General features: G+C 45.5%; 3 protein-coding genes; all 3 read right to left on the bottom strand.

The window, feature by feature from the left end:
* Positions 1-29,513: 29,513 nt before the first annotated feature.
* On the bottom strand, positions 29,514-31,656 carry GSTUM_00012255001 (uncharacterized protein). XM_002842440.2 has 5 exons: positions 31,500-31,656; positions 30,492-31,437; positions 30,336-30,440; positions 30,038-30,278; positions 29,514-29,973 (listed from the first exon to the last, which is right to left on the bottom strand). The coding sequence occupies exons 2-3, from the start codon at positions 30,728-30,730 to the stop codon at positions 30,404-30,406; spliced, it is 276 nt and encodes a 91-aa protein (XP_002842486.1). The 5' UTR covers positions 30,731-31,437; positions 31,500-31,656; the 3' UTR covers positions 29,514-29,973; positions 30,038-30,278; positions 30,336-30,403.
* Positions 31,657-31,780: 124 nt separating this feature from the next.
* GSTUM_00012254001 (uncharacterized protein) lies at positions 31,781-37,125 on the bottom strand. XM_002842439.2 has 8 exons: positions 35,717-37,125; positions 35,065-35,657; positions 34,776-34,987; positions 34,279-34,691; positions 34,143-34,223; positions 33,373-34,091; positions 33,119-33,307; positions 31,781-33,053 (listed from the first exon to the last, which is right to left on the bottom strand). The coding sequence occupies exons 2-8, from the start codon at positions 35,367-35,369 to the stop codon at positions 32,177-32,179; spliced, it is 2,796 nt and encodes a 931-aa protein (XP_002842485.1). The 5' UTR covers positions 35,370-35,657; positions 35,717-37,125; the 3' UTR covers positions 31,781-32,176.
* Positions 37,126-45,000: 7,875 nt separating this feature from the next.
* Positions 45,001-50,237, bottom strand: GSTUM_00012251001 (uncharacterized protein). XM_002842438.2 has 3 exons: positions 47,210-50,237; positions 45,923-47,154; positions 45,001-45,869 (listed from the first exon to the last, which is right to left on the bottom strand). Exons 1-3 carry the CDS (start codon positions 50,200-50,202, stop codon positions 45,295-45,297), a joined length of 4,800 nt encoding a protein of 1,599 aa, XP_002842484.1. The 5' UTR covers positions 50,203-50,237; the 3' UTR covers positions 45,001-45,294.
* Between the last annotated feature and the right edge of the window lie 21,685 nt (positions 50,238-71,922).

Below are 71,922 nucleotides of genomic sequence, written 5' to 3'. Positions count from 1 at the left end.
AAGGGTACTGACTAAGGGATTATCTATCAATCCTGTGTAATAGCTTACTGCAAATTAGTAGAAGGTCTTCCAGAGGATATCTGTCAGTTGGGTAGGGAGTTGAGTAGGGAGTTATAAAAGTTTGAAGTCAGGCGACCTGGGAAGGTTGAGATTATAACTATTTTCGCAGATATAACCCACTAATGAAACTTATCATTTTATCAATGACGTAGACAATTGGGAACAACTCAGTTTGACTTGAGAAATAGGCAAACATAGAATATAAATATTAAAGTTTCTCTAAAGCTTTTAGATATCATTAAGCAATGGAGAAAAGACCTTAACAATATAATATTATCTTCACAATTCTACTCTACCTTACTTACTTTACTTCACTCTTAGTAGTCATAAATAAAGCTAGTGTAATCTGTGCATTTCTATACAATCTTTGTCTACAGAAACGAATCGTGATTGACCTAGGCAATTCTATAGTTTATCAGGTGGTCTCTACCTAACAACCATCTCCCTTGATAAAAATTGTCCATCTTTTTACCCTTGGTTGATTCTTGACATTAGTTTTTTATCTGAGAATGACTTCGTGGGATTTAGTTTATTCTGCACTTGGTACTCCCCCTCCTGCTGTTCCTCCTTATCCCTTCCCACTTCCCGGACTGCCCCTTCAAATTCAGCATTTGTACTATATTTATTCTGAGACAGTCGCGATCTAATTCTGGAGGGTAACTGCCTGTCTACTATCCTATGCCAAGCTGGTCCTGTTAGTTGAGCATAAAGATTCAGCTTATGCATAGTCTCGATAAAGGTCTGAATAGTATTTTTATACTCAACTGATTCCATATCTCATATGGCTTTTCACCTTTCCTCAAGAGAGGAATACCAACTGGTGAATTTGTATTCAAAGCGAGTCTATGAGCATAGTTCCAAGTCTTGTTCCTCTACTCAGAGGCCATCCATTGCATGTTAGTACCATATTGGTATCTGGCTAACCTGATCCCCTTCTGTTCTTCACGGGGCATAGATAATCTATTCTTAATCATCATACCAAATCCTGGAGTTCTATTCAAAGTAATCCACACCTTGTATTAACCAATAATGGATGTATTGACTTGACATTGCTTTGCCAAATAGGCATGGATCAGCCCGTCACTGAATGATTTGAGTCAATACTTCTGCGACCACATTGGCTGCTGGCTGTTGCACTGGTGATAACCTTGTCTAAATCTGAATGGTTATCCTTTACATTTTCCTTCATTTTCTTCAGCATCTCCATAATCACATCCATCATACAAGTGGCTGCCACGTATTGTTCAAGTTGGGTGTTCTCCTTCCCTTTGCTTTCTCTTACTTTGTGGAAGGGTCTTCTCAGGTTCATCCCTTTCTACTGCATCTTTCCACTTTTCTGTGATTGACACCAACATAGCCTACCGACCGCTCAGGTGTGTACCCTCTAGGATTTTAATTTTCTCGAGCATCAGAGTCAAGTCATCAGATATGAGTATTTGATCTCCCTGAATAGTACTAGTAAAGTTACTATAGCTTTCTACCTCCTGTTCTTGTTAAGCAGCTAGGTTTGATATCAAGGTTTGTAATAATTGATTCTGTTAGATCTGTTGTTCTCTGAACTTCAGGAATGCTCATTCAATGATGACGTCACATTTAAGAGCTTCTCACTACAGTTGAGTGGTTACTCCTTCATAATTCTCTTGCCAAGCATCTTGTGCTGCCCAGTTAGCAGCTTTTTCCCTGTTGATCATTTCTTGGATTTCTTGGATGTTTACTTCCGCCACAGTATACTGACGTAATATAATGGCTATGTCACTGTCATGTATATCTTGTCCTTCCAGCAATCATTGCTGGACTTCAATCAGCCCTCATACATTCACCTGTGAGTCAGCTAACAGGATGTCAAAGGCAATATTGGCATTATCAATGCTGGTTGAAATGTTAGACCATATTTGGCCTCTGACGATTCTAATCCTAGCAGTGAGTCTTGCAAGGTCTGCTGCATGGGTATTAGAACATGGTGTGGAGGATATCAAAATGGAAGAAGAGGCTCTTAAGGATGGAGCAATACTGGGAGTGTTGCCTGATAGCCTTTCGAAAAGTTTCCAGAGAGCTAGAGAGAAAGAAAACACATGACTGCAAGTTGTAGAGTAATCATCTCCCAAAGTATTAATTGGTTCCACCATGGATATCTGCTTAGGAGGTTGTCCCATCTTCTTTACTCGTTTGCGAGCTTCTTCTTTATCTCATAGCCAAGCTATAAAGCCCACATTTTCAGATATTTCTATTTGTGTGGAATATGCAGCTGGACACTTAGTGTCCTACTTGCATCCTGCAGTGAGAGCAGGTCAATAGATAGGTAGAGAGAGTTAGTAACAAGGAGATCTAACAATATACTGTTAGGTGGAGACAATGTGTATAGACTCAGAATTGTCTATATCAACCAAGATTTCTTTCTGTAGACAGAGATTGTGTACAAAGACTCGAAATATTCTTGTTTTATTTATGACTGCAAAGAGTATGGTAATGTGGGTAATGTATAATAGAATGGTAAGAACAATATTATATTATTAAGGTCTCTTCTCTGTTGCTTGATAATGTCTGAAAGCTTAGGAGGCACATCAATATTTATATTCTGCATCTCACTATTCGCAAACCATATCTATTTATTATACAAACTATATACTTCTCCAGTTATAACTTGCTACATCAGGTAGTCTTCTAAGGTGTGAATACCTGCGGATATTGAAAGCCACCACACCCTCTTTGGCAAGTACTAATTTGCTAATTAGAAACTACGTTATTTACAATGGTAATTATGCGATCTTCTGCATCCTTAGACTTATGGCCTAGTTCTCTAGTCAAACTGAGTTGGCTCCAATAGTCTCCCTTATTGATGAAATAATTAGTTTCATCTACAAGTTAGTATCTACTTATGTAGTTGTAAATTCAATGTTTCTAGGTCGTCAACTTTAAACCTCTATACCTCCAAATTCAATGTATTAATATCCGCCACATGACTTCCTATTAATTAGTAGGTAGCCATTCTACCGGATTGGCAGATACTTCCTTAGTAGGCAACCCTTAGTTATTCTGAGTAATTGAGTTTCTGTCACTATTTCTGTAATGGGCCAGGTGGGTCGACTAGGTTTCCATGGTACCCACCACTTGGGCACAGAATTTGGGACCGACGAAAGCTTAAATCAGGCAGAGAATAAGGCCAGGGACAAAACAGAAAACAGAACTGCTGATGGTACCTTCAGCAGCAGAAGAAACCAGGAACAACAGAAACTGAATACAAGATAATGGACTAACTGGAGAATAGGACTAAGTGTAGCGGTTGAGTAGACTGATGTACAAGAAGAGATAGCAGCAAAACAAGGAGACATGATGTTGCTCTAACAGACACAACGATTCAGGGCGACAAGAACCTGTTCATCACCAAACATAAGTCAAATATAGTATTCGTGATATTGAGTTCCACAAACCCAGAAGGGAAGGAATAAAAGAAAGTAAAAAGAAAAAAAATATAAAAAGGAAAAGTAAGAAGAAAGAAACAAAACAAAGGAAAATAGAACAAAAGTGCATATACTATGACATTAGCGCCCCACTAATTGCCAAAGACCCTGAGGTACTATTCCGGCAGTGGTCTGAACTTCTTAGGATATTTTTCATGGAATTCATTTATAGTCAACAGTCCATTAACAGATTCTGTCGGTTGCCAAGTCTGCTCTGCATATCCTGTCCATCATATGAAATATCATAATTTTCTTCTCAAAATTGTAGAATCTAAGACATATTCGACTTCCCATTCTGTCTCTCCATTAATCTCCACTGGTGGTGGTGGGGGAATATGCTGTCCCGGAAGTGAGTTATCAGCTGCGAGGTCTAGAAGAGAAATATAAAAAAAGTTATGAATTCCGAGGGATTCTGATAGCACGAGACAACATGTATGCATTCCCAGAATGGCTTGGACAGTATAGGTGTAGTGTGCGCGTGGTGGTGAAAGAATGACTTGTGTATTTCCTAGCTACGACACCACTACTTAAGAGAAATACATGTGTGCCAAGCCTCGCTCCCAAGTGTACGCCAAACCCTACTGCGCAACCCCAACGCCCATGAGTAGCTACTGGTACCTAGTGCCAATACTCCCCCTACTAGTGCTATCTCATGAAGACTCTAGAGCTAAGTACAGTAAAACAAAATATACCAAATAACCCTATTTTCATACTATCTCGTGCCTTATATACTACCCATAATCAACACAAACCACATAGCTTAACAAACATCGCATGTCCGGTCCCCACCAAGGGCTTTGTCAAACTGTCCGCCAACATATCCTCCGTCCCACAGTATTCCATGACCACCTTGTTTCCATCTTCTATGACCTCCCTAATCCGACAGACCCAAACGTTAATGTGTTTAGAGTGAAGTTTATAAGTGGTGTCTTTAAACGTAGGTAAGGATGCCTGGTTATCGTTGTAGAGTACGCTCGTCGCGAGGGTTGATTGGGTGACTTCTTTCACAAGTTCGCGAAACCATAGTAGTTCCTGAATTACTGAAGACGACGCAATAAATTCTGCGTCTGCTGTACTTGTAGCTGTAATACACTGTCATCTCGAATGCCACCGAATGACCGCTGAACTTAGTAGAAGTGTGTATCCGGTAGTCGATTTCAACGAACTCATATCCCCAGTGAAGTCTGAATCAACGAAGCTGTGAAGTATCAACTGAGTCAACTTCACTCCCCCCAGACTGAGCCTGAGACATCTGGTGCCTGCCAGGTAATGTAAAACCCTTTTCGCGCATGCCTAGTGGTGGGCCGTAGGATCCGTGCTGAACCGCCCAAGGTAAGAAACCGCGAACGCGATATCCGGACGTATGCCCATCACTATCCAGCCTAATCTTCCGATCAGTTGCTGATAGAGTGCCTTCTCACATCGTTCATCATCCCCGGCGCCTGCCTTTGGTTTGTCTCTTTCCATCGGTGCTCCCACCGGCTTGCAAGTGCACATCTTAAAGCTCCCCAAGGTGCGCTCGATATATTCCTCCTGCGTGATGTAGACTGTCCTCTCCTTCATGTCCCTTGATATGACAATTCCAAGAAAGTGAGCGACCTCACCCAGGTCCTTCAACCGATTGCAAAGGTTCAGGACTTTTGTAGGCTCCCCTGCGATCAGCAGGTCATCCACGTAGAGGGCAAGCATCATTCCGTTTGTATGTGTATAGATGCAACAGTCGAACCGTTCACGCTGTAATCCAAGTTTCGTGACCAGAAACATATCCATCATAGAGTACCAGCATCGTGGTGACTGCTTTAGGCCATACAGGTTGCAGTTGACACACGTCAGCCGTGGTCCTCCAACCACCCCGTACAGGAGTTTCACATACACTTCCTACTCCAATTTACTACCTAGGAAGGCTGTTACTACATCCATCTCATGTAATGCGAATCTACGTGCCCCTGTGACGGCCAGCATGATTTGCACACTAGCAAGACTCGCTACAGGTGCAAAGGTCACTGGAAAATCTAGACCTTCTATTTGCCGAAATCACTTTACGACCAGTCTCGCTTTGTATCTGGCTCTTTCTCCCTGTAGATTGAGCTTCCTTTGGAGTATCAGCTGTGTCAGGATTGAGTGTTTCCCATCTGAAACACCATCCGCGAATGTGAGTACTTTGTTTTTCATTGTTGATGCGCATTCGGAGTCAACTGCAGCTTGCCACTGTTCCACCTCCGTGGTCTCCATCGCCGCCTTGTAGCTCGTAGAACCCATCTCGACCATGTAGACTGTCTCGACCATGGCATTGACAGAGTGTCCGATGTCCTGACTTTCGCCGTGACTCCTTGTTCGTCTCCCTTCATGTACTACTAGTAGCTTCCCCTTGCGTGTCCCGGAAGCTGCTATCCCCATCAGCCTCCAGCTTTCATACCATCCTCGGAGCCTTCCTGCCTGCTTCCGGCCCTGGTACTTGTACTTGCACCACTTCCTCTCTAACTTCATCCACTGACCCATCCGTATCCTCCCCATCTTCCGTCTCTTCATTAGACTCAGACTGGTGGCGGTCCGGCATCTCGAAGTCAGGATCCTCTCCATCAAACTCGTCTCCCCACGCCAGATGTTCTTCCCATGGCTGTACCATAGGAGCGTAAAACCCTGCCTGGGGCATCCCATTGCTGGTCTTGACTAGGTAATATAACGTAGCCTCCTCGAAAACCACATCACACTAGAGAATTATCTGCTATTTCTTGGGATTGTAAAGTCGATACTGCTGTGCTGTGCCAGTGTACCCGACGAACATACATTTCTGGGCTGTCCTGTCCAACTTCTTGCGTTTCTCAATGGGGACCTGAGCATATGCGACGCATCCCCAGACATGTAGATTGTCGTAAGACTGTTTCTTCTCAAACCACATCTCATAGGGTATTCGTCTACATGCAAGAGCCCTCGAGGGCAGCCTGTTCCGTATCTAGATCACAGTTGTCGTAGCCTCACCCCAAAGCTCCTTGGGTGTGCTAACTGCATGCAGAAGAGCTCATGTCATTCCAATGATCGTCCGGTTGGCCCTCTCACTCATGCTGTTTGACTCTGGCGTATAAGGCATGGTACGCTGCATCTCGATTCTTTCCTGTTGCAGGAGATGGGTCAACTCGTTGGAGGTATATTCACCCCCACCATCAGTACGTAGTCTCCGTACCGGCATTCTGTGATGCTTCTCCGCCAGTGCCTTGTAATCCTTAAAGCACTTCAAAGCGTCAGACTTTCGTTTGATTAGGTATCCGACCTGGAACCATGTGAAGTCATCTGTAAACATAATATGATAGACCACTCCCCCGAGCGAGTTAGGACTTACCGGTCCTGTAATCTCACTGTGAACGATCTCAAGTACCTCGAATGCTTGTAAGCTTGTCGGCAAAGATGGAAAAGGTTTCCGTATCATCTTTCCGTAGACGCATTCAGTACACATGCAACGCGGCACCACCGGGAGTTGTGGTATGGTGGTCTCTTCCATTGACAGTCTGTGCACCATGTCAAGTCCCAAGTGCACTAGACGAAAATCCCAGAGCGCTGCCTGTCGAGCCCCGGTTTTCTCAGAGTCCGCCGTGTTCTGCTTGAGAGCTATCGCTTGTTTCTTGTCTTCCGCTGGGTTTCCTTGTAGAATGTAGATTCCATTGACCTCCTCGAATGGGACGTCCAATCCATCCATTGTCTGGAGAGAGGCTCCCCCCGTCCAGTGAAAATCAACAAAGTAACCTGAACCACCCAGTTGCGAGACAGACAGCAAATTGTTTTTCCCGCATTCCGGTACGTGTAGGACACCCAGAATCACAAAGCTCTTGCCACGCTTGGTTCTTAGGTCTCACACACATAGTGTAATCTCACCCGTCTTGAGGGCGTCGATCTCCATGTTATTGGCGACTCGAACTTTGTGTTCTCCAGGCACAATCGAGGTGTATCGTGAAAAGTACTCCCTCATCCTGGTGACATGGGTGATGCAACCACTGTCTAACAGCTATTAACCTTGGCTTGCGGGGAATGTGAGGGAGCTGAAGGCCGTGAATATCGATCTGCTCACAGTGCCCAACATAGACTCTACCGTCGACTCGGTGAGTGTGTTCGCCTTATCCTGTTCCACTCCACTCGCCCGATCAGACCTCATCTTCCTGCACTCATTACGTTTGTGTCCCTTTTTCTGACAGTAATAGCAGGTTAAGGTCTCATTCATATCACGCCTGCTTCTCCCCTGGGAACGGTTGATTTCAACCTTTTTACTTCTTCCATATCCAGATCCAGTTCCACTCATATAACCCTCGCTGCCAACAGCCAGGACTGTATCATTCGTGGCCTCCCGGTCACGATTAAGGCAGGCCTCGAGGGTTTTGATAGCTGCGATAAGCTCATCAGGTTGATCAGGTTTCACTACTCTAGCCTGCAGGTCCCGCCACTCCCGCCAGGATGCAGGAAGTCCATTAAGCAAGTAGAATGCCTTCTCACGCGCCTTGATGACTTCCTCAGCTTCACGAAGGCATTCGATAATCCTATCGATTTCGTGGACATATTTCGCCACTGTCCTGTGTGTCTCTAGAGTGTAATCGAACAGCGACCTCAGGAAATAGTAGAGCTCCAGACCAAGCTCCTTGCGGTAGCCTTCCGCTAGCTTGTCCCAGAATGTCTTTGGGTTCTTGTCGTAGGTGTCCAATGTGTACTGGGTGTAAATGTGAGGTTTCATTGCATTGCGAATCTTCGCCGTGATTCAAAAGCATGGCCGAAGCCATTTGTCCTGCGCTGCGACCGCTGCTGCATCCGTACCAGTTCCGTCTAGGGTGACCTCCCACCCAGAAACAATCCACCATAGATCCAGCTCTTTCAGCTGATCAGACATGTGCTGCCGCCATGGGCCAAAGTTGTTGTCCCCCAAAATAGGAAACGTTGGACATCCGGCCAACTGCGTATCTAGTAGTTGTGACATTTTTAATCTAGATAGCAGGCCCGAACACTCTCTCGCTGTGTAAAAACCATGAAAAGAGAGGATAAAAGATAAAATAAAATAAAGATGACGAGGAAGGCAGAAAAGAACGGCCGTAAATCCGTAGACGATTGATTTTACACTGGTCCTGTCAATCATAAGCACAGAGGCTCATAACCTGTAGGGTGGACATGGTGGTGAAAGAATGACTTGTGTATTTCCTAGCTACGACACCGCTACTTAAGAGAAATACATGTGTGCCAAGCCTCGCTCCCTAGCGTATGCCAAATCCTACTGCACAACCCCGAAGCCCATGAGTAGCTACTGGTACCTAGTGCCAACAATAGGGTAGCAGCCGGTAGCTGTCGAGCTTTCTAGAAGGCCAGTTTGTCAGCAGATTATGTGCATTAAGCCATACACTGTTACCAACTTGTAATCAGGGGGCTGGGACCCAACATTTATCTGCGTATTCTTACAGCCGCTCTTGAGCATATTTTATTTCAGCTCTCAGGTGGTCATGGATTTGTGACATAGTGTCTGTGAAGCTTGTTACATTAGGCTCGTCACAAGGGCCAGTCAGAAAATCATCCAAATTCATCTGTAGGTCAAATCCGTAATTTGCAAAAAGCAGTGACACACCTGTAGTTTCTGGGGGGTGATTATTTCCTATAAATTCTGCCATTGGCAACCACTTACTCCAATCATCTTGTTGGTAGTTTACAAAGGCCTGCAGATACTGTTCTATAACTGCGCTGATTTGCTCTGTCTGGCTATCCTTTTGAAGATAGTAGGCAGTTGACAACCACCTTTCTATCTTCAGCTTTTACATAATGTTTCCCAGAAGCTGACAATAAATTGATGTCCATAGTCTGATACAATTGTGTTTGGCAACCCGTGGTACTTCCAGACATGTTCTAAAAAGAAATCCGCTAAGCTTAGGGTATCAATTGTAGTATGACAAGAAATCAGATATCGCATCTTCATCATATGGTTGACTACAACACATATAGCGTTGTGTCCATTGCTCCAAGGTATTCCTGTAATAAAATCAAGACAAATATCTTGCTAAGGCTTGTGTGGAATCGCCATGGATGTAGAGTACCAAACGGAGCATGCCTTGCTGTCTGACTATATTGACAGATATGGCAGTTTGCTATATATCGTGCTACATCACGGTGCATCCTTGGCCAATAGTACCTACAGCTTAAGAGCTCATGTATTTTCGATTGGCTGGCATGTCCGACTGCTGAGAAATCGCGATGTAGTTGTATCAACTTTAATCATAAAGGACTATGTGCAGGAACATAAATATAATAGCCAAAAATCAGCCTCCCCCTCTCACGTCAAAATTCAGATAGAGTGATTAATTTTAAGTGCTGTATTCCCACGTCTAATAGTTCAAGTATCTAGTTGGTAGTTAGGTCGTTATTGTATGCCTCGTTCCAGAGCATTTCTAGTGTGTGGCTATTTGGACTGACAATATTGTCAGCTAGTAAATACAGATTCTGTAGCTTAATTATTACTTGAGTTTGGTGCTCATTCCTTTCCGCTTCATTGGCCTGATCAGTTGAGGACACTCTCATCAGTGCATCAGCTTTTCCATTCATTTTACTAGTACGATAGTAGATTATATCGTTAAAGCTAGAAAGGAACTGTGACTAGTGAACTTAGCGACAGTTTAATAGATGAGACATCATAAAGTATTCAAGGTTGTGGTGGTCAGTTAGTACAGTAATTGGATTCTTTGTACCTTCTAGGTGCGGTCTCCACTCTTTGAAGACCTGTACAATAGCCAGGAGTTCCTTATCATATATTTCATAGTTACATTCTGCAGGCAAATGCTTGGCGCTGAAGAAGGCAACAGGGTGGAGGATGCCCAATGCGTCAGGTTGAAAGAGCACACTCACGGAAACCAGGTCAGATGCATCAGTCTGCATGGTAATATCTTCCTGATAATTACAGTGCAGTAGAACTGGTACAGTAGCAAACACTTTTTTCAGACAGGCAAATGACTTCTGGCATTCTGAAGTCTAATTGAAAGAGACATTCTTTTTTGTCAATGCTGTAAGTTGCTGTGCAATCTGGGAGAGCGCTTTGATAAACCATCTGTAAAAGTTCCTAAAGCCTAGAAATAAGCACACATCTCATAGTCATTTTGGTATAGGCCACTCTACAACTGTCTTCACCTTACTTGAATCCATTTCGATTCCAGCAGTAGTTATACTAAATGCCAAGTACTCTACAGAGTTTGAATGAAACTGGCATTTCTGTGGCTTTAGTTGGAGTCCAGCATTCTTCAATGCGTCTAGGATTGTTTTGACATGCTGAACAGGTTTCTCTTCATTCTCACTATAAATTAGAACATTGTCCAAATAGGCTGTACAAAAATGGTCTAGATATGGCCATCCTGCATCATTAATATTGTTCTAAAGGGTTGCCAGAGCATTTGTTAAACCAAAAGGCATAACAAGGGACTCATATAAGCCATCACGGGTTTAGAAAGCCGTTTTCCATTCCTCATCATCTTTCATGCGGATAAGATTGTATACTCCATCTATATCCAGCTTTGTAAAAATTGTAGCATTCGACAACTACATAATGTTTTCCTTAATCAGAGGAAGCAGATAGCGGTTTTTCATGGTTCCTTCATTAAGACCACGGTAGTCAACAGAGAGACACAAGTAACCATCCTTCTTCTTGATAAACAGTATTCAAAAAGCCGCGGGAGAGGATGAAGGTCAAACAAAGCCCTTCATAAGGTGTTCATCGAGCAATTCCTGTAGTACAAGAAGTTTTAGTAGTGATCGCCATTAAATGGGTCCAAATGGAGGAGTAAACCCTGGCTTCAGTGGTATCTGGTTGTTCTCCTTAAGGTGGGGTGGTAGTGTATTGGATGGCTCTTCCAAGAACAGGGATAAGAAGTCATGATATTGAATAGGTATTAATTGTAGAACCTCTTGAGTGTCGAGAACTACCCTTCTAAGAGTACATTGGGTAACGTAGTCAGCTAGAAAGTATGGAATCTCCTCCTCAACCCCATGCGCCCAAGTTACATCCGATGAACAAACTTGTAAGCAGTAATCTGACTCCAAAAGTAATGTATTAGAAGCAAAATTAAAAGAAACATTATGTTGGTGCAGCCAAGGTATTCCAAGAGTAAGGAGATAGCTGCCGAGCTTTATAATATAAGCAGGAATAAGTTCATGATGGTTATTGATCACAAGACCAACCTTAGTAATAAGAGTTATATCTCCCAAACTAATAGCCTTGCCATCAATTACGGTAAGCATGTGGAGCTCTTTCAGAGCAAATAGCAGGAGATCGTTACGGTAAGCAAAGTCTTCATCGAGAAACGCGTATCCAGTAGCACCAGAATCAATTAGCGCATGAGTTTTTATTACTACCTGGTAGTCGATAATGTTACATGTGACTACCAAATAATTTCCATCCACTCCATTAGCCATTCCATCGAATGTCAAGCCAGACAAGGAAAAACAAGAAGACTTAACAGGTGTAACAATTCCTCCTTGGGTAGTTAGTTCTTGGCGACAAGGAATGATACTTCTCTTCTTCTGTTTCATTTCTTAGTCTTGCGATAGCTCTAGGCCTATGCCTACGTTACCGATAGTACAATACCTCTGTCATCTGTCAAGAACACCTATCGTAAGCTTTCTCTAACTCTTCTTGGTGAAGAGCTCTCCTTGGCATAACGATAATGTTGCAATAAAGATAAAGATCATAAAGGTATTTTGTATTTATTAAAGTAATAAGTAGGAAAAGTACTGAGAACAAAGCGTGAAGAACCTATCCTCCTGGGCCGCATCGGCCTCCTTATATAGTGTTCTTCACACCTGTAGTCAAGTGACCCAAAGTGGTCACATCTGCGAAACCAAATCATAGCAAACTAGTCATGTGACCAAAATGGTCACATGCTGTCACGAACGTGGCTTAGCGAGGAAAGGGTTTTCACGTGACACATGGTTATGAGTCACAGGTATGTTATTGTTTCACGCATATAACCTATTCGGGTTATATGATTAGTTATGTGTGGGATTTGTAATGTTTTCGCACATGGCTCCAGTATGAGTCATGGGACATGCGCCTGACGAGTATGCCTTACGAGTGTGCCTTATGGGCAAGCCTTGCCCATATGATTTATGTTTCACACATGACCTCATTATAATGTCATGGGTTTCATGCATATGACTCAGTCGAGTCATATGACTTGTTTATTGCGTTATGATTGGTTTATGAGTTTCGCACATAACCTTGCTATAAGGTCATGGGTTTTGAGCATGTGATCACTTTGGTCACATGACTAGTTTGTTTTGATTTGGTTTTACACATGTGACTACTTTAGGTCACATGATTAAAGGTGGGAAGAACACTACATAAGGAGGCCGATGCGGCCGAGGAAGATAGGTTCTTCACGCTCTCTTCTAAGTACTTTTCCTACTTATTACTTTAACGAATATAAAACACCTTTACAATCGTTATCTTTATTGCAACGTTATCGTTACACCAAGGAAGGTGCCTTATGAAGAAGAGTTAGAGAAAGCTTACGATAGGCGTTCCCGGTAGAAGACAAGGGTCTTGTACTATCGTAATATAGGCAGAGGCCTAAAGCTATCGTAAGATAAAGAAAGAAGAGGACAGGAAGAGAAGTATCATTCCCCATCGCCAAGCACTAACTATCTGAGAAGGGATTGTTACACATGCTCAAAACCCATGACATCATAGCGAAATCATGTGCGAAAACTCATAAACCAATCATAATACAATAAACAAATCATATGACTCAACTGAGTCATATGCGTGAAATCCATGACCTCATAACAAGGTCATGTGCGAAACATAAATCATATGCGCAAGGCATACCCGTAAGGCACACTCGCAAGGCATACTCATCAGGTACACGTCCCATGACTCATATTTGAACCATGTACGAAAGCATCACAAATCCTACACATAACAAATCATATGACTCGAATGAGTCATATGTGTAAAACAATCACTTACCTGTAACTCATAATCATATGTCCCGTGAAAACCTTTTCCTCACCAAGCCATATTCATAACAACAGGTCTCATAATATTGCCCCAATCACAACATGGAACTACTGGTTTTCCAACTGCAAACTTTCCACCATGCTGGAACCTAGATCTCTTGCTTCCATACTCTGCAGAACTAGTTTATTACCTCTCAAGGGATGCTTATTTGGACAGTTTCGAGCCATATGGCCATGGCCTCCACAATAGAGACAAAGTCCACAGCGTATCCAGTCATCTCATTATGCCTGTGAGAGAGGACATCGTGCTCCTGAGAAATCCATAGGTCCAGAATGCGTCTCTATTGTAGTGCTTGTATTTGTAGCTACTGTGGTGGCAGTAGTTGGACATGGTATGGCCTTGGCTTGGGGTATGTAGTTTGTTCCTCGCTTCTCTGCTGCTTGTGCCCAAATTCAGTTATCCAGTTATTTGAGTAAACTAATATAGTCCTCCAATGGTTCAGGAATGTTGTGGGTGACTAAGGCATCCTCAAGTTCATTGTTTAATCTATGATACAATGCAGTTTTCCTAGCTGCATCATTCCATGTGACTTCAGCTGCATAACATTGAAACTTTGCCAGATATTCTGAGAACTCGCGATTCTTCTGGTACAAATTCTGTAGCTTTCGTTCTGCAGTAGCAATGAGGTCTCACTCACCAAAGGCATTTTCAAGAAAAGTAATTAAGGCATTAACAGACTCAAGCATGATGGTGCCAGTAATAGTATCAATAAATAGCAATATGTCTTGGTAGGCTTTTCCTGTGGGTAAGGCTAAGGGATAAGAAACTTTGTATGCCTCATCATTAAATTAGTAGCTATCACCAATGAGCTTTGTCCTCAATTGTACAATGAAAGGATGCAGGTTCTCACGATCATCATCAAACTCTTAAAAGCTGGGTATGCATTTGTGCTTGTTGAAAGAAGTCTGATCAGATGGGCCTCCAGCTTGGGATCCAAGATTCGTAAGAGCATTATTCATGGCGGAAATTGTAGCGGAATTACAAGTTTGATCCTGTTCCATTGCATGCAAGCACAATTGCAATCCTTGGCCCTCGATAACCAAGGCTTCATGCTCGTCGGTAAGCTTCTTTATTTTTTGCTGTGGTCTCTGGATCTTTGAATGGTTGATGCCAGAAGGAGAGTGATTTCTAGGAGTAGCTATAGTCGGGGGAAGATCGTATAGTACCATAAAAAAGTCTCATAATTGTTGTAGTGCAATTAGAGCCTATTCATAGTTCATAGAAGAGATTTAATCCTTGGTTTGCTGAGAATAGTAATAGATGCGTTGAATGAGCTCCAAGGTAAGAGTAACTTGATGAGATATGGTGATGTATAGGTTGGACAAATGAGAAAGATGCAACCTTGTATAACAGGACAGGTAGGTTGGCTAGGTTTCCAAGGTATACACCACTTGGGCACAGAATTTGGGACAGACAGAAGCGTAGATCAGGCAGAGAACAAGGCCAGGGACAAGACAGGAAACAGAACTGCCGATGGTACTTTCAGTAACAGAAGAATCCAGAAACAAGGGAAACTGGATATGAGATAATGGACTAACTGGAGGACAGGACCGAGTATAGTGGTTGAGTAGACTAATATACAAGAAGAGATAATAGGTTGCGTGAAGAGAAAGGAAAGGAGGAAAGGAAAAGAAATAGCTGAGAGGAGGGGAAAGAAGAAAAGTAAGCTAACAGGCAGCTAACCAAGGAGACATGATGTTGCCCTAATAGACACACCGATTCAGGGCAACAAGAACCTGCTCATCACAAAACATAAGTCAAATATAGTATTCGTGATATTAACTTCCACAAACCAACAAGGAAAGGAATAAAAGAAAGTAAAAAGAAAAGAAACATAAAAAGAAAATATAAGGAGAAAGAAAGAAAAAGAAAGAAAATAGTACAAAAGTGCAGATACTATGACAATTTCAGTATTTGAAATTATTCCCCCAACCATAACGTATTTTTAGGCACAGATGTAGTATTCTATAAAGTCTATTAACTTCTGTAGTAGTGTTTCTCCATGTTTTAGACTGTTCTAGTTATCATAGAGTAGGTGTGAATTTACTTGTTTCTGGTATTGATTCTTTAACATTTGAAATTATAACTTTATGCAAAAATATCTGGTTACTTATAACCCTTGCCAATGATGTTACATCTCTCAATCCAAGTAACTCTCTTACTAGTTAACAGATTTACTCTGTTCCATTTCTCCAGGTTAGTCATGTATCCTCTCTGATTTATCTGGCAAACGGGATCCAGTCAGATGGGTAGTGGTAACAAATATGGTGCTATTTGTGTACTTTAAATTCTCTGGTATTATAGTCAGACAATGTAACTGAGATAGATATGTCTGAAAATGTGTGGACCCCATAAGGGGGCTAGAGGAGGGTGTTAGGAACTAGAGCTTCCAATTCCTAGTGGGGTTGCTCTACTTAAGGTAGTTCCTAGGTATTGGATCTTGGTATTCCAAATAAAACTAAAGAAAATAACACCTGTATAATCCCTAATAATTATTACTAAATATTAATAAAAATAATGCAAAAAATGTCCTACCTGTACTAATATATGTGATGTTTAGGTTTGCTGAAGCACTAACTAAGTGTGATAAAATGTAACCGGTACGGGTACTCGGTTATTGGTTTTGTTTTATGTTTTGTTTTAAGTATCGCTTTGATACTTGGTTTGTTTTAAGTATCGTTTGATACTTGGTTTAGTTTTATGTTTTGTTTTAAGTATCGTTTGATACTTGGTTTTGTTTTATGTTTTGTTTTAAGTATTGCTTTAATACTTGGTTTGTTTTAAGTATTGTTTGATACTTGGTTTTGTTTCATGTTTTGTTTTAAGTATCGTTTTGATACTTAAGGAGTTTTACCAAAGTGTATCGACTGATACCTTTGATTAATTTCGTTTATGCTAGACATGAACAGATTTGTATATTTAAAGACTGCCTGTTTCTACGATAGAAAAGGCAGACTTCGACAGACAGTATTTCAATATACTTAGTTGAACGGTTACCTCTTTGTTTCCCAGTACACCCTCGAAGCCTCCTTTAGTTCTCAGCTCTCGCCTCCTCTCCGGAAGAGCAGGCCACCTGCCAACTATCGTATCCTTTACCGATAACGTGATTAGTACCTTGCGAACACGTTACATTTTTTTAACCTCAGCAAGTGGTTAAGAACCTGTCCCCGGATTTAGGCCTGATCAACCTATCGATATCCACCTTAGAACGCTAGCTGAGAGAAGCGGCAGAATTACAGCACATTCGGCTTCGTCTCAAACCCAAGATAGAGTCTTTGACGACCAGGAGTGGGAAGCAAATCCCACGGCAAGACCTTACAAGAAAGAAACAACTCCAGCGCTCTGCTAAAGAGCCAGGCGATCCTGCAAACATGGAAGATACACAACCTCCAGGAGAATTCCCTTCTACTCCAGCAAAGAAGCCTTCCTTTGAACCTCTAATCGACCCCGAAGCCAGTAGCAAATCAGATATGGCTAGCACAGGAGGAGGGCCTTCTGAAGGAGGAAAATCTAGGGCTAGGCCTGAAGAAGAGGAGGTACCCACAGCATTTGAACCCCCCAAGTTTAAACACCACCTCCTAGCGAAGTTCACAGGAGAAGGAAAAGACCTCAAACCTGAAGCTTTTGATCGATGGGCGACGGAACTCTCACACTTCCTACTATTACAAGGAAAAGATGTGGAAGACCCTACAACTGGACTTATCATTGGATCATTTTGCGAAGGAAAGGCAACCAACGCATACCACCAATGCTATAAGGAATATGGCGGGAATGTAAGATTAAGAGGAACTACAGTTCTCGATTACCTGAAAGGACGATTCCAATCCTCTATAACCAACGACCTCCTATACAACAAATTCAACCAGCTCTAGCAAGTTAACGGAATGCATGTCAAGCGAATCACCGATGTGGCCACAGACCTGATGATGTATAAGGACCGAATGGAGAGAGGAAGTATCTCCAAATACATCCTGAAGCGACGATTCTATGACACCATCCACCCTACCCTCCGGCGAGAAGTAGAACCACTCGAAGAAGACGGCGATGATATTGCAGTAATAATTGCAAGAGCAGAATGAAAGGACGCCATTCTCCACGAGACCAAGGCCTACAAAACACAGACATCCCCTAGTAGGAATAGCCAGCCACGGCATAAAGCCTCCGGCAACTCTGAAGACGATACTCCACGGGTTTTCAAGAAGAAAACAAAATCCTCCAAAGAATCAAGATGGCAAAAAGGAGAATGTTTTGAATGTGGAAAAACAGGACACATGGCAAAGAACTGTCCTACGAAGAAAGGGAAAGGAAAGGCAATTAAGCAAGAGGCATCAGCCAACAATGTTGAAAGCGATAATACCCAATCCGGCGAATATGAAGAGATCTATATTGGATATATCGATGTGGAATGCAACAGTGTTCGACCTCCAACTACATTCAAAGCACACACCGCCCTGGAAGGTACTATCCTGATCAATGGCAAAAAGGCTCGAGTCCTATTCGACACTGGCGCAATCGGAAGAGATATGATCAGTAATGCCTTTATCTCTGTCCATGGACTCCCAACTCGAGACCTTAACCAACCCATACCAGTCAATATGGCAGTAAAGGGATCACGATCTACAAGCCATAAAACCTGTAGTGCAACTATTCGACTTGGTTCTGCAGTCCTACCCCCCCAGGAAATACTGGTTGGAAATTTAGCTAAATATGATGCCCTAATAGGTATGCCATTCCTGAACCGCCACAAAGCTATAATCAGGTGTGGGGAATCAACCATCAATTTCACAGATCAGAAGGTCAGAGTCTCATGCAAGCCAACAAGCGGAGAGTACCAAGCCACAGTCTGTGAAGCAACTGCCCAACGACTATTGGATGAATACTCTGATATTTTCCCTGATCAAATACCTGAAGAGCTACCACCCATAAGAGAGGTGAACCACCACATTCGCCTCCAAGACCCCTCTAATCTCAAGAACCAACCCACCTACTCTATTCCTGACGCATACAAAAGCCCACTTTGTGATTGGATCAACCAACAACAAAGAAGAGGAGTCATCTACCGGGCAGAAGCCCCAGTTGCCGCTCCTATGTTTGTTCAACCCAAAGCAGATGGCAAAAGAATCCGCCCCTTAGTTGACCTCAAGCTACGGAACGAAAACACTGTTATGGACAGCTCCACTCTCCCAAACCAAACCTAGATCCTAAATGCAGTTGGATGGACTAGATTCCGAAGTAAGATTGACCTAAGTGATGCCTACTTCCAAACAAGGTTAGATCCAGAAAGCGAACACTACAACAGTTTCAAAACACCCTTCGGAAGTTTCATTAGCCGAGTTATATTACAAGGTAATATGAATGCGCCCATCACCTTTATGCGAATTATGGAAAACCTCCTGAGTGAATACCTCCACCATTTTGTTTGGGTCTACATTGATGATATTCTCATCTTCTCAAACACCGAAATAGAGCACGCCTACCATATAGGTTTAGTTTGTACCAAACTTAGGGAAGCTAAATTCTACGCAAGCAGAAACAAATCAATCCTGTTTGCCGATAAACTCGATATCCTAAGACATGTTATAGATGATGAAGGAATACATGCAGCTCCAGGAAACATAGCCTGTTTAACGGAATGGACGACATCCCAGAATCAAAAGGAACTCATGCGATTCCTAGGACTAGTCAACTATATTTCCCAGTTCCTACCACACCACGCCACTGTAACAGCACCGCTCACAGACCTTACCGGCAATGCAGAATTTGTCTGAACCCACACTCATGACCAAGCCTTTACCAACATCAAGGAGTTGATTAAAAACGCCAACGTTATTCGACCTATCGACTATAGTAAACCAGAACCAATATGGCTAATTACTGATATATCAGATGTTGGAGTTGGAGCATGGGTTGGGCAAGGGGCCTCCCATGAAACGGCAAGACCGGCGGCATTACACAGCAGGAAGTTTACTAACTCACAGATGAACTATGGAACAACAGACAAGGAAGCCCTTGCTGTGATTGATGCTCTCGCCTCTTTCAACCACATCCTGATGGGCAATACCTTCACTATTGTTACCGACCACAAACCTCTTACTAATCTTAAAACAGAAAGAATACCTGGAAGGAGAAGAACAAGATGGATAGGCGAAATCAGCAAATACAATGCAAAAATCATCTATACCCCTGGAAGAACGAACTATTTAGCTGATGCTCTCTCCCACCTATAAGAGATTCAAGACCTCGCAGATCCTCCTCTTATTTATGACCACACAAGACAAAGCGAAGACAGCCCTGACGACACCTCCTATGAACAAGAACCATCGATGGCTACTGCCAGCTCTGCCACTCCCTCCAATCCTTTCTCTTACACCATGTACAGCGCTGCCGGAATGGAACGAGGGAAGAACATTGATGAAGAATGGAAAGACAATTGCACGCTCCGCAGCACCCCTCCTCATGAGCTTGAACAAAGCAGACTCCACTGGTCCAACTGTTATCACGACACCTGCTCTTTTCACCAGACTGAGATCAAGTTTGGCAACAGATACCAGCAACCGTACTATATGCCTGCTGATGATTCTAAAAACACCAGCTTCGACACCGCAGAAGAAGCAGAAGAGATGATCGATGAAGATGAATCGACCCAACCTCCTCATACCCTTAATCCTGTTCCAACACGATACCAAGGTCTTGAAGAACTCGAACAAGCAGCAGCCTACGTAGATGCAATATCCTATTTACACCCCCACAGTCAGCCCTGTCATCCTCTCCTCCCATAATCGATTCACGACCACTATATGGTAGACCCTTACGAGTATACAACAATGAAACCATTGTCTCGGTCATACCCCATACTATTCCCGAGCATCGCCGACAACTCTATGAAACCTTCGAGGAGGAGGATACCCCTATCGAACCAACCAGAGGATCCCTGATTGAGGAGGAACGAGATGTTAGATCAATCATAAAAGAATTAACCTCATCTTTCCGAAGCCAAATGATAGCAGGATATCGCCATAATCCAATTTACTTCAAAGCCATGGATAGCTCCAGGCATGGAGACCTCGCCCCCTACAACATATCCAACGGAATGGTGTATACCAGCACCCGTTATGGTGAACATTGCCTATACATCCCAAAAGGCCATATGTTCAATGGAATGACTATTAGAGAATATGTCATCTCCGAGATTCACAACAAAGGACACTACAGTGCGGACTGCAACCTTCAATATGCCTCAGAATATGTTTACTGGCCTGAGATGCGCAAGGATTTCCGCAATTTCGTCAAACAATGTGAACTCTACCAGGCAAATAAGGAGCGAACACAACTACCTGAAGGGAAAGCACAGACCCTCCAACTACCATGTGAAATATTTGAATCCTATGCCATCGATTTTGCAGGACCATTGAACAAGTCTGCCGGATATGACACCATCTTGGTAGCTGTGGATCGATTTTCTGGATATACATGGCTCATACTAATGAAAGTTATCGATTCCTCCAAAGACACCTGGAACAACCTCCAACGATACCTGTTTACCCCCCATGGGTACCCCTTATCTATTATCAGTAATGCTGATCCCCATTTCACCGCCAGATTCTGGAAGCAAACTTTGACGTCCCTCGAAATCAACCACATTATGGCTGCCCCTGGACATCACGAGACTAATGGCCAAGCAGAACAGAAAATCCGCGAAGTTAAGACTGGAATTAGGAACATGATCAATGAATGACAAACCAACTGGGAACCAGCCCTTGTTGAGCTCGCTGCATATATCAATACCGGATTTTCAGATACCTTGGGAATGTCACCATACAAGGTAGTCTTTGGCCACCAATACCCCCTCCTACCTACAACACTATTTAAGAACTCCTCAGACCCTGCCTCCGATGACCACCTGAACCGCCATCAAGCGATTCAGAATGATGCCTTCCAAGCTGTTAAAGCTGCCCGATTCCGAAGCACCACTACTGCTCAGAAGCGACAACACAAACATGTCCCTATTCTACCAGATGATATGCTCATAGTTCATGGAAACATGTTCATAACCAATGTTGGACGCAGCAAAAAACTACAACCCCGATGGCGAGGACCTTTCAAAGTCATATTTTTTGATGAGCATACAGAGAACTACACTGTTCGGATGGATGGACGCATGTACCGCCACAATACTGCAGTCTTCCATGTTTCTGTTGTCAAATGATTTCACCCAAATGACGACTCCAAGTTCCCTGGAAGAACCCACTCTCGACCCGCACCTATCATCATTGAAAAGAAAGATGAATGGGAAGTTGAAGAAATCCGAGACCACCGCCTTTGGCACGGAAATAATCAGTTCCTAGTCAAATGGAAAGGATATCCGACGAGTGAGAACAGCTGGGAACCACTAGAAGGACTAGAGCACGCTATGGATATGGTAAACGAATGGTGGAAAGACAACATGCCAAACGAATCCCTCCCCCCAACAATCAATTATATCACCATGTGCTGGACACCTACAATGCCAGAAACTGAGCGATGGCACGCAGAACTCAAAGATAGAGATGGATTTTGGGCACCATACTTTGAGTCGGAATTCGAAAGCAGCAATGAGGAAAATCAAACTATGGAGCAAGCTCTCGACAACCTTATCTAGTCACCAATCACCATCCAAATACCATAACGATGTCAAACTATGTGGAACTCAATGTGAGGCTGTGACAACAGATTGTTGGACTGTTGTTGAACCGTGATGTTATCCAACTTGAAGACTACTTCGAAATCCTCTGGATAGATTACTGTCCTTCTTGCGATCACGCTTGGGTTGATGTACAACGTGAATCTGGTATTCGTGACTACTGTGACTTGCAATTCTTCGAGTCTAAGTGTTTCCTTAGAGTTTCGTCTTGTCCCTGGTGTGACACTTATGATGAAGAGTTTTTAGTGGAAACTGAGGCCATGAGTTTCTCAGAATCCGCTTTTGATGATTATTAGGTTTTGTTTATTTAAACAGTTGTTTTGTTTTGGGGAATGTAACCGGTACGGGTACTCGGTTATTGGTTTTGTTTTATGTTTTGTTTTAAGTATCGCTTTGATACTTGGTTTGTTTTAAGTATCGTTTGATACTTGGTTTTGTTTTATGTTTTGTTTTAAGTATCGTTTTGATACTTAAGGAGTTTTACCAAAGTGTATCGATTGATACCTTTGATTAGTTTCGTTCATGCTAGACATGAACAGATTTGTGTATTTAAAGACCGCCTGTTTCTACGATAGAAAAGGGAGACTTCGACAGACAGTATTTCAATATACTTGGTTGAACGGTTACCTCTTTGTTTCCCAGTACACCCTCGAAGCCTCCTTTAGTTCTCAGCTCTCACCTCCTCTCCGGAAGAGTAGGCCACCTGCCAACTATCGTATCCTTTACCGATAACGTGATTAGCACCTTGCGAACACATTACATAAAATATCATTATTATTAAGGAAATATAATATAAAATGAATTAAGGAATTTCAATAATAGGTTTAATCAGATAACTAATATTTATATCTCATATATTACATACATTACAAGAAGGAGGCAACAATGAGGATTTTGGATATATACTATTGAGCGTGGACAAAATTAACCACAATTCAATAGAGGAAAATCTTCGGCAATGACAACTATACTCACCCACTAATCTACTAACATGACAACCAGAAAAAAAAAGTGAAAGATGTAAATACATAGTAGAAATTAATATTTGGTATACCATTCATGAGCCTTAATAATTGCCTCTATTCTATCCACCATTGATCCAGCTAAAGTATCAAAAATCTTTAGGTCAAGAAGTTTCCAACAATGAGTAATGGTCTCTACTATTGCCTTCCTGACCACATTGACATCGCTCTTCATAAGATATAGTTCAGGGTAGTGCTTGTAAAACTTAACTTTCACCAGAGACCAAATATTTTCAATTAGATTGAGATCTGGTAAATAGGCAAGAATTTCCATCAGTGTAATTCCCTGCCCTCTGAGCCATCTCTTAACAGGCAAGTGAGTCTTAGCATTGTTAATGATAAAAAATACCTCTTCTTCTCCAGCCTTTTTTCTGATATTCTCCCATATTTCTCGAAAGTCATAATGATAATAAACATTAATAATTGACTTCCCAGTAACTCTACTCCTAGCAGAAGAAGGATCAGGAAAACAGGCAAAAAAAGACCATGAGTTTGACTATAAAAACAACTAGTCATCATCTGGCTAATCTCTCTCTCCCCTCTCCTAGCCTTAAGTTCAACACAATCCTTATTTTATTTCTCATATAGTTATCAAAAATACATTTTCTCCTCTTTCCCTCTCCCCTTTCCACAACTACCTCATCCCCCCCCAATGTCTTTCTTCTCCACATCTCCTTTGTTCAATGCCTATAAGCTAATATCTATTTCAACCTCTCTTGAGCTAGATTCTTATCTAAATGAACTCGCTCTTATGCCATCCACTTTCTAAGATGCTTTTTTTCAAGTCTTCTCGTTACTGTCCGACTAGAAACATTGAGAGAAACTTGCTCAGCAATGTCAGAATATGTAGTATGGCGATTTTTATGAGCTTCCTCCACCATAGCATCATCCTGTAACTTGGTAGTTTTTAGATATCTTCCTCAACCCTGATTCTTCTTGCCCTCTTGACGTCTTTTTGAAATTGTGTCTCTGACAGTAGTGTAGGGGATATTAAGGTAGTGGGAAATTTGCTAACATCTCATTTGAGGCTTGTGTAACCTGAGAATCCTCCACTTGGTAAACTCAGAGAGATGTGTGAAGGGAATAGGTTTTTTAGCATTACCACGAAGAATAGAAGACAGTTTATTGAAAAAAAGAATTGAGCAGAATGGTTTCTTCTTGGTTGACTTAGAGCAATTTCTTTAGGTACTGTTGAGAGTGTGGGGTGATGAAGAGGGGTGAATTGCCACTGATTGTTAAATTGCAGTTAATTTTGTCAATATACAATAAAATAAGAATAATGAGGTTATTGCTTTTGAAATTTCTTTCCAATGTTATGTTTCAATCTATTTAATAATTTGCATTATATTTTCACTTACTTTGTTATGTTTCAGTTAAAACCTATACCCTGTAGACATTACTACACCAGATCATATGTATGTTAATTATGTTGATTTCATAAATATTGCATTGAATATGAACAGGAAACTTATACATTATTTTCTTATCTTGTTACAGCATTAATGGGATTTTCTTTATCTTTCCTACATATTAATACATCTTTATTACATACTAGATTTATAATATTTCCTTAATATTTCCCGCATACCATCTTAGATTTTTATGCACTTTGGGGATTTTTCTTGGCAGGTTTTCAGGATCAAACATGTTCGCACTTATGTTTTTCCCCATTATATTTCTTTTACTACAGGTTGGTGTACTTATGTATATATATATGCTATTGCTTACACACCTCACTTAAAAGCAATAAAATACAGAACTTCAACTAATCTATCTTCAAACCATACTACTCCTGACAATACGTGCCTGTAATATCCTCTAAATATCATGTAGCTTACTCAATATACATATCCAATTGCCCCTCTTAAGTTACAATTGCAAACAGTTGCCTGTTGTACAATTATACAATAGTTGAGATCTTATGGACAATCTAAATGAAGCTCTATAGACTATTTCTAAATCTAACATATCATACCACTTCCTTGTTATTAGGTATCAAGCTGGGTTAGTGCCCTGATATTTATATTAGAGGTGGTGGGTGACATCTGGCATGATGGTGGCTGTGGCTGGCAGGTGAGATATAGATGCTGCCAAATAGAATTAACTTCGCTTTTGCCTCCATTGCTTATAAATACTGATCACTGCTAGTACGCTTTAGTTTTCGTATCAGGAAATTGAACCGAAGTGATCGGACAGGTTCAAAGAATTTTCTATCAAACCTCCCGCCTCTAGTTCCATAATCCAAATATGTGTTGCATGTATTTGAAGGGGAGGTCTTAGAAGTTAGGACAAAGTCTAAGTGAGTCAATCCCCGCTACCAGGGCAATAACGCTTCCGACGACTTTCCTCGATATTTTCTTCTTGCATCACGGAAGAAAAAAGGGTTTGACCATTGCCAAGTTTCCTTTTCCGGATATTCGTCTGAAAAGCATCCCCATCCCGGACCCCATGCATGGAGACATGAAGCGCCAAACCCGAAAGCACCGGGAGAATCGTGGATTATGAGAAGAGTACCTTTCCATAGCACAGTTTATTATTTTGTTTAAAGTGCTTTCTAGCGCTCCCGGATCACGGTAATAACGGTTACAGGGACGGCCCACTACTGACATTTGCAGGAAGGATAGCAGACCTTAATTTTTGTTCCTCCCACTACCAAACCTTTCTTGGGTCTGTTGAGTACTAGTTTTGCATGTCACTTTTGCGGGGATACTTAATTTTGGTTATTTTTCGTTTTTTTCTAGATGCATGATACATCGAGCTCATAATATTGCCCTCAGCTGCGGGTTTCAATTTGGATAGCTGGGGGCTTGTCAACTCTTTCCAACCATAAAAGTGATCGCGGATACAGGATTGATAAAACTATAGATCAAATGGGAAAAAAAAAACACTCGGAGAGTGTGCCCATCCTACCATCCCCCTTCTCTTCCTCCTGCAGAACAAGCACGACTCCCGAGAAAAGTGCAGGATAGTCAGTACATTATCTAATATCAGTACAACTGCCACACCTTATCTTATAACAATGGGTGCATTCCGAATTGCCCCTGAAATTCTGGGACTTGCAATTGCAGCATTGCCAATAGCGGCCGAGGCCGTTGTTGCCGCGAGTTTGGGGCTCCGGTATCTCAATTCCCGAGAGAGGATATTGCGTGGTCGCGGGGAATTGGCGAATTGAGGTAGCGTTTTCGATATCTGATCGGGCCATGGTGTTGTCGCTGCGTTTGGTATCTGGTCTTTCTGGGGTTTGTGTCTGATTGCGAAATGATCTTGTCCGACAGCCGTGTTGCAGAGAGTAGATATTGTGTGGTTGGGGTGTTATGGTTAGTTTTATAGGGCTGAAAGGACGACGTCGTTTGGATGTCGGATTGGAGACGAGATGCTGCTAAATAGAAAGGGTTTCAAGCGAGATTTCAAGTGGAGTTTCTCGCCATGATTCGCCATCGATATAGTCTGTTTTGAATGTCCCCTTGTCCGATGCGGACTGGGCTGGGTTCTGTACTTTGCAGTTAGTGCAGTGATGGGGGGTTGAAAAAAGGAAAAACTGCTCGCAGTGTTAGGGATGAGCAATTGTCTAGTTATATTTGGGTTATATCTGAGAAACCGAATAACGATGAAATACTGACGGCCTTTTTCCAGCAAAACTCCTGGGAAAACCATGGACATGCCCGGTGCAGAGAAGCAATATACCAGCCCAGTAACTCCGGCAATCTGTGTTCTCACCCTGATAATCTTGAAAGAAAGAATAAAAACATGGCTAGCGGAAAACATGGCCAGTGGGTAGACGAATCATGCACCAAGAAAATACTAATCCCCTTGAACTATCCTACCCTCCCAATTCGCTTGGGGAAGAAAGCGCAATAGGGCGATTATGTATACCAAAATTCGTTAAATTATTGGGTGAGGGAGCTTGGGTTAGTGGCGAGTTGTCATCTCCCCGCTACCCACTCCATCTCCGAGAGCATCCGTGGCTTCATGAAAAATCACTCGCTACAGAGAAAATCCCAAACTACAACCAATGGTTCTTGCCCCGACAGCACCGCAGCTGACTGTCGGCTATCCATGGCCTCGAATGGATTGGCAAAGATACACCCGTTAAATGTAACGGGGAAATCCTGAACCCTGCTCCGGACATGGCAGGAGAGTTTATTTGGCCAGCAGGGTTTTGTCCCGTCAGAGGTTCCCGAGGCGTGTTATGCATCTGGAGATATATGGCTTGCTGCCAACGGGGTGTCTACCTTGGAAGGTCTTGCTTGATGCGCCCGTTTGGAGGAGGTCGTCACTCGTGGGCCGCCACGGCACCCCCAGGTTCCCCGCCGGGATTCCTTCCCAGTGATTCCCACTCGAACTGGACCTGCGAATGCAAGAGGATTGGGAAAAATTGCTTCAAAACCTTTCGCACAAAGGCTTTCCCCATCCCAATAAAAGCAATGGCCGGCAGGATGTCTTTTATTAGTTTATGTAGAGGGTATATTTTTAAGCAGTGAGCTTAACATAGGGCTTTAATACCGATAACTAAGAGGGTCAGTTGTGCAGTGCGAATTGGGGTGTTAAAGAAATGCTTGCCGTGTTGTTAAGAGGAAAAAAATATAGCTCCGGCTACACAAACGGCGTTACGGGTACTTTTCTGGAAAACATACAGCATGGCAGCTCTAGAGATAATCAGGTGACTTTCTATCACACAAACTTATGAAGAGTAGAAAGGTCATTCTGGTTGTTCCCTCCCGATGAAAATACTCCCGGGACCCGGGGATGGGCGTCGCTGGGGAAGTTGCACCACTTGAGTACCGGGAAAAAGCCCCTTTAGCATAAGGTAATAGCATCACCAGCCATTGATTTCCCATTGGCACGACTTTCTCACATATTTTGGTCAATCTTGTTGGCACTGAAGTATGTACTAGTCTTAAGTTTCAATAAGGATCAGTGAGTGATTCCTCTTTATATCATACACACCCGTGATCCGCTGACTATTGGGGTCTAGAGCAAGCCCTTTGGCGGTATGGCTTGATTGCGCTGCGCCGCCCTGTCGCTGAACTTGGTTTACTGTATGAAAAGTAGGCATATTGCAGTTCCATGGATACTTTTGGTTTCAACGAGCCAAGTGGCCGTGGTGTTTTCATATGCGGTGTCGTAGAAATTAATTCCGGATGTTTTGTTTAATGGATAGTAAATAGAGAATCGATAAGTGGGGGCTCTGAATAAGGTATAATAATATTAAATTCGGGTCTTGTCAGTCCCACACTCCCCTCTCCTCTCCTCACCCTCAATCGCAACCACAATTTCAAAAGTACAATTCAAGCATCCTATCAACATTTTGTTTCTGAGCATTATTCGTTTGGTCTTCCCGGGTTTCCCTATCGCTCTTTAGCTACCCAAGAGATATATAGTTCACCGAAGTGATGAAAAAGTAGGATAGAGTCAAGAATTTTCTGGCATATCGAGGGGGCGGTTGGGCTCCAGAGCTAAGGCGGAGAGGCTGCGAAGAGCCAGCAGCAGAGATGTGGTCGGTGAAGTCTGAACCCATGTCCGCCCCCGCCTGGATTGTGGCGGGAGGAATCCCCTTTTCAATCCGGGGATCGGCGAAGACTGCTGCAATAGATACCAGCTAGCCAGGTCTACTCATGGATAGAATCTCACCACTCGAGATACTCGGGGAAACCCCGTCAGATTTCGGAAGGCAAGTTGCTTCCCACAATCGCCTACAATCTCACATCTCGAACGCAACACGCTAGTTCATTAACAGCGACCCAGCCCTGACCCACAGGAATTCAATGCATTCCTCCATCGGGAAGCCTCACATCTGAATATCCACATCCGCAATGGTCTGGCAGGCGCAAAATCACCCCATCCCCCCAGAAAACCCTTGAACAAGTCCCGCACCTAACAAAATAGCGTTCCCTGCACCCTCCACGCCCCCCCCAGATAGTCTGCCCGGTCGACTCGTATGACGGATTTCCCTGTGCCAAGAGCCCAGCGAATCACGGAGCATAGAGCATAGAATGTTGGTACCGGCAATTGCCATAATCACCCATATACCCCTCCAGTCGACACAGGAAGCCATTGTCCCATGCAGAAAATACGCATACGAGTATACAGTACTTGTACTTTACCGCAAGGTGGAAGAGCCCCGACTGACAGGTGTCGTCCCCCCCCTCTCAAATTCATGCTTCGGAGAATTTATCTGACAGAAGGCTGCAAATCTCAGATATCATGAGTGCTCACTCGAACCGTCCGCGAAGGTGAAAGCTCGCCTTCACATGCAAATGGATTTCTTCGTTTCCAAGTGTTGTTTTGATGATTCTAATATTCCCCCCCCCCGCCGACATCACACCCGGGAAGAGAGGATTGGTGGGACAGACTCTTCACATGCTTCGAGACAAGTACCGGTAGTCTAGGGAAGAAGGAAAAAGAAAGCTTCACCCCTCCTCTTACCCACAAGATGCAAAAGAAAAGAAAAAACAAAACCCACAACCCGATCGCCAAGAAAACTCTCCTCGACCAGACCCGGGCGTCCGAACCGAGCAGTGAGGAATGAATCGAATGCGTATGATACAATCCCGCCCATCCCAACATGTATCTCCACCTCCCAATTCACTGTCCATCCAACACATCAAACCCACAAAACCCAGAAAGATACTCGGATAGCCAGTCTTGGCAGGGGTAGCGGTACTGCGGGGGGAAATTGCGATTCTCACTATAATACAGCTGTCGCAACTCCAACCTCAATCTTTGAATCCTCTTTTTTTCCCAGCGTTTATTACTTGTAGCTCGATAACTGAATTAGGGGTCCGGGGATTTTCACCATGATCACCCCTTGGGCTTGGCGCCAAGCCGCCGCGGGGGAGCAGCCAAGACCCCGAACACTTTTTGGGGCTTTTCAAGCTATGATACCAAAGGCCAAAATGGAATGGATAAAAAAAACCCTGATAAAATCTGCGACTCAAGAACGGCGACGGAGTTGGAAACGACGGTAAATTGTGGGGGTGGTTGGGTCTGCGATTATTTTTCTACTACGGATTTCGCATGTGGTCAAGGTTACCTACCTACCTTGGTATGAGATAAAGTGCGGGGAAATGATTTTTCCGGAGAGCTTAACTTACTTGACATGGCTGTTTTTCCCTTTCATGTGATTGAGGAGCTGTGGAATTCGATTCGTGATCAACAGGACCTAGACTGCCGCACACTGCATCCTCCTAATACCGGTACTGGTACCGCTGTCAGCAAAGCTCACCACATCATAAAGGGATGAAATTTACCAGTACCAGTACTCGAGTACCCGCACTAGGGAAAAATCCCTTCTCAAGAAAACGATAATAACTGTGCGTGAGTGGGTGTGGGAGGGTGAGGAGGGGGAAGGTGGCACGCATGAGGGCATCTGGAACGGCCGGGGCATATCATACTCGAGTAGTCTAACACTCGTATTGTCGTGACGTGATGTTGGTATGCACGGAAATCCTGGGCTCTCTGGCCATGCATCTGATGAGAACGTTTTCATTTTTCAGTCCGTTTTCCCTTCCAGGAGTTGCACAGTATCGTCCTGGTGTTGAAAACATCGCTCGAAGGTCGTCGACTCTTTTTTCCTTCGATTTCGTTCTGCCTTGCGCCCTGCTCGAGTTCCCTCATAGCTGAATACTGGCGGGGGATGAGGAAGTGGGAGAGGGGCTTCTCACATGCGAATATGAAAAAGTCCGGGCGTAACGTTCTAGAAGTCATGAGACCGGGGTTCCATACAGATCATGCCTGTCCCCGATAATTGCGCATGGGGCATTCCAGCGTGTAATAGGGTGTGCTGAACTATGATATGATATCCATCGGATATGTACGAGTACCGTAGAAGAGCGGAGTGTGGATGGCCGAAAGGATGGTGCGTCGAGCATATCGCCGATAAACTTGGACCCCTAGTGGACAAAGGCCTGACCTCTGCGCTTGAACAAGGGGACCCCACCTCATACGATAGTCTACGACATGTCATGCTCGATGCGGTGCTCGCAGTCGGTGGACCCCGCAAAGGTTGGGGGGGTGCACGAGTTCGGTATACCGATGCGCAACCCTACTCCCGCCCCCTTGCGGCATTGGATCAGAGGGTGGGACGGTTCCGGGAACTAATTACAAATCGGCCATTTGTGCTAATTCATCGTCTCCTGATGCGGCAGTGATATGCGTATTAGCCTCCTAATCGGAAAGAATAATGCCAAGATGTTTCTCGTTACAGTCAGCATCGTGCCCTGTTACAAGTACGGTATCATACCTGAGGGTACCGGTACTGTACTCTAGTATTCGCTGCTGGCCCGGTTCCCCATACCAACTTTGAATCGGTCCAGCTCCCGCTCGAATTAATCTTTCCTGCCAGTCTCTACGAGTAGAGTGCTCGAGTAGAGACTAGTGAATTGAACATATCTGCACAACATCCCAAGTGTGGAGCCCGCGACTGCTCTGCTACTCGAGTACACGGATTTGAAGCTAAGATATATTATAAATTTGTCGTGCATCGAACCATCACAAAAATGGTGGGTGAGCGCAGAAGCACGCGAGTAATCACAGCGACTTGATGAACCCTTTGCTTTTTTATTGCCATTGCAGCATCGGCCGGCTTGGGTATGTATACACTAGAGGGAAATTGTCATACTATACAAGATGTCATAGGTTACAATACACGTGATTGGGAAAAAAAAAATGCGATAGAGTGGGTACCGGTACCGGTACGATACGAAAAGGACAAAAGAACAGCGGGAAGAAAAAAACACCATCACTCCTATCGGCCCAGTCGTTCAACAAAGCTTTTCGCCCCCCTGCTGTGCCATGGTATCGTAATAGGCTGATTGTAGGTAGATCCCACGCGAACCAAACCGGAAAAGAGAAGAAAAGAAAAAAATAGAGGGCGGAAAAGGATACTAAGAACGGTTATTAGACAATAAGTGGGAAATATGAAGTGCCTGATCAATTAATTAATCTCCGTCTCCAAAACCTGAATAACGTCATCGATATCGAAATCCACGCCATCCAGGATCCTGGACATGTCTTCCTCTAGCCATGTGCTTGAATTCCCGACAAGGTCAAATGCTCTGGTACCACCATCGAAGCGTTTCTGGCCCACCAGCGGCGCCTCATCGTAGTGTCCAAAGAACGGGTCATTATCCTGGCCGTCGAGGTTGAGCAGAGCGCCCAGGTCTCTGTCTTCGTCGTCGGTAGCACGGGGGACCGATAGGTATGGTGTCATTGGGGCCGACCTTTCCGAAGGGAATAAGAGCTCCTCGCGGACTCGGAGCACACCGTTACTACCAATTGTGAAAGTGGCCGCAGAATTCTGGGGTAGTGAGTGCAGGGTTGGGGCCTGGTGATCGTCCTGTTTTGGAGATGATGGAGATTGGAGGAAGGTTTCTAATTTGAGCTGGAGTTCATTCTCATCCAGGGGTGTAGCATCCGGCATGTTGGTATTTTCAATGTCAGGGGGCGGGGTGAGCGCTGCATTGGACGGCGGAGCGGAGGCAGGGATTGCGATTGCATTGCCGCTAAATTGTGTGCTGTGTGGGGAGCCGATAGCCGTGGGCTTTTGCGGAGTTAGGTGGTCAAAGTGATGGTGGTATCTCGCTCTTCTCCTTTGACTCAACTTCTTGTGACCGGCAACCTGAATTTCCGCCTTCTTGATAGCAGCCTCCAGGAAATGAGTTGCATAGTCGGCTGCCGAGTATGATTGTCGAAGCCCTTGCATAACCTGCATGCAGAGGCCGAATCCCTCCAAACTAAGCTCCCTCGTCAACGCATTTGACGATTTAATGTCGAGCAAGTGGATAATCACCGCCGGAAGCATTACGGTAACACTGTGGTTCTATCAGTAAAGGTGTAAAAAAAAAAAAAAAAAATAGAGTGGTTCGTTCCCACATACCCGGTGGTTGGAAGGTACTTGACGAGGTCCAAGTCAACCAGCTCCTCCGCGAGATGAGTAATCTCAGAGGCCGCTTGTCGAACCTTTCTACGAGAAACCTCCTGAAGCTCAGAACTGTTGCGCTGTGCCGGCCAAGGCGCTGGTGCAGACGGCAGAACCTGGGGCCTGTGAAGAGCGCTGACAGTTGTGCTACAGAGAAATAATCAATCATCGCTATCATTCTAAAGGTTGACCCGGACGTTTGAGTGACTCACTAGTAACACATGTGAAGAAGATTCCTGTGCAGGGTAAGGACCTCGTCTATCGGGATGTTGACGCCAACTGGCCGATAGATCGCTTCCTCCGGCAGCTCCTGTACCCACCTAGCCAGTTCTTCATCACATCTCTCCACTTGGCAACACTCAGGATCTAGCTTTTTGGGCAATAGCATCATAGTGGTCCTGGTGCTTCCGTCGGCCGCTAAACTTCCTTGGTTGGTGTTCAATACTGAGTATTGTGCGGAAAGAACCCGACTGATAACCTTACACAACTTGGCTTTCTGAATGCACAGGATTGCAAGCTCCCTTTGTCGGCGCGACTCCATTTCCTTCCTCTGCCTTTCCCCATAACTCCAGAACATCGAATCCTCCTCACCATCAGGGCCTGTATCAATTGAAAAATCATCCAGTGTAAGCATCGGCACATCGCAATCCTCGCTCTTTATTCTTGTTGGCCTCCTCATTCCCAATGCCACCAATCTATCCCGCATGAAACAACTCCACCAAATTCGCTTCCATAATTTCTTGCGGTCGGGATCCATATTCGAGTTTGCCGGGTCTCTGTGTAGGCCAATTGTGTGTGAAAGGGAAATAGCAACCCCCATCCAATGCCATGTATCCTTTTGGTCGTCTGGTGTCTCATACCAATATGTCATTAGCAAAATCGCTTGAACGAGTGACATCCGGTCTTGTTCATGGTCGAAATCGTAAAGCGCCTTTTCGCATTGGTTAGAAATACCCGGGTATAGCAGAGTGATTACACATACCCTGGTTTTTGTGAAGAATGCCTTCCGAGCAGCTTTGCGTGTTGGATATCCAGCAGCACGAAGACTTTCCATATCGACAAACTAGGAAGTTCGGTTAGTCACACCATCTACTCTGAAGAGGAAGGTGCAAACGCACTGCACTTCCAGCAAACATGACCGCCTGAAAAAGTAACAGACTGATTTTCCCTTTGCTCCCATCGTCGGAGGTAACACTTCTCAAAAATTCTTTCCTGTTCAACACCGGCATGTACGGATGCACAAAGTCAAAATGGCTCCGAAGCAGCTCGCTCCGCAGGGGCTCCTCCGGAAGTGTTAGCGCACCCTTCTTTGTTAGGTATTCCAAATCATCAAGCGGAATCTTTATAGGAGTAGGCTTGACAAAGGCCGGCAGTTCAATGCAAGCTTGAGGGATGGTAAACAATCTGCGTGGATGCGACGACGAAGACGAAGTTTGTGTGGACAGAGAATTCGCCAAAGAGGGAAGGGATTCATGAGACGATGCGTAAGATGCCCGACGGTCACACCCCATTCGCAGACCTTGCGCCTGGTCTGTTTACACAAGAAAAAGTAAGAAGGGATTCGGGTGGTGGCTTTTTTTTTTTTCTCTTGAATACACAAATGGTTTGAACGCACAAATCAGATGAGGCACATGGCCACCACTCTCCTTGTCGGAGGGAAGATCAATTGGCATTGCCGAAGGAGAGCCCGAAATATGGGTCTCGTTTTTACGACGGGGGCTAGTTTTCCTTTCTGGTGGTGAGGCATTAGTCTGCCTTTGGGCGGTGGTGTCGGCACCGGTATCGGAGGCGGAGCCGGTATTGTCAACCTTGGTACCCCAGAGTTTTCTGAACAAGAGCGTAAGTTTGGAGAGATGACGGAGTAAATAGGGATTCAGAAGCAGGGTTTCTTATTTATTACTCACTTTCTTCGTCTGCTCTCGGTAATGATGCACTCTACTTCATCCAGTCTGCAGTTTGTGCAAGGGGCACCGTGTTCGACAACGTTGCAACGCACTTTTCTGGCTCGACAACATTGGCAGGCCTTTGAAGCTCGACGCTTCACTGGGCGGAAGTTTGTACCGCTTGTGTTCCCAGCAGCTGCAGCGGATCTCTTTTGACCAGCAACAGCAGAATTACTATCAGTAGTTGGCTGTGGTGCCAAATTTGTGGTGGCAGAGATAGCAGAACTGGGAGCAGCTGCTGTGGCGGTTGTGCCTGCGAGGGCCATAGCTAATGATGTTGATGTGAGACAGCAATTCTCGGAGGGTTCTCGGCGAGTGGTAATGGAAGAATTGTTCGAAGTGTGTAGATAAGTTTGATGTTGAGGTTTGGCTGAATGGCACTCGGCACGACAACAGAAGCCCCCGATATTGTAAGGTTGAAGGTAAAGGCGTGAGAAGCGTAAGCAAAGTCGGAGGGAGCAGGAGGAGGGGAGAGGTCATGTATATAGCTGAGTAGACGAGGGGCGGTGGTCGAGCGGAACCAAAATCACTCCGTTCAAGGTCAATTTTGGACTCTAACCAAGTGGAAAAAATTAGCCAAAGGGGAAGAAGAGTGGTGGGTGGTAATTGGCACAATGGACATGCATCCGTCAGTAAAAAGGGCCAACATCGCCCATTATTCCATTTTCAGTTCCACATCCTCATTGTAAAACTGCGGAATCTGCCCGGGTGCCGGTAGACTGCACCTTTTCCCTTGTGTGATAGCGGTATAAATTCTACCGTACTCGTAGCTTACCTGCCTTACTCGCGCAGGCAAACCTTACCGCTTCCCGATGCCAACTGCGGTACTTGTAATTTATCATATCGTAGCTTATGATGAAGCTATCCACCCTCTCCACCTACTCGAGTACTCGAGCACAGCACGCAGCACCATAGCAAATTCCCTCCACGGTGCTCCTCCACTTCCCTCCCAGCTAACCTACCACAACCACCACAACCACACCCTAAGGCACCACTCACTCACCATGAGCTCTCAAGCCCCCTCAACACCACCACTGCTGCCTGCGAGTATCATAGTCTACTGCGGTAGTCTACGAGTACACCACACTCAACTCCCCTACGGTGCTCGAGGAGAGTTATCCTGACGTCGATCATACCCTTCCTAATCCACCCATCTACCCACCCACCCATCCAATCTTTGGAATTACACTTTTATCGTTTCCAATCCCCTATTCCAAGTATGGTTTGGCACTCCTTCATCCCTTCTCGATCATAACCCCTCCCACTCCCCCCTCCCTGATCCAGCTTTATCGATCCCTGTTCTGTTTTGACATTCCATTGGATCTTTTCCTCCCCACAATCGGGATTCCCCAGAGTCTCAGAGCAAGCCCCGGCCAACCCTCTCCGCTTTTGTGGGGCAAAAAATTGCGCAGCAGTACCTGCCATACCGATACTTACTCAGGTACCTCCTATTATAACTGGCTACTCTACTCTCGGAATACCCTCACAAATTATTTCCGACATCCTCTTGCTATTCGCAAATGCTGGCCAAAGAAGGAAAAGAATATTTTCAGACTTTGGATCCCTAAAGTACTACCAAGCATTGGCAGAAATCGAAACCATGGATTGGATGGGGTACTGTACCGTAATCCGGAGGCACTGCTCTCGCATGCATGTGATTATGGAATTTTTGGCGCTCCAACATCATATCAACGTATCTAGCCTAGAGATCGCGGGCCCCTCTTCATGGAAACAGAGGCAAGGTTCGCCAAAAAAAGAACGAGAGCGAGAAAGAGAAGAGAAGAGAAAGAAAAAGAAAAAACTCTTTCCAAGAGACACCGTGCACTGTTGTCTATGGTATCATGCGTGAGCCTTCTCCGTGGTTTTAAGCACGCCATTGAAACCTAGGACCTCACGATAGCCCAGTAAAGTAAGAAAGCCCACTCGCCATGATTCTGGGGACTGGTGAGACCAATTCGTCCCCGGAAGAGGGAAGAGAGCGTGGAGCTGATGCCCAGGAAAAGAATGCCCTACGGAACCAGCAACTTGAACCAGCCTTCGCGAGTGATGCCTATCCACGGCAACGGTAACTTTATTCTCCCAACTTTTTTGACGGAGGACATCATTTAGTATTATTTTGGTTATTCATTCCCCATAAGAATCCCAAATCATGAGAAGAAGACATTTACGAGTGTGTTCCATTCCAGAGAGGCGGTTCTTGCTGTAATAGCTTCTCAAGGTTGGGCAGATTTCGTGCGGGCCTCGGGGGAGGGGGAGGGTTGGCAATTGATAATTATAGAAAAAAAAAGTTCTAGCTGAGTGATATCATAGGCCAAATATATTGTCAAAAGAAGTAAAGTCACTGTTATATTAGGACTAGTTATCTGACTCTGGATAGCACCATACTTTATCGAGCGCAGTCTCGTGACCAGCGACCCTACTGTGCTCGAGCAGTACGCTAGGGTCGAATTATCAAACTTGGACAAGACGAATCCTGTCCATCCGGGCTACCGGTCTGAAGGCCAAGAGAGGAGAACCACTCGCGATAAGTTCCACGCAAAGAACATGCGTGGTGCCGTCGTTGCACTGCACCGCAATCGCCCATCAGAGAGGAGCAAGAACCTCGAACTTATTACCTCGCGAAAGGCCGGCCGGTACGGTGACCCGGGCGATTTCTGTCGTTAGCGGGGCCAATCGCCCAAGGCATATTTCAACACACAAATGGGGAATCTTGTCTAGCAAGTGCTTCTATACGAGTACAGTCGGAAGTATTTTACTTTGGGGCCGGAGGACTTGTGTGACTTTCACGGCACATCTGTCATCATTGCTGTTTGTGTCGGAAAAATCGGTCTTCCCCACCCTTCCCCCCACCCCTCTCCTCCGACTCTCAAAAGCCTCATGAGCAGCGGTCCCTCCAATCATAAACGGATGTCATACAATCAGCTGGGGTTGCCAAGCCACCCCTCACCAAACTCCCAAACCCCAGTATCCAATCCACATCTGTCCATCGACATCACGGGAAACTCGCCGGAGGATACTGTCTCGACGTGTCGCTGATAAAGGTACCGTGACGTTTAGGGACCTATNNNNTTGTCGGACCTGTATCGGGTTCCTTGTGCCTACCTGTCGGAATCGTTACAGTTTTACTTCATCCAGGAGAAGACTCGAGTATCTCCGCATGAAAAAAGGCCACGCTAGCTAACCAGGTTGTTTTTCTCTCACTTACTCACTCGCTAGCCCACCGTGCTTTGCTGCCTCCCGCAGTGTGACCCCCTGGCATAAGGTCCTGGCCTCACCCCCAACAAATAACCTTGCGCTTCGATTAAACGGTAGCCGAAACATGATGAGGAGTTGGATCGCAATTACCCGCAGGGTACTGTATCATACAACGGGCCAGATTGAACGCCGGGACAACTCCACCAAAGGAACTCCCTTATGAACACGATAGTCGTGGTGCCGGATGATATACGGCACCACTACCCTGCTCGAGTTCAAATACTCGAGTCGATTATCATTTTGCACTCACGCCGTACCCAGATAACCCTGTGCTAAGGCCATTCAGCGCAGCGCCGCATGTGCAGTACGGGCGCTCTCTGCTACCTTATTGGGTTTGTAGAAATCCATCAAGTCTCTACACACAGTCTTTTTTGTTTTTATTTTTCATCTTCTTGTGTTTGGTTACGGTGGTGTGCGTCTTATTGGACGCATTGGCCAATTCTAGTCGTCCACAGTCGACGGTCCTCTTCCCCCCCCGTCTTGACCCCCGTCTGAGGGCAAAGCATGTCTCGTCCTCTGTCATCCCTCACCCAGCCCCGAGCGCACTGGAAGACCGGGAGCGTTGTGCAACAACGTTGGTGTCAGCCATCTTTTGGAAAGATCATGCGTGTAAGCCACACATCGAATCGTTAATCACGCCACTAATGAAAAACTAACCCCCCGCCAACCTAAGTCTGCTATCATACTTGAACACTGGCCATCTGAAGTGCTGTCAAATTTTTAGCGGCTCAATCACCCATGGCTGGCTGGAAGTTGACGCACTCTTCAAATGCTTCGCACATCATAGCACTTGTATGATGCTCACACTATTATAAGTTAATAGCCCATGTCAAGCTGTCATAAGCTATCATTAGCTGGGAACCGAGGTATCAACCAGCCACACTGTCCTAGCCCGAGCTAGGGCTTAGCCCTAGATTTACAAACGCAAAACACTGTTAGTGCAAGTGATTTTTAGGTTCAAAACAAAAAGGAGAAGGAGAAGAACAATAGGATTGAGGGGTTACCATAAGTTAAGGGAGATATTTTGCATGTTTTTGAGAAACGAAGGAATGACTGGGTTGGAAAAGTAGCGAAAAGAAAGAGAAATGAATACGGTAGCTCCATGGGTTACCATCGCATACTCGAGTACAAGAGACTTCACACGGAGACATCCACCGTGCCCATACAAATCCCTAGACTCCACTGTAATCCGATTTCTCCCGCTCTGATCTACCCACCGCAATGACAGCGTGTGAGGAAACGCTAGGCAATGGGCAGGTCTCACGGCTGGACATAGCACCTAGCATACTGATACTTGTACGATACGGTACGAGTACACGCTCGCTGTACGAATAGCGAATAGAAAGAAGTCCCTTCCCTCCTCAGACTATGAGTACCTTACCTAACGAGTACCATAGTCCCTGTACCGGAACTATAGCGGATTAATCAATCCCCTTGCAACCTCAACACAGAAGGGCAAGACCGACTGGACATTATTCCCACTCACATGCACACTTGCGCTTCTGCATAATTTGATCAAAGCCAAACCGCGCTAATGCCCCCTAGGTAGGGAGAGTTTGCCACATTGCGTGGCGCAGAAGATCTGTGGTTGAGGTTGAGGCTGAGGCTGAAAACTCCTAATCTCAACTTCAAGTCTCTCTGACTTGTATCCTCAGTTAAAATTATATTGGAGAACACGGATCCTACAAACCCGAGATGAGTGCCATCATGGGTAATCGCTTGGCTCTTTCTGGTGTTCGCTGATATTTGCTATCCCCCATCACCACGCCACACTCTATTCCCCTCATCGCATTGGTGCTTAGCGCGATTTCGGGTTTAATCAATTTATGCGGTATTTGACCTCTATTTTTTATTTTTCGCACCCTCTCTCTCTTTCTCTCACACTTCCATTCCTTCCCTCACTTCACTCCCCTTTTTCCCCAAAATAAAAAAACGCTCCCTCCCCACTGAAACCCCTACAAGTTATCAGTACTCACACCAACTCTCCCGCCTCCTCTGTCGTATCGGAAGAATTAGGGGCTAACCGGGTGTGTTTTACGTTGACTGGATTGAGCGTTCCCTGTTTTTCCGGGTTAATTTTTTTTTTCTCCCTCCCTTTTCCTTCCTGTTGTATGATATGATGCTCGCTCGCTCGTGCAGGCGTATCACAATGATATTATCATACTTTTTTTTTTACCCTTCTTATTTTCCTCTCGGACGTTCTTCCTATTGTATGGGATTATGTTTGCTCATTGCTGTCATGACCATGCGTTCCTGGAGTCAAATTACCAGGTTTGTCGCTCACAGGCGGATGAATGGGTGGGGCCGATTCTCGTGTCTTATTCTCCCCACTCCTATCTTCTAACCCGTACCAAATATTGAAAGTCGCGCAGTATGAGCACCGTGTTGAGCCCGTGCTTCTTGGAAGTCGTTAGTGGTATGTGGTGGTCCCGAGCAGGGTTAGGTATCATACGGCATTGTGCACATAGGCTAGGGAGAACCCCGACCTGATATTTCTAGGATAGGATACTGATCGGAGTTTTTCGTCCTCTCTTGTCTTCCTTCCTTCCTTTCTTTTCATATTCCTTTCCTTTCTCCTCTTGTACGGGTATGCTACATACACGGTATACGAGGATCTAGCTTACTAGTTAGCGACAATACTTACAATCCCTTGGCACATTGTTGAGACGAGTAACCCGACAATGTGCAAGTAACTTACAGCCTAGCACCGACCACCGGTGTGAACGAGCATGTGCGCTGCTATGTGACTATTTCATTCTTTCAAGCCTTCTCATAACAGTGGAGTTGGGGGTACGGTATTTCCCTATGCTGCCTACAGCACAGATTCTGCGGTGAGCGTATCCGCATGAGATTTTCACCTTGCGCCTTCCGGCTTCGTCAGACTTCAAGTTTCCCAACCCTAGCAAAACTCCCTTGATTTGCCACCGCTGTTACGACAGGCTTCAGCTCGGATAAGTTTAACTTACATTAAGAAGATTTAGGATACATGCCGCCCAAGAGCTTATAATCAATCCGATCCAGTAATTGGTATTACCAACAAAACAAAATAAAAATCCAACAAATTAAATCAAATCACGACCTCTCACTCGCCAACCTCCTCCATCAGGGCCAAAAACGCGCCCAAGATTACCTCGATGCCCCTAGCCATCTTCTGGTGGTCCACATCGTACCACCCCGTCGCCCTATTATACCTAACGCACTCCTCGCACCCCCTAACGTAGAAGTCCTCCGCGCGCTCCAGGAAGTGCACAAAGCGAGCGCGCAGCTCCGGGTCACGCTCCGGCGAGAGCCCGCGGTCGGTGCTCAGCATTATCGTCGTCGTCGTCATGACGTTGCGCAGGTGAGTGAGGGCGTGAAGGGTCGTCGTGGTATTGTAGCCCTTTTTTCTGCCGCGGTGGTGGTGGAGGAGGTGCGGAAGGTGCTGGAGGCGGATCAGGTTGAGGAGGAGTGTGGAGTGCTTTCTTTTGTGCGGCGTTTTGTAAGGGGGTAGGGGTAGTAGGCTGGAGTGGGTAATTCCCATCTTTTTTTTTTTTTGTTGTTTGACTGAGTGCAGTTTCCAGGAGGCGTTTTTTGGTATATATGTGGTGGTGGAGGAGTGGGAGTAGTTTCTTCAGGATGCGGTGGTAGAAGCCACTTTAATATTGGGGGTTGTTTGCTCCATATATCGGTTTGTCTGATTGTCTCTTCCAATCATAGCTTTGTCCTCTACCGGCCGAGCAGTGACCACAACTATGGAGAAAAGCCAAAGCAGAAATAAAGGGTGGGTTGTGGAACGGGCGAGGTGAACCCTGGTATGATAAAATGGGCTTGTCCGAAGATTCGTGTGGTGAGGAAAGCCCTCACCGAATGGTATTCGTATTTTCTATGTTGTGACCTAATACCTCCTAGGTGGTCTTGTCTTTCAAGTGGAGTGGATCTAAGGTTCTTGACACAGTGAATCACTCGGTGCTGTGGTGGAGTGAAGTGGGGTTCCCCGGGTTTCTAACCCTAGATAATACTACTCGAGTATGATACTTGATTCCTAACGGTAAGTGTGAATGAAGTTGTTGGTATGATATGATATTATCATAACTATCACACTTCCGAGCTATCATGATAATTGGTCCCTTTACCCCTCCTCTACTACCCACATCTCGCAGGCGTTCATTCAGCGAATCCCGTTTCTACGGCTACCCTCCTTAACAAAGTGTCAATCTCAGTCCCCTCAGATCATCCAACAATAAAACAAGTTCCATCCCAACCATCCACTTCGAGAAAGAAAGAAAAAACCCAACTAAACCGACGACCCGCCTGAGCACACCTAACGAATCTGCACACTCCCTCAACACCTCCACCTGACCTCGAAGCCCAACCTCAATTCTCTCAAGCTCCGTGGAGATTTCCCCAATCTCCTGCGACATCCGCCCGCACTTTGCGACGGTCTCTCTCCAAGGCGTGGGCGGGGCGCTATTAGGTTTCGGTTATTAGCGAGTGGGATTGGGCTTTTTTCAGAATGGGCGGGGGGGTTACAGTCACTGTCACCATTTGGTTTGTCTTGCGTGTTTGTTCTTGTCTCGAAGCTGTTCGAGCCGGAGGAATATAGACGAATGCCTGGCGTTCCGGACCACTGTTGAAGGTGATCATGGTTTGGAGGTGAAGAGTTATTTCCCGCGGTTTTGAGGATGTAAAGACTTAGTTATGGCGAAGCAGAGGTGGATGCGGTGATGGACGGGTGGATAGATGGGAGGGGGTAGATATACAGGAGCAATATAACTCATTTCTAGGGAACTTGACCTACGACGTGCTTCTATGCTGGCGCCAAGTGGTGCTTAGGACATTTGCATCGAAGACAGATTGCGCATAGTATCGTCCATGGGCGTTATTGAATATTTCCAACTACTTATTTTTTTTCCCTGGTGGAATGTCATAGAGAAGATGACGCACCTCGGGTTCTAGTGTTGGATATAGGTGGAAAGTTAGTGCTTGGTCGCCTAACTAGGCCAGTTGTCAAGGTGGAGCGGGTTTCTCATGCTTTCAGGGGAAGGAGCTCCTTTTCCTTTTTGCTATTTCAGATCTTAGAGGAAATGATCATCTCTCCATCTTTGAACCAAACTATCAATGTCCTTTGAGCAACTGTGACTCTCATCTCTCCACCTCTTCCCTCCTATCCCACGGCAACTAAGGCTACACCCGCCTACTTTCCTCTTGCTACCCAATCAACTATTCGATTAACTTCCCTATAACAATGGATAGTACGAGTTCATATGGTCATGAGTAATCACTTGCAAATCGGTCAACCGGTGATCCAGATGGACATTTGGGTATCGTATCATAACATATTGAAATTTGCTAGGAGTATAAACCCCCACCCTGGTTTGCTTCTTCACGAGCCCTTAACAATGCCGGATCAAAGCCGCTTTCAATACTATAGCACAACACCGATTTTTTTAATTTTTATTTTTTTAAAAAGATCTATGGTAATGAACCTCTTATTAAATCCCCGACGTTATTCCCATATATCCTTTCCCAACGCCTCCTTCCTCAAACGAGAGATAGCCAAGAATCAGGGAACCCCGTATCCGCTATGCACCTACCCGAAAGGACCCATACATACTGTAGCTAACAGATTTACTTACCCAGCCACATTCAGCGAATCCGCAAACTCCACCATGGCTGTCCGATTGAGCACAAAGCTCTTCGCATATGTCTACAAGCCCTTCCACGGTTTCCCAGATATCACCCAACACCAGCGTGATTTCTGACTGTGTCTCTAAGGAGAGCCCAGGAGACTGAGGTGTGTTAACCTAGCAGTGGGGCCGCATGGTGGGCTAGGGATGAGGGAGATGAGAAGGGGGAGCTTACACGTTACTTTGGTAGTGGATCTCGTGACACCGGTGGGGGTTTCGCCGCCGGTGGACTTACTGGTGCTTTTGCCTTCCGCTTCTATAGCACCCCCGGCGTGCGGATCTAGCCTTTTAGTCTTCCAGGGTGGTGGTGGGGGTTGTGAGGTGCGGGAATATCCATCTCAGTTGTGCTTTTTTTTTATTGGGTTGCCCGGCTCGGGGTTCTGAGGACATTTTTTGAGAAGAGGGATTATCGGTTATATTTTGAATACAGTGAGGGGTTGTGGTGGACGCTCGTCGCGTTGATCTGGTGAGAGAGAGCTACTTATGGATGAGGGAGGGATAGTAGACCTGCCGTTACTCAATTGTACCTGTACTCGAGTACATTACTGTGATGGGATAGAATCCGTCGGCAACACTACATTATTATACCATACAGTACCGCGCTATCATACTGCGGTGAGAGGGTTGGTTCCTCATCTCATTATCGGCACCCTAGTTCACCAGCCAAATCAAACAAAAGGCGGTTAAAATACAATTTGGGCCTGTTCGGCGTGCACATCATGTTTGAGGACAGCGTATTTCCTAATAATATTATCAAAAGTGGGCCAAAAAACTAATATCGCAGTCATACACCAGGTGCCCCACTACCCACTTCACGCAAAGGAAAACACAGCCGAATGCTAAACATTAAGAAAGATTGTAATATCACGAAATATTTCCCGCATTGTCCCATCATGTTTTTGCAGCACCGGCACCCTCCTTACTCCTCAACTTGTACTGCCTTTTAATTCACACATAATAGGTTGAGTAGCATGTCCTATCTCGCAATGGTATTTGACTCTTTCATCGGAGCTCGATTGCTTTGAGCATTAGGAAATAAACTGTTTTCAGAAGTATAATCATAAAAATGTCGAAACATACCAAACAGGCCCTTGATTACCAATCAAATGCAGTTAACCCAGTTAAGAACAAAGAGCACTTGCGCAACCCACGTCCATCACATACAGAACAAAAGAAAATCTAGGTACCCCCCCCACCTAATCCATACCACACATTAAAAAGGAAAGAGACTTTTGTACAATCACGTGCCAATCACAATCATCTGACCCAATTACGACCGCCCCGGAATAACCTCAACATACCGACTCTTCCCACGCTTCTTTCCACCCCCAGGCGTGCTCTTCCTGCTAACGGGTGCGCCCGGGGGACCAAGGAGGTCGTCAATCGTGTCTCCCGTTGTTGCACGCTGGCTCATGGATGTTGGCGGGCGACTTGGAGGACCTGCACCCGGTGGGCCCGTAGCAGGAGGCGTGGATGCAGGGGGCCCCAGAGGAGGCGGGGGCGCAGATGTTGAGGGCATGGACGAGGGAGTTGGTGACCTTCCGAATGGGGGCGGAGGGGCGTGAAGTCCAGATGTGGGCGGTGCGGACGAAGTGCCCGAGGGTGGAAATCCGGGTGTCGATGGGGTGGAGGATGGTTGAGAGGCAGGTGTTGAGGCCCGCTTCGGTGGTGGCGCCGGCTTCGGGGCAGCTGTCGCAGTATCACCAGCCTTCTTATTCACCCAACGCTTAAGATCTGGATCATAGACGAAGGAGCTCTCTTCTCCGAGTTTCGCTTTGATAGGTCCTTGTTGGTTAGGATCCCTCTTTCCGAACCAACCGCCAAACCAACCTTTCTTGCCTTCATCTAGAAAGTTAGAGCCTGTGCCCAAATGTATCGGGGTTATTAGTGGAATATACCTTGAGCAGCATTCTTTTCCTCTTCAGCCTTCTTGGTTTCCTCTTCCTGCAATTTCCTTGCCTGCTCAGCAGCCTTTTTCGTAAACTCGTCGTCATCATCATCCATAAATGACTTTTTCGGCTTAGGTTTGTCGTCCTCATTTTCACCGTCGCTATTACCCGGTTCGTAAGGGGTAAACCCCGTAGATGGAGGCTCATATCCACTAGCAGATGGAGGCTGAGAACCGCCACTGGGTGGATGAGGTTCGGAGGCCGAATTCTCCATTGCCTCTGGTTTAGTTATTAACGATGCTGTATCCTCGAAAGAGCTCCTGGAATCGTATGTAGATGCTCCTGGATATCCAGTGGATACGGAGCTGGGGACAGGGCTGTCGTAAGGATTGACTGTTTGGTGTTGTGGAGCGTAGGGGCTAGAGCTTGGCTCGTATCCTCCGTCGTAGCCGGTAGGTTTATAGGTGTCCGAAGTAGCTCGTGGATTCACTGCAGGCTCATAGAGACTGCTTTTTTGTTGGTAAGCGTTGTTTGGAGCATATCTGTTTGCCGCTTGAGAGGCAGGTTTAACTGCCATCGGAGGAGCAGAGGTGTAGCTAGGGGTATTATTGTATGTGGAGTAAAGGTCGACACCGGATTGAACCCTACTAATCTCAGGGCTTACGTTTCCGGATCCAGCGATCTTCGCGAATGGACCAGCAACAGCATCCATCATACTCCCTTCACCGCCGACTGTACTCGAGGTTTCCTCCTCCTCACCAGCAACAAACTTATTAAATGTTCCCCAGAGCGAATTGCTAACTATATCCGAACTTAACTTCGGAATCCAGTGGCCAGCACTCGGGTTCGAATCCTTAGGGCTCATGGAAAGGCGAGCAGAGAGGTCTTCAAGCCCGCCAAAGAATCCGGAGTGGAAGTAAGGGGAAGGTTTATCCCAGGCTTTTATGGAAGAAGTGACGGAGTCGCAATACTTCTGTGCATCTCCCTTTTGCCCGTTTTCGGCGAGGACAATGGCACGCTGAAGCTTATAGCCCTGGAGGTGGGGAAAGCCTGGGGCCGGAGTTGCACAAAGTGACACCGCTAGTTCATAAACCTCACTAAGCATGACCGAGTCGGCGTCTCTCCCAAATGGCGCCTGACGGTGATCTGCGCCCAGGAGCGAGAAATCAGCGGCCGGATCATCGTGTCCACTAAAAACAGATCCTGTGCTACCCGGGGCCCCTTTGCGAGCAAATAGATAGCTTAAGAGACCATTAGTTCAACCCTTTTCGCCAAATTCACAAAAAGATTATGTACCAAATGTGGCCAGCCTCAACTCTGTCATATCCAACCAACAACTTCCCCAGTGCCATTATTGACTCTACATCGCCCGGTGACCTATTGCTTAGAATCAAGCCCAATGTTTCCCTCCACCGGCCAAGCTTCTCATCGATATTTACGCTTCCGCTGCGCGAAGCACCACCACCAAGCATCGGCATCCCCATCCTAGCGCTAGCGCTCACTAACTCATCAACACATTCTTCCCAGTTACCAGCAAATGTTTCGTAGAGAGCAGCCAGACTGTCTGCATCCTCACCGAGTGTCTTGACTTCGTTCTTCACAAACTCTTGAACTACTTGCTTCCACAAATCACGACCAACGGTCCCGGATATCAGCAGCGCGTGAGACCATAGCTTGCGATCCACGGCATGCCAAACAGCTGCTGCACGGTCACCCTTGAGGAGATTATTCTTAATAGTCTTGACGGCTTGGGGATCAGCCCGTTCAATACTTGGGCCCTGTGCGGTCGAAGATATATCTCCCGCAGCAGAAAATGCTCCATGATCGCTCATGCCTTCTTCTCCGACCGTTTCCGGTGACAAGATAACCCTGACAGCCTTCACAACTTCTGGGTTTCCTTCCAAAACTCCATCATTCTCCAACAGAATCCTGACGATCTTCCACAATAATACTTTCTCCTCCGCTCTTGTTCCTTCCCCTTGCGCCCTTTTCTCTAAATCCTCAATCTTGTCAGTGAACCAAGTCATTAGCTCCTTCTTCTTTGCCTTATTCGTACTCCTAGAACCTGACCACGCTGGTCCAGGAAATTTACCCTCTGGTTCCTCAAATGGCAAAATTTCCTTAATACTTCTAATCTTGACTTCTCCGGGAGAGCATTTGATCACTTGCTGTTGCATATCAGAAGTATACCTTTGCGCCCGTTTAGGAAATGTGTAAGCGATACTCCCACCAAACCCCCAACAAAACACCGGTGCACCATGCCACCTCTGCAAGACATCTTGAAAAGTCTCGTCATTTGGCGCCATAAAATTATGCCCTAGAGATTGTTGACGTCGGTGGAAATCTACGGAGCCATAGGACAAAGAGCTACTATGAGCGAAGGCAGAGCTAGGTCGTTCATATGGATCTCTTGGCCTTTGGGTTGTCTTAGAAGCCATGCCAGGTGATTGGGTTTGTGCTCTTGGAGGTGGCTGGAAGGTAGTTTCGGGAGAGATTGCCCTCTGAGGGAGCGCATTAGGATTATACTTAGGTGACTGTGTTGAAGGAGGAGGAGGAGGAGGAGGAAGAGGAGGTGTAAAGGTATTTTGGCGAGTAACCGAAGGTAAACTAGCGGGCGAATCTCTCCCGGGATCCCTTGAGGGTGCATACCGGCTTTGCGCAGGCGGAGGGACGCCTGGTTGTGGCAACTGTGAAGGGCATCCATTATTCTGGAGCGTCTGAGGTGGGTTAGTTGCACCTTCTTCTTCCTCTTCTCTAGGTATATCCATTGCCGAAGCCTGCACAGATCTCGCAGTCCCTGGGCGCGACGAGTGCATAGCATGATGCTCGCCAGAGAGCCGTCTTGGATGGCTATGAGATGGATCCTCCGGGGAATGGGGATGTTGTGAGGGCGGAGATGCCGTAAATGAATCTTGATACGAGGGGCCTTGGGGGGTCATTGGTGGCGGGCTCATCAAAGGCTGCTGTGCGGTTGGAGCTTGATGTGGAGGTGGGACGAATCCACCAGATGGAACTCGATTTCCGACCTGGGGTGGTCCTGCGGGCCGAGGTGCATATTTGACTCCACCAGCTGGGGGGGCATTCACAGGTGAAGCGTATGGGGCCGCACCCGGGGCCGGAGGGTGGGTCGTATTAGGAGGGGATTGGTAACCCATCGTTGTGCCCGATGCGGGAGAATACCTTGCGGATGCTGCCGGGGGGGGAGGTGCGGTGTACATACCATAAGTCGTTCGTGGGGCAGGCGAGTACCTACTTGCCGCAGTAGCCAACTGCGCGTCCATCCGCTGGGCTGATCCCATGAGGGGTTGGGCAAATGGTTTCTGTGGGCTGTGGTAAAATCCTTGTGTGCTCTCGGGTCTCGGAGGTGCCGCTTGATAACTGCCAGCCCCGGAGGGGCCCCGATTCATTGGTTCCGGATGTCTCCCTAACGCTGAGGTTGCTCTCTGCTTTGGAGGTATAAGGGGCAGCTCTTCAAAGAACTTTTTCTGCGGCACGGATCTTGGTTTAGGAGGTCCTTGTGGCTGTTGAGCTTGAGTAGGTGCTCCGGCGGGGAAGACTGTGCCCATACTACTGTTTCTTACTGGGGGTGGTTGACCAACCATACTTCCCATTCCTGTCGGTATCGTGCTCTGAGATTGCTGGCGATTAGAAGACCTCTTCCTAACCGCCGGGGGCCCTATGTCCAGAGGTAAATCATATGGACTTTGGTATCCCTCCTTTTTGTCCACAAAGCTCTGGGCTTTCCTTTCAGGTGCTGGTGGGGGTCGAACTCCAAAGGCAGAGTATGGGGCAGTCAGTTGGGGGCCAGGGATATGGGATAGAGATGCTTGAAGGGCTTGCTGCGGAGGGGCATATGGGTAAGGAGTTTGCTGAGGTTGTTGTGCCGGCCATGTCCTACCATATTGTGGCTGAATGGAGGACTGCGTTGGAATCTGTGCTTGCGGAGCGAACCGTGAAGCTGCCGATGGAGCTTGCGGGGTGCTCCCGGTAGAAAATCCCGGAAGAGTTCCGTCAGATCTGTGAACTGGTTCCTGAACAGGCGTCTCATCATCAGAGTCAGGCAAGAACCCCTCATCATCACTCGGCAGGAATCCCTCGCTACAATCGGCCAATAATTCGTCACCAGCCAATGCCGCTTGCCATCGCGCCGTCAAGTCATCGTCGGCCTCCCGCTTGGGGGGTGCTTGTTGATCCGGTTTGTGTTGCTGCTGGATTTGGCCAAAGAAGTCCTCTCCGTCTGGTTGATCCGAGTTTCCCTCAGAGTCACCGAATAGAGATCTATCGGCCATTGAATGGGGGGCAGATTAGGGTGGTGGAAAGAAAGAGGTTCAGGTATAATATGGGAGGAAGAGAATGGACGAACAGAGCATCATGCGCGCATACAAAGGGCACGGCGGCCGAGAGGACACGGAGGCGAAAGGGGAAGGCCTCATTCACCCCTATTCCTAAAGCGGTTAGGGCCATATTGGAGGCTCCTCGTCGCAACCACCTCGGTAGCCGCCTCAGACTTATTTATCACAATTTAATATCGAGCTTGGTTGGGGACTGGCCAACCTCAACAAGCATACCTGCAGACTACCGGTAGACTGCTCGAGTACGTACTTGGCCGTTTGTTTGGGGGGCATTCGATCCCGGGTTGAAGAGTTTTTATGCAAGCTTTTCGAGTTGAAGGACTTTGGTGTGTGTAACCCCTTTCTTGAATACGAATCTGGCAGAGCCCTCGAAAAATGCTTTCCCAACCCAGGGCTGAATGCCCTGTAGAGCATCCGGATGCCTCGGTGCCAAGACAGGTATTAATCCAGGCCAAAGCGTCCGGATATAGTACTTTGTATAGGATATTCAAGTAATAGTGACAAGTAAAACTTTGATTCTCTAGAGTGGCATAGTGCTCAGAATACTGCAAAATAGGCGCGGCCGTGTACGAGTACGAGTGCAGTCCCGGTATGGCCATAACAGAAACGAGAGAGTCCGCGTAGATTTACTCCCAATTTCCTCAAATTCAACATCTGCTACTGGACCGAATGCCTTTGTCCAAGATACGAGTAGGGTACCGTACTCGTAGAGGCTGAGTGGTTGTGCAGGCAAGGTCGTCATGCATGAGGTACTCGAGTATGTACTAGTACAAGTACCGTACTCACGTGGCCGGATTGATATCAGACGGCCCTCTTTTGGACTAGTGCGTGTTGTGTGGCAACTAGCCACATATGGTAGAATCTCCAGTATTGTCCATCTTGCTCATTTAACAACTATCACGAACACAACGATATCACTACGCACACAACTATCCTACTCCCCACAATGATAATTGTCACAGGCTATAAGTAAAGCGGGTGAGCCCTCAGCGAGGCAGCACCCTCAGCGAGGCACTATGAGACTTGGCATTTTAGCGCAATCAGTAAATGAAATTTTATAACAAAATCTAGAGTAAACATACCAACAAATACAAGATTAAATCTCCTTTATCCAGAGTACTTCAATAATGGTGCCAAACGAGAACCCAGTTCCAGTCCAAGTACGTGAACAAATGGCTATTGAGATGGCCACAGTGGGAACTGCTCTGAGCCTTCGAAGTGCGGCAGCAATGGTTGGGGCAGCACCTAGTACGGTTATGCATCGGCAGAAGGGAAGAAGAAACCGAGAGGTGGAGGGACAATGAAGGCAAAAGCTGTTGCCGGAAGAGGAGAGGATTGTGATTGAGTGCTGCTACTTTCGCTGCCGGTGGGGGACTTCTCCGACAATATTGCAATTGCGAGAAATTGCCACTTCTGTTGTACAAAGGAGAAATCCGAGTGACAGGTTAGGCAAGAGATGGGAAGAGGGGTTTAGGAAAAGGCATCCAGGGGTGAAAACACAATTTAGTTGACAGTTGGACTTTATCAGAAATATTTGTGGAAATAATCTTGAATTAATGAATCGCTTATTTGATGACGTATTTTATTATCTTTTTTTTTTAATTTCATATGTCAATATAGTTTTCTATTCAAGTTTTCAAAATTTATTATAACTTTAAGTTGAATTAGTTTTAATTTAAATTAAATATTCACTCTGGATTATATATTTAGTTAGAAGCTATTATCAGGGAGCATGAAATAAAACCTGAAAATACATATAACATTGATGACGTTGGATTTCTACTGGGGCTTGGTCAGTTAGAATGTGTATTAGAGATGATAAGAAACTAAAGAGAGAATGGAAAATTGAAATATCGTGCTTAAAGTAAGTTTTCAATTAGTATATATTAAAAATAGATTGATAAGAAAAAGTACTTACAATATATCAGATGGTACATGAGAGTTTGTTACAGTTATTAAAGGTATCTGTGCAGATGGAATATCTCTAAATCCAACAATTATTCTAAAGGCAGAAGAGTTCATAGCCAAATGGTTTAGAAAGGTAAAGGTGTACCAAAAGATATACTTTTTGGATGTTTACATAATGGGTGGACCGTGTAACGATCCCCTTTTAGATAGTTAGTTCTTGGCGATGGGGAACGATACTTATCTCTTCTGTCTCCTTCTTTGTTTGTCTTACGATAGCTCTAGGCCTCTGCCTACGTTACCGATAGTACAAGACCTTTGTCATCTATCGGAAACACCTATCGTAAGCTTTCTCTAACTTGTCTTCGTGACGAGCACTTCTCGGCGTAATGATAATGTTGCAATAAAGATAAAGATCGTAAAGGTGTTTTTCTATTCGTTAAAGTAATAAGTAGGAAAAGTACTTAGAACAAAGCGTGAAGAACCTATCTTCCTCGGCCGCATCAGCCTCCTTATATAGCATTCTTCCCGCCAGTAGTCATGTGACCAAAAGTGGTCACATGTGCGAGACCAAATCATAACAAACTAATCATGTGACCAAAGTGATCACATGCTCGAAACCCATGACCTCATAATGAGGTCATGTGCAAAACATAAATCATATGCGCAAGGCTTACCCGCAAGGCATACTCGCAAGGTATACTTGTCAGGCGCACATCCCATGACTCATACTTGAGCCATGTGCGAAAGCATCACAAATCCCATACATAACAAATCATATGACCCTAATGAGTCATATGTGTGAAACAATACGTACCTGTGACTCATAACTATGCGTCACGTGAAAACCCTTTCCTCGCTAAGCCACATTCGTGACATATTTGCTAAGATGTTCCATGCACCTGATCTGGCGGTCATTCAGTTCTTTCGTAGTCATGAACGGAACCAGATTCTTATGGTCAGTTAGACTTGGACTGGATAGTCGTTGTTCAAAACATATCTCCTCCATTGCCTTGATGCTTGAACTATTGCTAATAGTTCTTGGTTCGTAACGTCGTAGTTGCACTCCATGGGGGTCATTTTCTTGGATCGGTAAGATACTGGCTGCCATTTTCCATCGTCGTATTGTTGCGATAGTATGCCTGAGCACACATATTTTAAGGAGTCCGTTTCCATCATTATTCTTCGGTTTAAGTCGAAATGACCCAGTATGGGTGCTGATATTAGATGCGTTCGTATTGCATTATATACGTTCTGTTCCGTTTCTCCGGGTTCCCATTTCTTGTCTTTCTTTGTTAGGTTATAGAGTGGTTTTGCAAGCCTGCTGAATCCCTCTATGAATTTTTGATAAAAATTGCAGAATCCCATAAAGCATTGAATATCTGTTCTGTTGTTCAGTTTGGCCCCATCCCATATTGCTAGTGTTTTGACAGGGTCGACCTTGACCCTGCTTTGATTGATGATAAATATGAGGTACTCTGTTTCTTCTTTCTGGAATTCGCATTTTGTTGGTTTGATCAGCATTCCTGATCCTTGTATTGCAGCCATGATATTGCTGATATCCTTCTGGTGTTGTTGCATGTTTTTGAGAAGATGCGTACATTGTCCTAGTATACGATGCAATATATGTTGAGGTACTTATTGAGTACCGTGTTGATCCATGTCTGGAATGAAGCTGGTGCATTGGTTAGCCCGAAGGGCATAACCAAGTATTCGAACATTCAGTATCTTGAGGCGAATGTAGTCTTCCATTTGTCTCCTGCCTTGATACGTATATTTTTAGTATGCGTCCTTCATGTAGAGTTTGGTGAAGTATTTTGCTAATCGCAGTGTATCCAGTGCTTCTCCAATCAAAGGTAGTGGATATCGATCTTTCATGGTAACCGAGTTCAGGGCTCTGTATTCCATGCAGTATCATATTTTTCTATCTTTCTTTTCGATGAATAGTATTGGGGATCCTCCAGATGCGAATGAGTCTCTGATCCATCCACGCTTTAGGTTTTGCTCAATGTACTTCGTTAGTTCTTCGAACTCTGCTTCCCCTAGTGGGTATAACCTCTTGTAGGAAATCTCTTTTATCTTTCCCGTTTTTTCATCTTCGTCCTGCTGAATTTCGTGTTCGATTCCTGGTCTTCGGGGTGGTAGCTCGGTAGCTTCCTCTTTTTGGAATAGGTTCGTGAATTGATGATATACCTTTGGAACAAATTCTTTCTGTCCCTTTTTGCTTGGGTATTTCCTATCCTAGATTGCTAGTTCCTTGGTGATGTTGATTTTGACTAGGACCACCTTTTCTTCTTCGTATGTCCAGTTGAGAATTCCTGTTGTATCTCCACTTCGATAGTACCATCCAATGGCCTGTGCTGTGATCTCTTTAATCACAATTCCTTTTATTGTATCGGGCTCTTTTTGGTCCGTGTTTTCAAATCCCATGTTTCCCCTTGTGGTTTCTTCCAGTTGATCTACTTCGTGCAGATGTAACGATCCCACTCTGTATAGTTAGTTCTTGGCGATGGGGAACGATACTTATCGGTTCTGTCGCTTTCTTTCTTTGTCCTACGATAGCTCTAGGTCTGTGCCTACGTTACCGATAGTACAAGACCTTTGTCTTCTATCGGGAACACCTATTGTAAGCTTTCTCTAACTCTTCTTCGTAAAGCGCCTACCTTGGTGTAACGATAACGTTACAATAAGGATAAAGATCGTAAAGGTATTTTATATTCGTTAAAGTAATAATGTTAGGAATACCGAGATCCGATACCTAGGAACCACCCTAGGTAGGGTAACCTATCCCGAAATCGAAATCTCAGGTCTCCAACACCCCCCTCCGGCCCCCTTACGGGGCCCGCGCGTCACCATACATATTGATCCAAGTTGCATCCTGTGAGTATTATACCACAGAATCGAAGGTGTTAAAATAACACCGTATACGTCGCCGCCGTCCGTCCAACCGGATCCTGTTCGCAGGATATATAAGAGGGGACCTTCGGCTAGGTCTGAGAAGTATAATGGAGTGAATCCGTTAACTACCCAGAAAGCTACTAGGCTTCAAGAACGAGATATCTTTGGCATAGGCCGCAAGTAACGGGACATTTTCGCGCAAAGAGATGATAATGAATAGTAAAGGATCTTAATGAAAGACCAATACATTCACATCCACCCTACGATAACCAGAAGAGTCTGGAACTCCTAAGAACACTACCATCGAACCCAATGGAGTTCGAGGAGTGTTACAACTAGGTTCCGGTACATACCGCAACCGAGGGGATGACTCCCAAACCAGTGACAGTAACCAGAATCCTGTTACCCACGGTAACCAAGGGTTACCGACCGAGGGATTATCTACCAACCCTATGGAAAGGCTTCCTGCAGGAAAGTAGGAAGTCCTCCGGAAAAGATTTATCAGTTGGGTATGGAGTTATGAAGAGTTGAAGTTAGATGACCTAGAAAGTCAGTAATAACAACTATCTTCGCGGATGCAACCCGCAGATGAAACTGATCATTTCATCGACAAGGGAGACGATTGGAGCCAACACAGTTCGACTTGAGAATTGGGCCATTTGTCTAAAAAAGACTCTCACCATCGGATAATTACTATTGGAAACAGTATGACTTCCAAATAGTTATATTATAATTATCAAAGAGGGTGTGATGATTTTCAGGGTCTCCAGGTGTTCGCACCTTGGAAGAAAACCCGACGTTGCGAGTTATATTGGAAAAAAGGTACATGGTTGTATGTTAGTTAGATGTAGTCCGCGAACACTCAGATGCGGAATATAAATATCAAAGTGCCTCCCAAGCTTTAGACATCATCAAGCAACGGAGAAGAGACCTTAACAATATAATATTGTTTTTACGATTTTACTTTACTTTACTTTACTTTCCTTCGCTCTTAGTAGTCATAAACGAAACGAGTGAAGTCCGAGCCTTCCTAGACAATCTCCATCTATAAAAACGAATCTCAATCGGCCTAGACAACTCTGAAGTCTATCGGGTTGTCTCCGCCTAACAAATAAGTAGGAAAAGTACTTAGAACAAAGTGTGAAGAACCTATCTTCCTCGGCCGCATCGGCCTCCTTATATAATGTTCTTCCCGCCTTTAGTCATGTGACCTAAAGTGGTCACATGTGTGAAACTACATCACAATAAACTAGTCATGTAACCAAAGTGATCACATGCTCAAAACCCATGATCTCCTAGCGAGATTATGTGCGAAACTCATAGACCAATCATAACGCAATAACCAAGTCAGTCATATGACTTGACTGAGTGATATGCACGAAACCCATGGCATCATAATGCGGTCATGTGCGAAACATAAATCATATGCGCAAGGCTTACCCGTAAGGCACACTCGTAAGGCATACTCGTCAGGTGCATGTCCCATGACTCATACTTGAGCCATGTGCGAAAGCATCACAAATCCTACTCATCACTAATCATATAACCCGAATAGGTCATATGCGTGAAACAATAACATACCTGTAACTCATAACCATTTGTTACGTAAAAGACCCTTTCCTCGCTAAGCCACGTTCGTGACAGCTGATCCTCTTTGTTGATTTTTTCGATGATCAACTGTGCGATTTGATCACCTTTTTGGACTTTGTAGTCCTCTGGAGTCAAGTTGGCCAGGACCACTTTGATTTCACCTATGTAGTCAACGTCAATCACCTCTGCCATGATCATGAGTCGATGATTGACTGCTAGACCACTGCAGGATGCTATTCATTCATAGGTATCGTCTGGTAGTCCAATCGCTATTCCTGTTGCCATCATTGCCTACCGGTTGGCAGGTATCTTGATTCCTTCATTGGTATACAGGTCGTGTCCTGCTGCCCCTTTGGAACTCTTGGTGGGCACTTTTGCCTCTTGGTCCAGTCTTTGTATCCGGACTCTCTTATCTTGCTGCATGTTGGCGAACCTTGCATGCAAAGTTTCCTCTTCTGCTTCTGGTATCGGTGTCGAGTAGACCACAGGTGAACTGTTGAAAGATCATGTCGCACAGATTTCGCTTGTAATGGTCATCTTGTTTTCGTTCCAATCGATTTTTGGATTATGTTTTCGCAATCATGTTATCCCTAGGACTACCCCTTAGTTCTTAGGATCTGCTACCTGAAAGGTTGCCATTTCCCTATAGCTGTCAATGTCTATAGGTACTGTTGCCGTCTGGGTTATAGGACCCATTGCACGTGGCTTTCTATCCGCTAGGTAGAGATGTCTCCCTTTCTTCGCTTGTTTGGTGTGGGGGCCATATTTGTCGCAGATTTCCTTGTCGATGAAGTCTTTGGTAGCCACCACGTTGAGCATTGCATATATTGTTCTTTCTACAATTTTCTTTATTGTATATCTTCGTCTTGATCATCACATGATCTCCGTCTTCTTTTCCTCTTTGCGTCTGTCGTGCCGTGTAATAGTTTGCTAACTTGATGGGTTTTTGAGGTCCACATCTTGTGTCTCCCAGACCACCATTTACTGGGGACCCTGATCGTTTTCCACCAGTGAATCCTCTGTGATCATTTCGTGAATGTTGCTCCTGTTTTGATTCTGGAAGCGATTATTTCCATCAGCTTTGATGCCTTGGTATCCACTGTTGGGTCGGCTTCTGCATTCTCATATCCAATGTTCTACTTTTCCGCACCTTAAGCAGAGTTTCCTGTTCATTGTTCTGGCATATTCTTTCTTAGACAGGCTCAGAGCAGGTCCTGTCCTTGATTTGTGCAACTCTATTGGCTCGCCTGGTGGAAATGCTTGACTTTCTCCTCAAACTGCTTGCAGTTTGAAGGTTCCATCCACAATCCTGGATGATTGGACCACCATGTATGATATAGTGTTTTCTGATTTGCTTCGAACCATGTTTAGCTTGCTTTCCTTATTGATGGACCACCTTGCAAATCATTCTGCCGTGGTGTAATGCAAGTTGGAAATTCCCCATGCCTCTCAGAGTCTCTCGCTGCAGTTTCTTACAAGGATGATGTAGAGAGTAGCATCATCAATCTTGGCCTCATATTCTAATTATCAGCATTCGTTCCAGTATGCCGAAAAGGTTTGTTTTCTTTGTTGGAGTTTTTCCAGCTTTCGTCTTACTATCTCTTTGGCATTGTGATCCCCGAATTGTTCGAAGAGTGTCGCTTTGAACTCTTCGTAAGTGACCCATTCCCTCTGTTTCCTTCTATCTTGGAATGGTATGATCCATTACCCCACGAGTCCTCTTTGTCGGGATTCCACATATGGAATCTTGGTCTCATCGTGGTATTCGCCATAGCCTTGAACGGCAAAATATCCTTCACACTATGCCAAGAATATCCGTACCTTGTCTTCCGCTCCTTCGTATGTATCAGGTTCCTTTGCTTTTGGTCGTTGGATGTTTCCTTATACCGTGTTTCGTGTTGTTGCTAGAAATGCTTGAAACTGATTCTTAGTCATTCCAAGTATGCTAGTTCCTGGTGCGGGAGCAGCAGGAGATGGTGGCCCAGGTACTACTGATCCTGACATTCGCTCAGGTTATGGAGTTCCTGCGGGAGAGCTAGCGACTGGTGATCCTTTCTCTGGGGTTATTGGGCTTGCTGCTCTTAAGGGCTCTGCTGAAACATGATCGAGGGCGTCGCTGAATCTCCCTAGGTTCAGGTTTTAATCGTTGATGTCGATATCCCCTTCCCTGTCAGGAGTAAAGGATGCCGTCTTGTATTGTTACGCGTCGTACTAGGTGACGCTTGGCAATGTAACGATCCCTCCTTGGATAGTTAGTTCTTGGTGATGGGGAATGATATTTCTCTTTTCTCTTTTCTCTATTCTTTGTCTTACGATAGCACTAGGCCTCTGCCTACGTTACCGATAGTACAAGACCTCTGTCGTCTATCAGGAACACCTATAGTAAGCTTTCTCTAACTCTTCTTCGTGAAGAGCTTTCCTTGGCATAACGATAATGTTGCAATAAAGATAAAGATAGTAAAGGTATTTTATATGTGTTAAAGTAATAAGTAGGAAAAGTACTTTGAAGTCAATCTAATTTTATTTAAACTCGTACCGCCAACACTGGCATACGACGAGCCCCTGCTGGCACAGGAATACCGCTAACCAGTATACCATTAATCCTAAGCTAACTAAGTCTACAGCTCCACACCTGCCATCCTCGAGTCATGTCTGCACGAGAACTAATTACAAGACCATCAAACAACCTAGCACTCTCTCCGGTCCAAGTCCGTAGCCGCTCAGGTATGAAGCCAACCAGCACCGAGCGTAGCTGAAACCAAGCAAGAGACCAACCCAACCAGATTCTTTGTCCAACAAATATAAAATCACTGCCACCAAGTCTGAACACCGTCCCACAAAACCTCCTCTACAGTAGAAACCCAACAAAACATACACGAACTAATACAACAGGCGACACAATGGCGGAGAGGAGGTGACTAACATGTCCACCTCTCGCATCTGCATGCCCAGCCATCGACCCTATGAACCCAGTTTGCCAAGTGCCTCTGAAGAGCGTAGTAGTGAGGAGGACCTGTACCTGCTGCCTGTTCCCCAAAACAAAAATATAAACAAAAGAAATACATGGAGGCGGTGACAGACCTAAAACGGCCAGTGGGGCCTATCTCCCACCTATGGTGCCTTGCCCCTGCCAGCCATGCCCATTGCCAAACCAAAGAAACTAAACAAACCCCACAAAACCTAGCACGCAAGACCCAAACAAGTCCAACCAGGTTGTCGCAACCCACTATCTGCACAGGTGGCCATCAACCATCCGGGTCATCGAGGAGCTTTACCGCACTCAGCAGCTGCACCCTACAGCCTCCTCAGGCCGGAAACACTTAATTAGACATCGCCTCACCTGACTCATGCCCGACCGGTACTCGCAGGTGCCTCTCCCCCCCAATCAGCCCCCCCCAAGTCCCACACACCAGGCGCTACAGAGCCCATCCAGCCCCCTCAGCCCCTCAGACAGATCAACCATCTGACAGCCACAGGACAGCTATACCTAATCCCATCAGTCAGCCACTGGTCTTGGCTGTGCCAACAGAGCCACAACCCTCGACTCCACATAGCCGAGGGGAGCCTACCAGCCAAAGCCAGGAGTGACAAAGGAGGCAGCACCAATACCTGAAGGCACCAGCACCAGCTACACCATCCAGCCCAGCCGAACCGAAGTTCAACTGAGCTGGGAAAAAGGTAAGTATGGCCAGCCAAAGCTGGCCACACAGGCTCGGCAACAGGCACGGACCGAACAATAGGCAAGTGGCATCCCCATCCGACGCCACAAGAAGGGGGAGGGTGAGCGAACAGAAGCAGACAAACAGAAGGTAGGCCCCACTTGCAATGGGTGAAGCTGCCAATAACAGACCACAACTGAACCACCCAAATGTACAGACAACGCAAGTGCCTGGCAGCCTATCATCCCACACCACCCCAGGCAGTATCAATAACCACAGCAGAGGGTAAGAGTTTTCAGGGTCAAAGCCATCCCTACGAAAGCGAGGAGGAGATGCCTGACTGAATCACGGTAAATGCCGCAAGGACAAAAACTCCAAGGGAACGGCGATAAACAACATTGTAGGATTCCGACCGCAAAAACAAAAACGTAACAAAGAGGGGCTGGGCGGATACCGCCGTACCACCTGAGGAATGATGCGGCCAGTACGACGAGTTGATACTTGGGAAGGTCATTAGTCTAATCCAAGAGTGTTTTGTATCGCGAAAACTAAGGACGCTGTTAAAACCCAACAAAAGACATGAGCTGGCCCAAAGAATGACATGGGTGATCCCCCCAAACACAATATTCAATCCCCCCAATTGAACGCGAAACCTGCGAGTAGACGATAGACAGAAAGCCATAGACATTTTACCAAAAGTGACTCATATGCGACCGGGATGAAGTGCTCGAAGTGCTAGTATCGTGAGAAAACCAACCCGACGAAACGAGACGCAAACAAGTTATCCGCCACCTAACACCTAACAGACCACAACATCAAAGACCCCAGGAACTACTGAGCGAACTCAGATATCTCCCCTAGAATCTAAGGCATCAAGGCTTATCATGATGGTGAAAGAACCACTTGGGGCGAAGCAATAGCAAGGACGAGGAAAAGTACTTAGAACAAAGCGTGAAGAACCTATCCTCCTCGGCTGCATCGGCCTCCTTATATAGTATTCTTCCCGCCCATAGTCATGAGACCCAAAGTGGTCACATATGTGAAACTAAATCTTAACAAACTAGTCATGTGACCAAAGTGGTCACATGGTCAAAACCCAAGACTTCATAGAGAGGTCATGTGCAAAAACTCATAAATCAATTTTAATGCAATAAACAAGTCACATGACTCGACTGAGTCATATGCGTGAAACCCATGACCTCCTAACGAGATCATGTGCGAAACATAAATCATATGTACTAGGCTTAAGCGCAAGGTACACTCGCAAGGTATACTCGCTAGGCACACATCCCATGACTCATATTTGAGCCATGTGCGAAAGCATCACAAATCCCACACATAACAAATCATATAACTCGAATAGGTCATATGTGTGAAACAATCACATATGTGTGACTCATAACCATGCAATACATGAAAGCCTTTTTCATGCCACACCACGTTCGTGACATAGTCATTCCATTGAACATATGCCCTTTTGGGATGTATTGGCAATGTTCACCATAACCTGTGCTGGTATGGGTCATTCCATTGGAAATGTTGTAGGGAGCAAGGTCTCCATGTCTGGAGCTATCAATAGCTTTGAAGTAGATTGGGTCATGGTGATATCCTGCTATCATTTGGCTTCAGAAAGAGGACGTTAATTCTTCTGTAGTTGATCTAATATCTCGTTCATCCTCAATGAGAGATCCTCTTGTCGGTTCGATAAGGGCTTCCTCTTCTTCAAAGGTTTTATATAGCTGTCGGCGATGCTCAGGAATCGTGGGAGGCATGACAGAAACAATGGTTTCATTGTTGTATACTCGTAAGAGTCTACCATACTGTGGTCATGAATCGGGTATGGGGGGGGAGGATGGCGGAGCTGACTGCTGAGGATGTAGGTAAGACATGGATCTACATATGTAGCTGCTTGTTCGAGTTCTTCAAAACCTTGGTATTGTCTTAGAATAGGATTAAGGGTAAGGGAAGGCTGGGCCGGTCCATCTTCATCCATTATCTCTTCTGCTCCTCCTGCAGTGTCAAAACTGGTATTTTTGTAATCGTCAGCAGACAAATAGTACAGTCACTGGTATCTGTTGCCCAATTTAATTTCAGTCTAGTGAAAGGGACAGGTATCGGGGTAACAATGGGACCAATGGAGTCTGCTTTGCTCAAGCTCGTGAGGAGGTGTGCTGCGGAGGGTGCAATCAGCTTTCCATTCATTATCAATATCCTTTCCTCATTCTGTACTGGCAGCTCTGTACATGGTGTAAGAGAAAGGATTGGAGAGAGCGGCCAAGCTGGCAGTAGCCATCAATGGTTCTTGTTTATATGAGGTGTCGTCAGGACTGTCTTCGCTTTGTCTTGTATGATAAAAAACAAGAGGAGGGTCTGTGAGTTCTTGATTCTCATATAGGTGGGAGAGAGCATCCGCTAAATAGTTTGTTCTTCCAGGGGTATAGATAATCTTTACATCGTATTTGCTGATTTCTCCTATCCATTGCATTCTTCTCCTTCTAGGAATCTTTTCCGTTTTAAGGTTAGTAAGGGGTTGGTGGTCGGTGACAATTGTGAAGGTATTGCACATCAGGATGTAGTTGAAAGTGACAAGAGCATCAATCACAGCAAGGGCTTCCTTGTCTGTCGTTCCATAGTTCATTTGTGAATTAATGAACTTTCTGCTGTGTAATGCCGCCGCTCTTGCCGTTTTATGAGAGGCTCCTTGTCCAACCCATGCTCCCACTCCAAAGTCCAATGCATGAGTAATCAGCCATATCAGGTCTGGTTTACTGTAGTCGATAGGCTATATAACATTGGCATTTTTAATCAATTCCTAGATGTTGGTAAAGGCTTGATCATGAGTATGAGGTCCAGACAAATTCTGCATTGCCGGTAAGGTCTGTGAGTGGTGCTGTCACAGTGGCGTGGTGTGGTAGGAACTGGGAGATATAGTTGACTAGTCCTAAGAATCATATGAGATCTTTTTGATTTTGGGGTGTTGTCTATTCTGTTAGACAGAATAGTTTTCTAGGGGCTGCATGGATTCCATCATCATCTATAACATGTCCTAGGATATCGAGCTTATGGGCAAACAGGATTGATTTGTTTTTGCTAGCATAGAACTTAGCTTCTCTTACTTTGGTACAAATCAAACCTATATGATTGGCATGTTCTATTTTGGAGTTTGAGAAGATGAGAATATCATCGATGTAAACCCATATAAAATGGTGGAGGTATTCACTTAGGAGGTTTTCCATAATTCCCATAAAGGTGGCAGGCATATTCATGTCAACTTGTAACATAACTCGGCTAATAAAACTTCTGAAGGGTGTTTTGAAACTGTTGTATCATTCACTTTCTGGATCTAACCTTGTCTGGAAATAGGCATCGCTAAAGTCAATCTTGCTTCGGAATCTAGCCTGTCTGACGGCATTCAGGTTTTGGGTTTGGTTTGGGATAGCGGAGCTGTCCATAACTGTGTTTTCGTTCCGTAGCTTAAGGTCAACCAAGGAGCAGATTCTTTTGCCATCTGCTTTGGGTTGAACAAACATAGGAGCGGCACCTGGGGCTTCTGCTCCGTAGATGACTCCTCTTCTTTGTTGTTGGTTGATCCAGTCACATAGTAGGCTTTTATATGCGTCAGGGATAGAGTGGGTGGGTTGGTTCTTAAGATTAGAGGGGTCTCGAAGGCGGATGTTGTGGTTTACTTCCCTCATAGGCGGTAGTTCTTCAGGAATCTGATCAGGGAAAACATCAGAGTACTTATCCAATAGGTGTTGGGCAGTTGCTTCACAGACTGCGGCTCGATACTTCATGCTTGTGGGTTTGCATGAGACTCTAACCTTCTGATCTGAGAAATCGATAGTTGATTCCCCACATTTGATTATAGCTTTGTGGCCGTTCAGGAATGGCATTTCTATCATGGCATCATACTTGGCTAGATTTCCAACTAGTATGTCCTGGGGGGGTAGGACGGCAGAGCCAAGTCGAATAGTTGCGCTGCGGGTTTCATGGATTGTTGATCATTACCCTTTTACTGCCATATTGACTGGTATAGGCCGGTTAAGGTCTCGGGTTGGGAGTCTATAGACAGAGAAAAAGGCATTACTGATCATGTCTCTTCCAATTATGCCAGTGTCAAATAGGACGCGCACCTTCTTGCTATTTATCAGGATAGTACCTTTTAGGGCGGAGTGTGTTTTAAATGTAGTAGGAGGTCACACACTATTGCATTCCACATCGATATATCTGATATGGATCTCTTCATATTCACTGGATTGGGTATCATCACTATTGCTCTCAACATTGTTGGCTGATGCTGCTTGCTTAATGGCCTTTCCTTTCCCTTTCTTCATAGGGCAGTTCTTTGCCATGTGTCCTGTTTTTCCACATTCGAAACTTTCTTTTTTCCATTATTTTGATTCTTTGGAGGATTTTGGTTTCTTTTTGAAAACCCGTAGGGTATCTTCTTCAAAGTTGTTGGAGGGCTTGTGTCGTGGTTGCCTATTACTGCTAGAGGATGCCTGTGTTTTATATGCCTTGGTTTCATAGAGGATGGCAGCCTTTCATTCCGCCCTTGCAATTATTATTGCAATATCATCGTCATCTTTCTTGACTGGTTCTACCTCTCGCCGGAGAGTAGGATGCATGGCATCATAGAATCGTCACTTAAGGACATAGTTGAAAATGCTTCCTTTCATCATGCGGTTCTTATACATCATCAGATCCGTAGCTACATCTGTGATTCTCTTAACATGCATTCCATTAACATGGTGGAGCTGGTTGAATTTGTTGTATAGGAGGTAGTTTGTGATGGAAAATTGGAATCGGCCTTTCAGGTAATTGAGAACTGTAGATCCTCTTAATCTTACATTTCCGCCGTATTCCTTATAGTATTGGTAGTATGCGTCGGTTGCCTTTCCTTCACAGAATGATCTAATGTCTAGTCTGGTTGTAGGGTCTTCTACATCTTTCTCTTGCAGGAGAAGATAGTCTGTGAGTTCCATCGCCCATCGGTCAAAAGCTTCAGATTTGAGGTCTTTTCCTTCTCCTGTAAACTTCGCTGGGGGGTGGAGTTTAAACTTAGGAGTTTCAAATGCTGTAGGTACTTCCTCTTCTTCAGGCCGAGCCCGAGGATTTTTTTTCTCCTACAGAGGGCCCTGTACCGGTACTAGCCATAACCGATTCGCTACTAGATTCGGAGTCGATCAGTGGTTCAAAGGAAGGCTTTTTTGCTGGTGTAGAAGGGAATTCTCCTGGAGGTTGTGTGTCTTTCGTGTTTGCAGGTTCTCCTGGCTCCTTAGCACAGTGCCTGGGTTGATTGTTTCTTGGAAGATCTTGTCGTGGGATTTGCTTCGCACTCCTGGCCATCAAAGACTCTATGTTGAATTTGGGACAAAGCCGAATGTGCGGTGATTCTGCCGCTTCGTTCCGCTAGCATTCTGAGATGGATATCGATAGGTTAATTAGGCCTAAATCTGGTAACAGGTTTTTAACTATTTGCTGAGATTAAAAAAATGTAACGTGTTCGCAAGGTGCTAGTTACGTTATTGGTGAAGGTACGATAGTTGGCAGGTAGCCAGCTCTACCAGAGAGGAGGCGAGAGCTGAGACCTAAAGGAGGCTTCGAGGGTGTACTGAGGAACAAAGAAGTAACCGTTAAACTAAGTATATTGAAATACTGTCTGTAGAAGTCTGCTTTTTCTATCGTAGAAACAGGCGGTCTTTAAATACACAAATCTGTTCATGTCTGGCATGAACTAAACTAATCAAAGGTATCAATCGATACACTTTAGTGAAACTAATAAAGTATCCAAGAGATACTTAAAACAAAACATAAAACAAAACTAAGTATCAAAAGATACTTAAAACAAACCAAGTATCAAAGCGATACTTAAAACAAAACATAAAACAAAACTAATAACCGAGTACCCATACTGGTTACAGAGGATGTCATAGTAGTACAGGACAGTGTACTCGGAGGGTAACACTGCAGGGAGGATGAGAGCAGGAGTGTTGGTGGCTGGTTTATTACCCTTTCAGGAAGAACAGGGGAGTGGAGCAGTTGGGACCAACACAGGTGGTTGGGGTGGTGGGATGAGATTGGCCACCAACTGGATAGACAGATCCCTGATGGACACATGAAGAGAGTCCACAATACTCTCCGAAATGCTATTAAAGTTGACGAGGCTACCTTGGGAGCGCAGAGTATTGGCTATTTGGGAAGACAGCTTATGAGTTCTCATGTTGAGTTCATCGACTTTGTGGGAGAAAGCAGATAGGCTATGGATAAGTAAGGAAATGAGAGGTAGCAGGTAGCGCTCTCCAGTAGAGAGGTTCATCACTTTCTAGCATCCAAGAGGGGATAGGTATTCAGGGTGCTATTATAGTAGTGCTCCCAGAGAGGAGATGACTATTACTAGGTTTTCATGAATGGGGAGGATTGGTTCAGCTAATAACGGGTATAAGGGGAGATCCAAGGTAGCTCCCTCCTGTGAAACTGGAGTACTGGAGCATGAGAGTGTGGCAGAGTCTATGGCCTAGCAAGAAGAGATCGCCCCTAGGTGTAGATGAGGAGGATTGTAATGTGCAAGGACTTTTTCACCCAGTGCTAATGGGATTGAAAGAATAAGTAGAACATAGGGGGGCGAAAAGTAGAGGGCACCGAGCATGGTAGATGGCGTGGAGCATGTGTACTGGAGGTTCTTTTTTTTTATTTTTATTTTTTTTATAATCATATATTCATTGTTTAGGTACAAGAACTCACATGCAGCAGTAACTATGGCGTAAACAAAACCTTAATCCCAAAACAAACAAAAAAAAAGGAAACCAAAATAGGGCCTCCAACTGTTGGCACTAGGTATCAGTAGCTACTCATGGGCGTTGGGGTTGTGCAGTAGGGTTTAGCATACGCTAGGGAGCGAGGCTTGGCACACATGTATTTCTCTTAAGTAGCAGCGTCGTAGCTAGGAAATACACAAGTCATTGTTTCACTACCACACACTCACACTACAGGTTATAAGCCTCTGTACTTACGATTGACAGGACTAGTGTAAAAGCAATCGTCTACAGATTTACAGCACTTTTTTTCTGTCTTCCTTGTCATCTTTATTTTATTTTATCTTTTATCCTCTCTTTTCACGGTTTTTACACAGCGAGAGAGTGTTCGGGCCCACTATCTAGATTAAAAATGTCACAACTACTAGATACGCAGTTGGCCGGACGTCCAATGTTTTCTCTTTTGGGGGACAACAACTTCGGCCCATGGCAGCAGCACATGTCTGATCAGCTGAAAGAGCTGGATCTATGGTGGATTGTTTCTGGGCACGAGGTCACCGCAGACGGAATTGGTACGGATGCAGCAGTAGTCGCAGTGCATGACAAATAGCTTTGACGATGTTTTCGAATCATGGCAAAGATTCGCAATGCAATAGAACCTCATATTTGCTCCCAGTACACATCGGACACCTACGACGAGAACTTAAAGGCACTCTGGAACAAGCTAGTGGAAGGCTACTGCAAGGAGCTTGGTCTCAAGGTCTACTATTTCCGGAGGTGGCTGTTCGATTGCACAGTAGAAACACAGGGGACAGTGGCGAAATACGTCCACGAAATCGATAGAATTATCGAATGCCTACATAAAGCCAAGAAATCATCAAGGCGCGTGAGAAGACATTCTACTTGCTTAATGGACTCCCTGCATTTGGGCGTGAGTGACGGGACCAGCAGGCTACAGTAGTGAAACCTGATCAGCCCAACAAGCTTATCGCAGCTATCAAAGCCCACAGAGCGAGCCTTAATCGTGACCTGGAGGCCACGAACGATACAGTCCTGGCTGATAGCAGCAAGGGCTCTAGGGGTGGAACTGGATCTGGATATGAAAGAAGCAAAAGGATTGAATGCAGCTGTTCCCAGGGTAGGAGTAGGCGCGATACGAACAAGACCTTAACCTACTATTACTGTCATAAAAAGGGACATAAACGTAATGAGTGCAGGAAGATGAGGTCTGATCAGGCGAGCGGAGTTGAGCAGGATAAGGTGAACACACTTACCAAGTTGACGGTAGAGTCTATGTTGGGCACCGTGAGCAGATCGATATTCATGGCCTTCAGCTCCCTCACATTCCCCGCAAGCCAAGGTCAATGGCTGTTGGACACTGGTTGCAGCACCCATGTCACCGGGATGGGGGAGTATTTTTTACGATACACCTCGATTGCACCTGGAGAACACAAAATTTGAGTCGCCAATAACGTGGAGATCGACGACCTCAGGAGGGGTAATATTACGCTCTGTGTGCAGGACCCAAGAACCAAGCCTGGCAAGAGCTTAGTGATTGCGGGTGTCCTACACGTACCGGAATGCGGGAAGAACAGTTTGCTGTCTGTCTTGCAACTGCACGGTTCAGGTTACTTTGTTGATTTTCACCAGACGGGGGGAGCCTCTCTCCAGACAATGGACGGATTGGACATCCCATTCGAGGAGGTCAATGGAATCTACATTCCACAAGGAAACTCGGCGGAAGACAAGGAACAAGTGATGGCTCTCAAGCAGAACACGGCGGACTCTGAGAAAACTGGGGCTTGACTGGCAGCCCTGTGGCATTTTTGTCTCGCGCACTTAGGACTTGATGCGGTGCACAGACTGTCAATAGAAAACAATGCCATACCACGACTACCGGTGGTGCCGTGTTGCATGTGTACTGGATGCGTCTACGGAAAAATAATCTGGAAACGTTTTCCATCTTTGCCGGCTAGCTCATGATCATCCTGGGTACTTGAGATCGTTCACAGCGACATTACAGGACTGGTGAGTCCTAACTCCCTCGGGGGAGTGGTCTATCTTATTATGTTTACAGATGACTTCATACAGTTCAAGGTGGGATACCTTATCAAACGAAAGTCTGATGCTTTGAAGTGCTTTAAGGATTACAAGGGACTGGTGGAGAAGCCTCACTGAATGCCGGTACGGAGACTACGTACTGATGGTGGGGGTGAATATACCTCCAACGAGTTCACCCATCTCCTGCCACAGGAAGGAATTGAGGCGCAGCGCACTACACCTTATATATCACAGTCAAACCGCATGAGTAAGAGGGCCAAGCGGACAATCATCGGAACGACACGAGCTCTTCTGCATGCAGTAAGCACACCCAAGGAGCTTTGGGGTGAGGCTACAATGACTGCGATCTACGAACAGAACAGGCTGCCCATGCGAGCTCTTGCACGCAGACGAACACCCTGTAAGATATGGTTTGGAAAGAAACCGTCTTACGACAATCTATGCGTCTGGGGTTGCGTCCCATATGCTCAGGTCCCTAAGGAGAAACGCAAGAAGTTGGATCGGACAGTTCAGAAATGTATGTTCGTTGGGTACACTGGCATGGCACAGCAGTATCAACTCTACGATCCAAAGAAATGGCAGATAATTCTCTCGCGGGACATAGTTTTCGAGGAGGCTACATCGTATTACCCAGTCGAGACCAGCAACGAGACGCTCCAGGCAAGGTTTTACGCCCCTATAGTGAAGCCATGGGATGAACATCTGGCGTGGGGAGACGAGTTTGATAGAGAGGAACTAGACTTCGAGATGCTGGACCGCCACCAGTCTGAGCTTAATGAAGAGACAGAAGATGGGGAGGATACGGATGGGTCAGTGGATGAAGTGAGAGAGGAAGCGGTGCAAGCACAAGTACTCGGGCCAGAAGCAGGCAGGAAGGTTCCGAGGATGGTACGAGAGCTGGAGGCTGATACGGATAGCAGCTTTTGGGACAGATGCAAGGGGAAGCTACCAGTGGTACATGAAGAGAGACAACCAAGGAGTCATGGTGCGAGTCAGGTCATCGGAGACTCAGCCAACGCCATGATTGAGACAGTCTACATGGTCGAGATGGGTCCCGCGAACTACAAGGCGGCGATGGAGACCACAGAGGCGGAACAAAGGCAAGCCATGGTTGACTCCGAATGTGCATCAATAATTAAAAACAAAGTACTCACATTCGTGGATGGTGTTCCAGACGGGAAAAGCGCAATCCCGACAAAGCTGATACTCCCAAGGAAGCTCAATCCACAGGGAGAAACAGCCAGATACAAAGTGAGACTGGTCATACAGGGATTTCGGCAAATAGAGGGTCTAGATTTTACAGAGACCTTTGCACCTGTAGTGAGTCTTGCTAGTGTGTGGATTGTGCTGGCCGTCGCCGGGGCACGTGGATTCACATTATATCAGATGGATGTAGTAACAGCCTTCCTAGGTAGTAAATTGGAGGAGGAAGTGTATGTGAAACTCCCGTGCGGGGTTCTTGGGGGACCACAGCTGGTGCATCTCAACCGCAGCATGTATAGCCTAAAGCAGTCACCATGATGCTGGTACTCTACGATGGATACGTTTCTGGTTACAAAACATGGATTCCGGCATAGACGGTTCGACTGTTGCATCTACACACATACAAACGGAACGATGCTCGCCCTCTACGTGGACGACCTGCTGATCGCAGCGAAGCTTACAACAGTCCTGGACGTTCGCAATCGGTTGAAGGCTGAGTTCGAGATGGTGGACCTGGATGAGGTCGCTCACTTCCTCACAATGGTCATATCAAGGGACATGAAGGAGAGGACAGTCTAAATCATGCAGGAGGGATATATCGAGTGCACCCTGGTGAGGTTTGTGAAGCGCGCTTGCAAGCCGGTAGGAGCACCAATGGAAAGAGACAAATCAAAGGCAGGCACCGGAGACGATGAACGATGTGAGAAGGCACTCCATCAGCAACTGATTGGACGTTTAGGCTAGATAGCGATGGGCACAAATCCAGTTATCATGTTCGCGGTTTCTTACCTTGTGCGGTTCAGCGCGGATCCTATGGCCCACCACTGGGCATGCGCGAAAAGGGTTTTAAGTTACCTGGTAGGCACCCGACGTCTAAGGCTTAGTCTGGGGGGAGTGAGGTTGACTTAATTGACACTGCACAGCTTCGTGGATCCAGACTTCGCCGGGGATACGAGTTCCTTAAAATCGACTACCGGATACACACTTCTACTAGGTTCAGCAGTCATTCGGTGGCATTCGAGATGACAGTCCATTACCACTACAAGTTCAGCAGACGGGGAATTCATTGTGTCGGCTGCAGCAATTCAGGAACTGCTATGGTTTCGCAAACTTGTGAAAGAAGTCACCCAATCAACCTTCACGACAAGCGTACTCTACAACGATAACCAGGCATCCTTATCTACGTTTAAAGACACTACTTATCAACCTCACTTTAAACACAATAGCGTTCGGGGCTGTCAGATTATGGAGGTCATAGAAGATGAAAAGGAGGTAGTCATGGAATACTGTGGGACGGAAGATATGTTGGCGGACAGTTTGACAAATCCCTGGGTGGGGACCGGGCATGCTATGTTTGTTAAGCTATCTGGTTTGCATTGATTATGGGTAGTATATAAGGCACGAGATAGTATGAAAATAGGGTTATTTGGTATATTTTGTTTTACTGTACTTAGCTCTAGAGTCTTCATGAGATAGCACTGGTAGGAGGAGTGTTAGCACTAGGTACCAGTAGCTACTCATGGGTATTGGGGTTGCACAGTAGGGTTTGGCATACGCTAAGGAGTGAGGCTTAGCAGACATGTATT

The sequence above is a fragment of the Tuber melanosporum genome (assembly GCF_000151645.1).
Source record: "Tuber melanosporum whole genome shotgun sequence assembly, scaffold_99, strain Mel28".
NCBI lineage: Eukaryota > Fungi > Ascomycota > Pezizomycetes > Pezizales > Tuberaceae > Tuber > Tuber melanosporum.
Note: the sequence above shows the minus strand (reverse complement) of the source record. Positions and strands in the feature narration are given on the sequence as shown.

Excerpts from the sequence above, each read along its gene's own strand:
- GSTUM_00012255001 (XM_002842440.2), bottom strand. The coding sequence starts at position 30,730 with ATGAAAACGTTCTCATCAGATGCATGGCCAGAGAGCCCAGGATTTCCG. Across the intron at positions 30,441-30,491 it reads GTACTCGAGTACTGGTACTG|TACCGGTATTAGGAGGATGC; the intron begins GTAAATTTCATC and ends CAGCGGTACCAG.
- GSTUM_00012254001 (XM_002842439.2), bottom strand. The coding sequence starts at position 35,369 with ATGGCCCTCGCAGGCACAACCGCCACAGCAGCTGCTCCCAGTTCTGCT. Across the intron at positions 34,692-34,775 it reads CCATGTGCCTCATCTGATTT|ACCAGGCGCAAGGTCTGCGA; the intron begins GTGCGTTCAAAC and ends TTGTGTAAACAG. Across the intron at positions 33,054-33,118 it reads AAGTACCTTCCAACCACCGG|TGTTACCGTAATGCTTCCGG; the intron begins GTATGTGGGAAC and ends ATAGAACCACAG.
- GSTUM_00012251001 (XM_002842438.2), bottom strand. The coding sequence starts at position 50,202 with ATGGCCGATAGATCTCTATTCGGTGACTCTGAGGGAAACTCGGATCAA. Across the intron at positions 47,155-47,209 it reads GTTGAGGCTGGCCACATTTG|CTATCTATTTGCTCGCAAAG; the intron begins GTACATAATCTT and ends TGGTCTCTTAAG. Across the intron at positions 45,870-45,922 it reads GGAAAAGAATGCTGCTCAAG|ATGAAGGCAAGAAAGGTTGG; the intron begins GTATATTCCACT and ends CTAACTTTCTAG.